The 60,948-nt window shown below is 42.1% G+C and overlaps 1 protein-coding gene across 1 annotated transcript; it reads right to left on the reverse strand.

The window, feature by feature from the left end:
• Positions 1–21,119: 21,119 nt before the first annotated feature.
• Positions 21,120–59,914, reverse strand: HSD17B3 (hydroxysteroid 17-beta dehydrogenase 3; the record flags this gene model as incomplete). The annotated part of the gene is made up of 11 exons (XM_080820084.1): positions 21,120–21,333; positions 24,728–24,877; positions 26,252–26,317; positions 26,923–27,004; positions 28,095–28,129; positions 31,403–31,438; positions 32,731–32,798; positions 34,047–34,154; positions 35,821–35,896; positions 56,619–56,665; positions 59,761–59,914. The coding sequence occupies 11 exons, from the start codon at positions 59,912–59,914 to the stop codon at positions 21,235–21,237; spliced, it is 921 nt and encodes a 306-aa protein (XP_080676210.1). The 3' UTR covers positions 21,120–21,234.
• Positions 59,915–60,948: the final 1,034 nt, after the last annotated feature.

The following is a 60,948-nucleotide window of genomic DNA, read 5'->3' on the forward strand; positions in this document are numbered from 1 at the left end:
CCGGGCCCTAGCTCTGTGAGTCTCTGGGAGGCAGGTGCCTTCTTGGGGGCAAGTGGCAGGTAGGCTTAGATTCAGAGGCTGGGGAGCAGGGTGGGCCTGCCTTCCAGCACCCCCTCGGGGGCAGCTGCTCAGAGGTGTGCTCTCCAACCTGGCAGAGGACAGACCTGTACATCCTCATCCCGGATGAAAGATTCCAATCAATCAAAAACAGCTTTTCCTGAATCCCATTCTTTTCGTAACATTTTGCTCACAGGAAAAAATCAGCAAGTTTTTCTGTGCCCTTTATTTCCAACTAGATGTCAAAGAGAAGCTGTAGGACCTGAGACCGCTAAGGCCACGACCTTGAGAGTGAGCACTCCCTAAATGTGGCACGCCGGCCGTCTTGCTCGGCCGCCCCAGCGCCAGCCCTGCTTCTGAAGCCTCTGACCAGTGCAAACTTCCAGTAGGCTTTCCTAGCCCTGGGCGACCCTTCTCAGCGCCCACCACAGCTGAAGTCTGACCTTAGCTCCTGTGTGGCTCGGTGGTCCGTCTCCAGCATCGGGCCGCAGCTCCACGCTCCCTTACACCAGATCTCCAGTGCCTTGTCCACCTCCAGGCGTATGTTAGACAGACAAAAAATACTCATTGATCAAATGGGAGAAACAAAGAAGAAGAAAAAGTCAGCAAAGCCTGTGAAGTAGGATCAGAGTCACCAGATGGGGGCTCCCAGGAGAGCCGAGCCCCACTCAATGACTCTAGGGGTCCTCAAAGGGATGTAACCCAAAGTGTCCTGGCCCCGAGAGAAGAATCAGGCCCAGTATCCTCGGATATATTCCGTGTGCTGGATATATTCCAGCACATGTTTATGGAGGAACACAAAGTCCTGTGTAGGTACTAAAGTTGGGTGGGTTCATTTCTTGCGCCTGAGGCATAGATGTCTGACTGCCGAGCAGAATGCTAAGGGGAGGGAGATGACATTTGCTGGGTGCCTGCCATGAGCCAGGTCCTAGAGGCTTCACCTGCCTGAGTTATTTCACAACGACCCCAAGGGCTGCCTTCTCTATCTTGTCTTGAAGATAAGAAAGTAGGTATAAGAAATTACATAATATTGAAAAGGCACACGTGCTTAGCTCTGAACCCTATATTGTTCTTGTGGCATCGTATAAAAGAGGCGCCAAGTGATAAGAAGGTTCTGAGAAAGGAGACAGATTAAATTTCAGATAGGCTTTGATGTTTTTAACATCAGGATTTCAACTGGCATAGATGTCAGGGATGTTCTAGAAGAAAATAACAGAAAAAAAAAGAAGAAAATAACAGGATCTTGGAGTAGCTCACAGCTCACGTGCATGCGATATTTCAAAATCTCTCAGCCAGAGGAATTTCATTCCAGGACCCAACCCTCCCTGCCCCCACCTCCACCCAATGGATCAGGGTCCTTGGAAGCATTGCCTGGATCCATAGTGGCCGAAGAACAGTCTCAGACTGGTACAGGACCTGTTACTTCACAGGTAGAACAGAATTAATTAAAGACTCAGATGCTACAAGAATGTGAAACGGCTGGGGCTCTCACCCACTGTTGGGTGGGGGGAGGAATGTAAAATGGTCTAACCTCCTTGGGAAGTAGTTTGGTAGTTTAAAATAATTAAACATATAGAGGCACCTGGGTGGCTCAGTGGGTTAAACTTCTGCCTTCGGCTTGGGTCATGATCCCAGGGTCCTGGGATCAAGCCCCACATTGGGCTCTCTGCTCAGCAGGGAGCCTGTTTCCCGCCACCCCCCAACCCCATCTGCCTCTCTGCCTACTTGTAATCTCTGTCTGTCAAATAAATAAATAAAATCTTTAAAAAAAATTAAACACATACCTTCTATATGACCCAGCCACTCTGTTCCTATGTATTTACCCAGGAGAAAAGCAAATACATGTCCACACAGAGACTGGAACATGAATGTTTGTAACAACCTCATTTATAATAGCTCCAAATGGAAAACAATCCAAATGTCCACCAGCAGGTGAGTGGACAAATAAATTGCTGTATAGCCAATCCATGTTATACTACACAGCAGTAAAAAAGAACGATCTACACACACCATGACATGAATGAATTTCAAAATAATTATGTTGAGTGGAAGAAGCCAGACCAAAGAAGAGTACATACTGTATGATTCCATTTACATAAATTTTGGGGCACCTGGCTGGTTCAGTCAGTAGAGCATGTGACTTTTGATCTTGGCGTTCTGAGTTCAAACCCCATGCTGGGCATAAAGATTACTTTTTTTTTTTTTTTTTTTTGACAGACAGAGATCACAAGTAGGCAGAGAGGCAGGCAGAGAGAGAGGAAGGGAAGCAGGCTCCCTGCTGAGCAGAAAGCCCGATGCGGGGCTCGATCCCAGGACCCTGTGATCATGACCTGAGCTGAAGGCAGCAGCTTAACCCACTGAGCCACCCAGGTGCCCCTAAAGATTACTTTTTAAAAAGTCTTCCATTCACATAAATTTCTAGGAAATGCAAATTAATCTACAGTGACAGAAAGTAGATCATTGGTTTCCTGGGGTTGGGATGGGGCAGGAGTAAGGGATTATAAAGGGCACAGTGAAGTTGGGGGGGGGGGGGCTAGTTTGCCAGAGCTGCCATTGCAGAATACCACAGGCTGGGTGACCTGAACAACAGTTTAACAGGTAGCCATTAATGTTGCAGTGATGGTGATTGATGGTGACCATAGTTTCAACACTTGCTCAGTTATACACTTAATATATACAGATTTTTGTATGTCCATTTTAGTCAATAAAACTGTTTTTAAAAACAATAACCACAAACAGCAGATCCCTGGCTCTGCCCTCGGAGACATGCTAATTCAGGTGGTCAGGAGTAGAGCCCACAAATCTGTTTTCCAACTCGTCCTAATGACTCCAGTGCAACAGTTGGGTCTGGAAGCCAACAGTTCAGGTAGCACACGTCAGAGAGGACAGCTACCCAAAGTCCACACCCAGGTCTTCTCAGAAGTATTTGGGGACAGCCAAGTGCCACATGTCTTGACAATCATCACCCCAGGTGGCAGTTTCGGAAAGTGAACCTTTCAAAAATGCTATCTCCCCACATCCTGTGTGACCCCAGTAACACACGCTCCAAGTAGAATGGCGTACTTAGCCCCCACTCTCATCTAGATTACCGTTCATAAAACTCCCTTAAATAGAAATTCTCAGCCATGAAGTTCTTTCTCCTCCTAAGGAATCAACTCAGTCCTTGATCAGTGACTGACACTCCCACCACTACTCATTACACCGTGGTTCATGTCCATAGTCTTCTGGGAAATAAAACGTCCTTCCTCATCTAGATCATGTTGGAAATCCGCCTGTATCATCTCTTGGTCTTGCAGAACGTGCACCCATTGGCCACCAGGATCTTTACAGATCCCACCCAGCTACCAAACATTGCCCAGCATGCATGTGTTATCTTTTGGATGGTGGTCAGTAAAGCATCTTCACAGTTAAGACAATATTGTAATAGTTCTGGTCTTGGTTCTAACACTCAGCATAAAACTTAGGCAGTCTGCTTAATCTCACTGAGCTTCAGCTCTCTTCTCTATAAATTTAATATAATGAGACCTTGGGGTTGGCTTCCCTAAAGTGCTCATACTATTAACATAGCAGCTCCCTCTCCCTCAGCAACTCTTTCTACCTTCATACTCTTCGTTTTCTGTTGACATCTCTTGATATGCATTTACGGGTTTGTTTTATCACTGTGGGATTAGACAAATCAGGCCCATTCCAGGTACCACCTGCCCATCAGACACTAGGCTTAAAATAAATGCCATACATACCATATCATAGACCAAGGAACAGGTTTTATTGGTGTCTTAGTCAGCTAAGCAGTCATAAAAAAAATACCAGACTGGGTGGCTTAAACAATAGAAATTTATTTCTCGGGGCGCCTGGGTGGCTCAGTGGGTTAAAGCCTCTGCCTTCGGCTCAGGTCATGATCCCAGGGTCCTGGGATCGAGCCCCCCATCGGGCTCTCTGCTCAGCGGGGAGCCTGCTTCCTCCCCTCTCTCTCTCTGCCTGCCTCTCTGCCTACTTGTGATCTATGTCTGTCAAATAAAGACATAAAATCTTAAAAAAAAAAAAAGAAATTTATTTCTCATAGTTCTATAGATAAAAGTCCACGATAAGGTGTCAGCAGGTTTGGTTTCCTCTGAGGCCTCTCTAGCTTGCCTATGGTCTCCTTTCCCCAGTGTCCTCATATGGTCTTTCCCTGACATAGAGGGTGTTTCTCTGTGTGTCCAAATTAAATTTCCTTTTCTTAAATGTTCATCATTAGCCATCAGGAAAATTCAAATCAAAACCACATTGAGATACCACCTTACACCAGCTAGAGTGGCAAAAATTAACAAGGCAGGAAACAACAAATACTGGAGAGGATGTGGAAAAAGGGGAACCCTTTCTCACTGTTGGTGAGAATGCAAGTTGATGCAACTACTTTGGAAAACAGTGTGGATATTCCTCAAAGAATTAAAAATAGAGCTATCCTATGATCCAGCAATTTCACTATTGGGTATTTATCCCGAAGATACAGATGTAGTGAAAAGAAGGGCCATATACACCCCAATGTTCATAACAACAATATCCACAATAGCCAAACTGTGGAAAAAGCCGAGATGCCCTTCAACAGATGAATGGATAAAGAAGATGGAATGGAATATTACTCAGCCGTCAGAAACGATGAATACCCAACTTTTCCATCAACATGGGTGGGACTAGAGGAGATTACGCTGAGTGAAATAAGTCAAACAAAGTCAATTATTGTATGGTTTCACTTATTTGTGGAACATAAAAAATAGCATGGAGGACTGTAGGAGAAGGGGAAAATGAAAGGGGAAAAACTGGAGTCGGAGATGAACCATGAGAGACTATGGACTCTGGGAAACAGGGGGTTTTAGAAGGGAGGGGGCTGAAAGAATGGGTGAGCCTGGTTGTGGGTATTAAGGAGGGCACTGGGTGTTATATGTAAACAATGAATCTTGGAACACTACATCAAAAACTAATGATGTATTGCATGGTGATTAACATAACACAATAAAAATATTTCTAAAATTTTAAAATAAATTAATAAATAAATTTCCTTTTCTTGTAAAGACATTAGTCATACTGGATTTAAGACATCCACCCTAACAATCTCATTTTAATTTGGTGAACTCTTTAAAGATCTCCCAACATGGTCACATTTTGAGGTACCAAGTATTAGGACTTCCAGATATGAAATGTGGGGAGACACAATTGAGCTCATACCACTGGGGAAACTCAATAGGAAAGATCAGCACTATCCTCCATGAAGTGGGTTCCAGGGCCAGGGTTCTCTGCTGGAGACCTAGTGTGGATTTGCTTTCCAGGGGAAAGTCTCCGGCCCTCATTGCTCTCTGTTATAGGGAAAGCACAAGAGGAACCAAGTTAGTGAAGAGATTTACAAACTGTTTGGGCACCAATCTGTATTTGGGTGCCAACAGATCAGAAGAGTTATCTGGGAAAGCCAACTGCCCAACCCCTATGGACCTTGGGAAGTCATAGCTCATCCAGTTAGTGGAGGGGAAGAAGCCAAGGATCCTGTGGAGACTGAACCTGATGTAACATCTCCTGTTGGGATTGGTGAGATCCCAGAGAGCTCACTGTCCAGGCAAAGGCACAGATTTTCACACATTATGCAATGTATGCAAAGTATGCAAAGTGGAAGGGGAGAGTAGAAGACCATGGAGATACTTCAATTTTATTTCCTTTAATCCTATAGTCTGTGTGGGACAGATTCACTGCTTAACATTGCAAACATCCTCATTCTCCTTATAGAACAATATCTTCTAGACCTAAAGGAAATAAATAAAATAAATCAGAAAGAAAAGGATGGGTTCATTAAATATAAATACATACATACATACATACATACATACATAAAAAATCTTCTAAGCTAGTTGCCCATGCTTTACAACACTATCCAACAAGCAGGGAAGAATCAGGCAAAAGAAAAAGAGAAAAATGTCAATGAGTCAATAGCTATGGAATAAGCTGACTTTGTTAACTAAGAATCATCTCCTAAAAATATGCTGACCCAGGCAGTGTTAGAGCCAAGTTCTTTCAAACCTTCAGGGAACTGGAAATGTCTTTGCTATTTAAACTGTTCTGTAGAAAAGAAACAAATGAAAAGCTTCCAAGTTCATTTACTAACACAATCCTGATGCCATGGTTGGTGGAAGGATAATTTAGCAGGCTTGTCCTGGAGCAGCCAGTCAGATAGAAGGAAATGAAGGTGTAGTCTCATGAAGTCACATGTATGAAAATCAAAATAAGAACCAAAAAGTGACAACTGGGTTAGCAACATAAGGGTCATTGCTGACCTTGACAAGCATAGTCACAGCAGAGAGATGAAAACAGAAGCTGAATGGAACTGGCTGAACAGAGAATGTGAAGTGAGGAAATGGAGATGGTGACAAAGGGAAACTCTTTCAGAAACCCCATGAAAGGGGACAGAGAGAGGAGGCAGCAGCTGGAGGATTATTTAATGGTACATACTAGAGCTTGCTTGTATGCTGATGAGAATGATCAAGGAGAAGAACTGACAGTGAAGAAAGGAAAAGACACTTACAGACAAGATGAGATGGAAACCAAAGGACAGTGGCCTTGGATGAGAACAGTGATCTTCCATTCATAGTAAAAGGAGGAAAGCAAAGAATGTGGACATTTAGGGGTGTTCAACGATGACGTGCATAATGCTTTTGCTATAAGAACATTTACTGAAACATTGTTTCGAATTAAAATAAATAAATAAATAAACCAAATGCCCAATGGAGACATTGGCTAAATACACTAGAATATTAAAAGTGATGTAATATATCAATGGCTGACATTTACTTAATGGTAAAAACTGAATGGTTGCACTTAATCTCAGAAAAAAACAAAGACTTTTCTGCTTTCATTACTCCAATTCAACATACTACTGGAATGTCTAGCCAGTGCAATAAGGCAAGAAAAGGAAATAAAAGCCATACGGATTGAAAAAGAAGAAAGAAAACTGTCCTTATTTGCAGATGACATCACTGTCTATGTAGAAAATACAAAGCAATCTATCAAAAAGTTCTTTTTTAAAAAAAGATTTACTCATTTCACAGAGAGAAAGTGTGTGCATACCCAAGTTGGGGGAGGAGCAAAGGGTGAAAATCTTCAAGCAAACTCCCTGCTGAGTACAGAGCCTGACATAGGCCTTGATCTCACAACCCATGAGATCATGACCTGAGCTGAAACCAAGAATCAGATATTCAACCACCTGAGCCACTCAGGAGCCCCGCAAAAAGGCTCTTAGTATTGGGGTGTCTGGGTGGCTCAGTGGGTTAAAGCCTCTGCCTTCGGCTCAGGTCATGATCTAGGGTCCTGGGATGGAGCCCCGCATCGGGCTCTCTGCTCAGCGGGGAGCCTGTTTTCCTCTCTCTCTCTCTCTCTCTGTCTGCCTCTGTCTGCTTGTGATCTCTGTATGTCAAATAAATAAATAAACTCTTTTTTAAAAAAAAAAGCTCTTAGTATAATAAATGGCCTTAGCAAATCATAGGATTTAAAGTCAGCATGCAAAAATTAATTTCTATATACTAGTAATGGAAAGTGAAATTTAAACCACAATACCATTTATAATTGCTAGGGGGAAAAGAGAAAGAAAGAGGTATAAATCTAACACAGTATGTATAGGATCTGTGTGCTTAAAACTACACAACTCTAATGAAAAAAATTAAAGAAGATCTTAATAAATGGAGAAACATACCATGTTAATGGATTGTGAAGATTCAACAGAGTAAAGATTCAACATAGTAAATCACTTCTCAAAGTGATCTACAGATTTAACACAATTTCTATGAAAATTCTTGGCAGTATTCTTTATAGATATAGACAAACTAAATCTAGAGTTTATACAGAAAGGCAAAGTAACTAAAAAGATGTTTTTAAAGTATTACCTGATTTTAAGACTTATTATAGCTATACCAATAGAGATAATGTGGTGTCAGAAGAAGCATAGACACATAAATCAATGAAACAGTATAGAAGTTTCAGATATAGGTTCACACAAGGATGGCAAACTGAATTTAGACAAAGATGCAATAGGAAATCAATGGAAAAGCAGTGGTCTTTTCACAAAATAGTACTTGAGCAATTAGGTGTTCATAGGCAAAAACAAGAACTTCAACCTAAACTTCACACATTATATAAACATTAACTTAAAAAGGATTATAGATCTAAATGTAAAATTATAAAAGTTTTAGAGGAAAACAGGAGAAAATATCTGTGACCTAAGATTACAAACAAAATTTTTAGATATGACAACAAAGGCACACTCCACAGAAGAAGATTTTAATCAACTGGACCTCATCCAATTTTAAAATGTTTGCTTGGCAAAAGATCCTTAATATTAAAAGGATAAAAAGACAAGCCCACAGACAGGGGATGGGGGGAGTAGAGGATTGCAAATCATATCTGCGAATATCAGAGGACTTATATGCAGGATACAGAAAAACCCTCTAGACCCTACAGTAAGAAACAAACAAAAAACCTATTTCAAAAATGGGTAAAAGACTGGGATGGGCATTTCACCAAAGAAGATACATGGATGGCAAAAAAGTCCATAAAAAGATGTTTAATATCATCTATTTGGACTAAACAGAAATAACTTTATAACCGTTTTAAAAATGTGTTTTCTATAAATTCACCGGGACACTCTCTGTTGAAGCTGACTTGACAAGCAAGAAGATCTCTATGCTCTGAGGAAGCCCAAGCAGGGAGGCTTCAACTGACAGCTCCAGCTGAAGTCCTTTGCCAATAGCTCACATGTAAATAGAGACCTTCATATGATATCCAGTCCTCAGACATTGTCACATCCATCCATCAAACCTTCCCAGCTGAGACTCCACACACCCTGAAGCACATAGAAGTCCTTCTCACCAAGACCTGTATGAATTCATAATGAGCAGAATCCATGAGCACCAGAAAATAGTTGCTCTAAGCTGCTGAGTTTTGGAGTCATTACCCAGCAATAGTAACCAGAGAAAACTGGCCCTCCATGTTCTCTCTATAAAACCTACTGGCTCCAAATCTACTACCCATCTACTATCAAGTATAAAGCTCCTCTCTGCTATGTACCCCTTCATTTCTTCCTACCCGTTGAGTTCTATGCTGGTGAAAAGGCATCCTGTTGTTCCCAAACCTGTTTGTGTCAGTTGTATTTATTATTATTATAATTATGCAATTGAATTTAAAATTATATAAACTAGTAAAATGTTGACATCAAAAGAAAAAGAATTATTATTAGGAAAATTAAAGTGAATGCTTTGGAAAGACTCAATAAAAGCAAATCGATAAAAATTACCTTAATTATATTAGATGTGGACATGATGACTGAAAAAGATTGTTGGGGGGGGGGTTGAAAATCCGAAAGGATTCAGCATTTTGATTGTTTTTAAATGTCTTTAAGTTCTCGTTCCCCTTTAAAGAAATAAAACCTATATATTGTAGTTGATGCATTATATGAATGTGATTTATGTGAGAAAGACTAGTTGCAATTCCAATCAGTGGACGCATACTTAAAAGAAAGGGCTTGGCCCAACATCAAAAGGTTGGCAAAAGAATCTGTCTTTATATGTTTTAAGTTAAAATAAAATGTTTAATACACTCACCCTTTGACCTAGTAAATTCACTCCTGGGTATAAACCTTAGAGAAATGGAAACATATGTCAAAAAAAAAAAAAAAACCCTTAGGCAAAAATGTTCATAGCAGTATTTGTCATGATAACCCAAACTGGAAGATTAAGTGTCCATGAAGAGGAGAATGAATAAGTAAATCGTGATATATTCCTACATGAAATAATACTCAACAGTAAAAGGTACAAATTCAACAACACAAGTGAATGTCATACATAGATGCAATACCAAGTAAAAAAAGCCAAACACAAAAGAATCCGTGCAGTATGATTTCATTTATATAAAATTCTATAGCACACAAAACTAATCTATTATGACAGAACTTGGGAAACTTTCTGGGGTAATAGAAAAGCTCCAGGGACGCCTGGGTGGCTCAGTTGGTTGAGCAGCTGCCTTCGGCTCGGGTAGTGATCCCAGCTTCCTGGGATCGAGTCCCACATCGGGCTCCTTGCTAGGCGGGGAGCCTGCTTCTCCCTCTGCCTCTGTCTGCCACTCTGTCTGCCTGTGCTCACTCTCTCTGACAAATAAATAAATAAAATCTTAGAAAAAAAAAAAAAAGAAAAGAAAAGCTCCAGATCTTGATAGACTTATGGTTCACACACCTGTATCCATTTGTCAAAACTGTATAGTTAAGATTTGTGTATTTTAATGTAAGTAAATTTTACCTAAAGAAAATGGAATTTTAAAACTTAAGTGGGGGATGGGCAGAAAAAAGAAATTACAAATAAAGCAAATATGGCAAAATGTTGATAATTATTGAATAGTATAATGAGGATATGATACACTGTTCTGTGTGTTTGAAATTTTTCAATAGCAATTTTTTAAATTAAAATATTTAAAGTATGGGGCAGCTGGGTGGCTCAGTTGGTTGGGCGACTGCCTCCAGCTCAGGTCATGATCCTGGAGTCCTCGGGTCGAGTCTTATGTCAGGCTCCCTGCTCAACAGGGAGTCTGCTTCTCCTTCTGACCTTTCCCCTCTCATGCTCTCTCTCTCTCTCTTTCATTGTCTCTGTCTCAAATAAATAAACAAAAATAAAATCTTTCAAAAAATAAAATAAAATGTTTAAAGTCTGTATTATTCTCTATGATTCCCAGATTTAACCAACCTTTTTGATGAGCTGTCCAACTTTGGCCCAAGTCAGGGGCCTCTGCCTCACAGATCCTTGTGCGCTCTCTCCAGAGGGCTAAGTCATAGCTCTGGTGTGAAGTCGGCACATGGGAGCTTCCAAACCACAGCCTACTGCTGGAGGGGGATTACTGCTTTCTGCCACATATTCTAACACTTAACAAATATCTGCCTTGTTTTATAATTGATTCATGTCTTGGTACCTCATTAAAATTTAAATGAAATGTGATGTGATAGATATACCAGAAGGAAAAAAACCATGAATTTTGTTATCAGACCGAGTAGGGGCAAATCTCAGGTCTTGCATTTTAAATCTATGTGGCTTATGACAGGTTAACATCTATGTCTTTATCTGTAAAAGGGGGACAAAAATTGTTTGTTTGTTTGTTTGTTTCCACAGTAATGGAAGTCTTGGGATGTGCGTATGGTGTTGCAGAAAGCCAGCCCTCCCTGCTGTTAGGTGGGACAGAATGACTAAGCTCTGCCTATGAGAATAAAAGAATGTATTGCATGACAGCTTCCAGGAATCTTCCTTAAAATGAAACTGATGTACATTCTAGACTCCTTTTTTATCATCCCTTTCTTCCATCTTGCTGCCTGAATGTGAATATGATGGCCAGAGACCCAGCCACCAGCTCTGACACGCTAGGAGTAGGGTAGCGATAAGCCGGCAGGATCCTGGTCACTTCCAAGCTTCATTCAGCTGAGCTACCATCCCTGTCCTCAACTGCCTATCTGCAAACTTTCAAACAAATAAAACAAATAAGAAATTAATGTCTTCCATTTTTAAGCCACTGCTGGAGTCTCACAAATGATCTTGAACCTAACTAATATGATAAGTACTTCACAGTGTGCTGAGACAAGTGGAAATGCATGCATCCATAACATTATAGTATATAGATAGTATAGTGTATAGTATAGTATAGTATAGTATATAGATAATTAGGTATCAAAAATAATACTAAATAATAGCTTTGCATCCTCTGAGTTAAAGTCTTATTGGTTTTCTGTAAATGACTCTGGGTCTAGCACTAAGTAACAAATAACTATGGGGGTAAATTAAATGTATCACACTTCAGTTTTTATTGAAGGAGGACATACTCATCCAAAGGGGAATAATTAAAAAGTACAATGGTTTATCACTTAGCCAGGCATGATTAACATAATTCTAAAACCAAGAACTGATGGGGGGAAACAATCATATATTGAGACAGACACCCTCATAAACCAAAGATCAAAGTTTCTCACCATCAGTACTACCGAAGTTTGGGGCCAAAAATTCTGTCTTGGTTGGAGGGAAGAGGGCTGAGCTGTGCACTGCAGAATAATTAGAAGCAACTTTGGCCTCTACCCACGGGAGATGCCAGTAGCATCCTCCTTCCCTGAGTTGGGACAACCAAAAACGTCTCCAGACTTTGCAAAATGTCCTCCAGGGGACACCCCTGGTTGAGAACCACTGCTAAAGACAGAGGTATACATTTATATAACTTTTCCAGAAAAAGAAATTGGTAATAAGTATTAGGAACTTAAAATGCTTAGATGTTTTCATCCACAAATTCTACTTCAAGGAAATAATCAGTTTGTAAAGATGCACTCACGTCAGTTTAAAAAGACAACCTCATTTCAAAGTTGGTAAATGGTCTGAGTATACATTTCTCCAAAGAATACACAAATGGCCAATAAGAACATGAACAGGAGTCTGACATCAGTAGCCAACAGAAGAGTAAACATCAAAACCACAGTGAAATATCACTTCCTATGCACTAGGATGGCTGTATCAAAAACACAGATAATGGCAAGTATTGGTGAGGACATGGAGAGAAACTGGGCTCCTCACACACTGCCGGTGGGAGGGTAAACATGGTACAGCCACTTCGGAAAATAGTCTAGCAGTTCCTCAGATCCACAATTCCACTCCTAGGTACCTACCCAAGAGAAATGAAAATATATGTCCGCACATCACATGTACATGAATGTTCATAGCAGCATTATTCATAGTAGCCAAAATGTAGACACAACCCAAATGTTCATCAACTGGTGAACTGATAAAGTATGATCTATCCACACACTAGACAATTATGCAGCAGTAAAGAGGAAGGAAGTGCTGACACAAGCTACAACACAGACAAACCTTGGAAACATTACGCTGATAAGAAGCCAATAACAAAAAGTCACATATTACATGATTCCATTTATATTGAAAGTCCAGAAGAGGCAAATCCATAGGGACCAAAAGTAAATTAGTGACTGCATGAGGCTTGGGAGGGGTTGTGGGGTGGGAAGTGACATCTGATGGATATGGGGCTCCCAGGTGGGGTGATGAAGTGTTCAAAATTATTCCAAAATTGATTGTGGCAATGATTGCACAACTCTGTGAGTATACTAAAAACAATCTGAGTGTAAACTTTAAACAGGAGAATTGTATAGCATGGGAATTAACAAGCCATTATAAAAATACTGTCCTCAATATCAACAAAACAAAAAGATGCAGGTACAAGGATGTATGTTGTTATAAGTTATTTACACAATTGTAGAGAAGTCAAAAATATCTAAATATAAAAAAGGGATGGTAAAATAAATTATGTTTGGCCATATGAATAAGTATTAAGTAACCACCGTAAATCATCTTTTGAATACTTATTAACAGAAGGAGATCTCATGCTGTAATCTTAAGGCAAAAGGCACAATGGAGGGGCGCCTGGGTGGCTCAGTGGGTTGGGGCCTCTGCCTTTGGCTCGGGTCATGATCTCAGGGTCCTGGGATCGAGGCCCACATTGGGCTCTCTGCTTAGCAGGGAACCTGCTTCCCTTCCTCTCTCTCTGCCTGCCTCTCGGCCTACTTGTGATCTCTGTATGTCAAATAAATAAATAAATAAATAAATCTTAAAAAATAAAAAAAGACACAATGGAAAATATTCCCTTAGACGCACACTGAAAATTTGTTTAAGAAATCCACAATCAATGAAGAATGATTAATATTGGGTGACAAGAGGAATGGTGATCTTTATTCTCTTCTCTTTCATCGATGTGTTCTGTATTTCCTACTCTGCATAAATGATTATAGTCAGGAATTTATTTTTAAAGATTGAGAAAGAAAATTTATTTCCAAAACTGACTTAAAATTTATAAACTATAAGAGCTGAATTATAGAACATGTGGCCAGGCCTTCTAATTTTACTGATGATGGAACCAGAGGCCCACTGTCAGCCATCTCATCAGTGTGTGAACCTGAAACAGTCCTTTTTTCTTCTTTGCTCCTTTTCTTTGTCTCTGGAGGAACCCCCTACCCACCTACACACACACACACACACACACACACACACACACACACAGGCAGCACAAAAAAATTGGAAGAAAAACCTTAAGGGCATTATGCTGCTAAGTCAAATAAGTCAAACAGAGATAGACAAATATTATATGATCTCATTTGTACGTAGGATCTAAAAAAAAAAAAAAAAACGCCCATGCTCATAGATGCAGAGAACAGATTGGTGATTACAGAGGTGGGGGGTAGGGAATTGGCAAAATGGAGGAAGATGGTCAAAAGGTGCAAACTTCCAGTTATAAAATAAATAAGTCCTGGGGACGTGATATACAGCATGGTGACAACGTAGTAATGCCGTATCTGCATCTAAAAGTTGCTAAGAGACTAGATCTTAAAGTTCTTGCAAAAAAAAAAAAATTGTAACCATGTGCAGTGATGGATGTTAACCAGACTTATTGTGGTGATCGTTTTGTGATAAATACATATAGCAAATCATTGTGTTGTACACCTGGAAGTAATATAATGTTACGTGCCAATTACATCTCAATTAAAAAAAAAAAAAAACTAAAGGGGCACCTGGGTGCCTCAGTGGGTTAAAGCCTCTGCCTTCGGCTCAGGTCATGATCCCAGGGTCCTGGAATCGAGCCCCGCATCAGGCTCTCTGCTCGGTGGAGAGTCTGCTTCCCCCTCTCTCTCTGCCTACCTGTGATTTCTGTCTGTAAAATGAATAAATAAAATCTTACAAAAAAAAAAAAGAACTAAAAAAAATGTTTTGAGGGATTTCTTTTCTCAAATTGGATTCTATTCTAAAATTCCTGCAGGATTAGTTAGAAAGACCCACCCAGCCCATTAGAGGGCAGTAGCAAGTCAGGCCAGACTGAGCCCTAAGCAAAGTGGATGAACTACAGTGAGAATAAACATCATTCTTTGGCATAGATGCAGACAAACTTGATTAAAATCACGCTGACCCTGGTGTGACCGTCTTCCGTTTTCTCTGGCAAGCGTCGGCTAACGGAGTCTGTTTGAAGTGGAACATTCTGGTTCCCATCCCAAAAGAGCAAGGCAAGGATGACACCCTAGGGAGCTGCCCCAGCAACAGTTCCCAAGTTTTTTTCAGAGCAGCAGCCCATAATCACTTCATTCTCTTGCTCCAAGTGTTGTCAGAGGGATTCTCCAGACTTTGGCATCCTGGGAGGTAGCACAGAGGGAAGGCTGGAAGAACACAGAGCGAATCCTTCTATCAAAACGACCAGCTGTTGATGCCGCTCCTTGAGGTCCCAAGCCGTCCATAGAAAAAGAAGAATCAGGCGAGAGACAAGAGCCCAGTACTGCTCAGCGGAAACAGAAGTTCAGAGATACCTGGCAAGCCTCCCTCTTCCCAAATGATTCCCAGACGATGGTAAGTTTGGCTAGCGGTCAGTGTTGAAATTGAGGTGCATGGGCTTGGCTGCAAAGCCTGATTGCTCTCCTCTCTTCACCACATGACAGTGAAAAACACAGTGTTGAGGGAATAGTGCTCACCCCTTGATCTTAAGCCCAATTAAAGAATCTCATCCCCAGCCGGCAGGGCTCTACCATCTCCTGGAAGATGATCCATGTTCAAAACCCAGCTCTGCCGCTCACTGGTCAAGTGAACCTGTAGGCATGACTCCACTTTTCTGTGCCTTCATTTCCTCAACTGTAAACTGAAGGTAATATTAATAATAGTTCCTACTTTCAAAGTTGTCATGAAAACTTATATAGTCCCTGACTCATTATTAGTATTCAACAAATGTCAACTAGTTTCTAGGGCTAGTGGTTACTGGGATAAAGATCTTAAAATGCAGAGTTTTTCTACCCTCGCTTCAATTCAACACCCTGGGGCCTTAACTGTGAGAAACTCTTCCCTTAAGTTAAAGGCCCTTGGGGCAGCTGGGTGGCTCAGTTGGTTAAGTGTCTTAACTCTTAATTTCAGTCCTGATCTCAGGGTTGTGAGATCAAGCCCGCATCAGGCTCCACACTCAGCAGGGAAGTCTGCTGGAGATTCTCTCTCTCTGCCCTTCCCCTCCAAATAATAAAGAAACAAATCTTTTTTAAAAAATATAATAAAGGCCCTCAAAAAGCTTGCTAGACAAATAATCATTCAAATTAATCCAGGATTAATACTTTGGATGAACCCACATATTACACAACTAAAAACTCTATCTCAAATCTGCCCCAAGTTGTGTACGCTGAAGCACATTCCTTTGCTCACCTAAGCTGCTGGTTGTGAAAGTGACTCCCCAAAGGCAAATTTGCTAAGATTGGATGTGAAGGTTTAGAAACAGTGTCTACACTTTTATAAGCTGCTCCTTCAACAGTTGAAATGCCTACTAATTCCCTGTGATCCATGCTAGAACAAACACTTATTGTAAGATTAATTAGCATGAGTCATTGTATTTTATAAATATGGCCACAGCAATATTTAGGTACTTCTTCCATCAGAAGGTGAGCCTTACCAGACACATGAAAAAATGTTCATCATCACCAGCCATCAGGGAGATTCAAATCAAAACCACATTGAGATACCACCTTACACCAGTTAGAATGGCCAAAATTAGCAAGACAGGAAACAACGTGTGTTGGAGAGGATGTGGAGAAAGGGGAACCCTCTTACACTGTTGGTGGGAATGCAAACTGGTGCAGCCACTTTGGAGAACAGTGTGGAGATTCCTCAGGAAATTAAAAATAGAGCTTCCCTATGACCCTGCAATTGCACTACTGGGTATTTACCCCAAAGATACAGATGTAGTGAAAAGAAGGGCCATCTGTACCCCAATGTTTATAGCAGCAATGGCCACGGTCGCCAAACTGTGGAAAGAACCAAGATGCCCTTCAACGGATGAATGGATAAGGAAGATGTGGTCCATATACACTATGGAGTATTATGCCTCCATCAGAAAGGACGAATACCCAACTTTTGTAGCAACATGGACAGGACTGGAAGAGATTATGCTGAGTGAAATAAGTCAAACAGAGAGAGTCAAGTATCATATGGTTTCATTTATTTGTGGAGCATAAGAAATAATATAGAGGACAAGGGGAGATGGAGAGGAGAAGGGAGTTGAGGGAAATTGGAAGGGGAGGTGAGCCATGAGAGACTATGGACTCTGAAAAACAACCTGAGTGTTTTGAAGGGGCGGGGTGGGAGGGTGGGGGAACCAGGTGGTGGGTATTAGGGAGGGCACAGATTGCATGGAGCACTGGGTGTGGTGAAAAAACAATGAATACTGTTATGCTGAAAATAAATTTTTAAAAAAATTAAAAAAAAAAAAAGAAGGTGAGCCTTGTGTTCCCTCCCACCGAATCTGGAAGGGCTTGAGAATAATGTCATGAGAAATTCAAGGCTAGTCTTATAAGACAGTATGGCTTCCTCCTAGTTGTCTCTGGGATGCTCATTCTTGAAACCCAGTCACCAAGCTGTAGGTAAAACCAAGCAAAATATAGAGGGGCCGTGAATAGGTTTCCATCCAGCAGCCCCAGCTGGGGTCCCAGAAAATAACTGTCATCAGTTGCCAGACATGTAACTAAGCAATCATTCAGATATTTCCAGTTCCAGAGGCTGACTCATTTCCAGCCTCTGAGTGTTCCCAACTTAGCCCCCAGATATTATGGAGCAAAACAAAACACCACACTTTACCCTTTCTGACCCACAAAATCTGTGAGCACCAGAAAATGGTTGTTATTTTATACCTCTAATTTGGGGAATAACTTGTTACATGGCAACAATAATTGGAACAGGTAGAAACCTTGTTTGTCTCACATTTAAGCAGATTAGGCTTTAATGTCTGTAAGATAGCTTCTACTTTGCTGAAATCTTGAATTCCACAATAAGATACTTATTCTTTGGGTTTCAAACATTACCCCTTTTCAAACATAAAGTTGAGTATAGGCAGAAACCCAGAGTGCCCATTCAGGAGGTACCAACTATTAATGGTATGAATTTGAGAAAAGCACTGAATATGTGGATATTGTGTTGCATCCCTCCCCTCCAAATCCAATCTCTGTTCTTCCCCCACCCTCTGACCTGGTGCCTCAGGAGATGAACCTTGTGAATTACATCAGTGAGCTAGCTTCCAGTTAGATGTGACCAATGGGAAGCACCAGCAAGAGACCCAGAGGACAGTAGGAGAATGAAATTGAGGTACCTGGTCCTGCAAAGGAAAAACACTACTGTTTCTCTTCTCAACACTCTACTTTCAATAATGCTGGTCATCAAATGTGTGGAGAGGTTTCCCCACACCAAGCAATTTTCAGACACCAGCTGGTTGTCCTACAATTTAAACTCAATTCTGACACTCTTTACCTGAGAAGAGCATCAGATCCCACAGGTTAAAGGCTGTCCTACAAGACTTCCCCCACTTCAGGTGCCAACAGGTTGTCACCTGAGCTTCTGATCAACTTACTGGCTATAAATTGAAAGTCCCCACGACACCTGCCCAGGTTCAGTCATTTGCTGGAATGGCTCACATAACTGAGGACAACAGTTTGCTCGCTAGATTACCAGTTTATTGTAAAAGAATGCAACTCAAGAACAGCTAGATGTAAGAGATGCATAGGGCAAGGTATATGGGAAAAGGTGTGGAGCTTCTGTGCCCTCTCCAGGCATGCTGCCCTCTTAGCACCTATTCACCAGCCTGGAAGCTTTCCAAACCCCATAGTCTATAGAGCCTTCATTACATAGGCATGATTGATCAAATTAGTGGTCATTGGTGATTGAACTCAACCTCCAGCCTCTTGACCCTCCACAAAGGTTGAGGAATAAGATTGCAAGTTCCAACCTTCTAATCACATGGTCAGTTCCCCCTGGCAACCAGCTTCCATCCTTAGGGGCTTTCCAAAACTCACCTCATTGACATAAACTCAACTGTGGTTGAAAAGGGCTTGTTATGAACAATAAATGGCTCACTTATTGCTCTTACCACCTGGGAAATTCCAAGGAATGGGAATGGGAATGACCTAATATTTCTTCTTATAAATCAAAATATCACAATTCCTATTCTTCTCTCCCTCTCTATGGGGTGGCCAAAGTCTGCAGCATCTGGCAGCTAGAGGTCACAGCTCCTCTGAGACAGTGTTCCTTATCCTGTTCTTTCTCCATCCCCTCTTCTTCTTCCCCTCCCTCCCCCAACCACCACCTCCCTTTCTCTGTCTCTCTTATGGAGTCTATAACTGATCCCTTCCCAGCACCCTCAGGCTTTTGGGGGGTGATGATGACTTCCTGATGTCCCTGATGACTTCCCTACATCCTCCCCACATATTTGCAAATAATTTCTCCAGTTGTTCGATCATGCCTTCTGTTTCCTGTGGGGACCCTGATTGGTAAAGAGTTTCTGATTTTTCATTGTCAAAAAAAAAAAAAAGTCCACCCATCTAGCCTGCATCCGAGATCAGGCAAGATAATCAGCTGAGCATAGTCTCAGTCAGGACCAAGCACACTGAGTATTTCAGAGAGAAGGGATTTAGTAGAAGTAGTTGGACACCGCAGCAGAAGGTTGAAAGAACAAAAAGAGGATACTTAGTAATTCAGTTATCAGTAACAGCAGCGCTGGTAGAACCAGCAGAGGAGGTGGTGTTTCTAGCAACTGGGTGTTCCGAGGGGAAGCCTCTGTATGGTTTTAATGTTCAATTCCTTAAAGGGGGCACTGTGGGACTAGTGCTAACTTCCGGCTTCCTGGTAGGTGCTGAGTCTGGCTAATGCCATCCCCTCCGCAGAGGCATGGTAACAAGAATCCAAACAGGAAGGAGTTTCCCTCGGCCCTCGCCTTCTTTTACGCTCCCAAATTTGACCCCCATGGGGAGAATCGAACACAAAGCCAGCTGGCATAAGCGTTGGAAATTTCCCAGCCCGACATCAACAATCAGAGTATGAAACCGGGGGCTTAGGACAGAGGACAACAGGTAAATAACAAATACCAATGGGTACCATAAAAACATTCTGTACTGTAGTTATTATTGTTACTCATAACTGAGATAATTTAAATAGATATCCATACCTTAGAATGAATTTTTCCCAGTCTTTTCCCCAGAGCAGGTTTAATTTCAGCCCAGGATTTTCCAAGCTTACCAAGGTTTTAAATGTTCTATCTACCCTGTGCTTCCCTCCGAACATCAAAATGCTCCATAAATTCCAGCCAAATCTCCCAGACTCCTTTTATAACTAGGGCAGCAGTACATAAATTCTTCTCTCACACCATAAATGCCAATGATGGTCTCAGAAAAGATGAGTGCCACCACGCACCTGCAGTGCCTAGAGCATGGTGATATCTTGGGGGAAGCCCAGGGTAGACTGACCAAGGCCAGCCAAAACACACGCTCCTCCTCTGACTCCCTCCATAGCTAAAGGTTAGTAGTTCCCCCAACACACCACCCTCTCTATGTTGACAAGGGAAGCCTTCCACCCAGTACCCCAAAACCTGGAGACCTAAAAAAAAAAATCTTATTTTTGCAGATATCAACTCCTGCATGAGAGCAATGGTTTTTCAGCCATTGTTATCAATGTACACTTTTCTGTTTTATTTCCACAAACACACTCTGACATAGAACCCTGAATAGAAATAAACTAGAGAAAGCTGGTTCTGCATTCGTTGAAATGGGAGACCTTAGAAACTGGCCTGATGTAGCTGTTGTCCCCACACCTTCCCGTAGAGCTTCCCGGGTGTCCGAGGAGCCCCATCTGAGTGCTCCAAACTATAGCAGTCTTGGTAAAGTTAGTAACTTTTAACATTCTTTAACATAGCTATAAAAGGAGCCTCATGTATAATTGTTCTCAATATTCATGGTATCAAAGGCTTTCTTGTCACCACATTTGTATTATAATCCCACATAAAAATTCTTCCAGTTTCCTCTATAGACACCTTCATCTTGTCACACACAAAGCCTGAAAACCTCATTGCACAAAACGTGTTTACACCACCGCTTTCCCAAAGATCTCCAGACCCAAGTAAAATGGCAATAAATAAATAAATAAACCAACAACAACAACAAAAAAGAAAAACACAAAACAGTTGTATTTGGGGACTGTATTTGTGACAGCCTCTCCAGCTTCAGGGGTGTGGCAGGGGCTCCTTAGTTTTCTGCAACCAACAGGGAACGTGGAGAAGAGAATGATGCTGGCACGTCAGCTTGGACTATGTGATGTTGGAATTGTGCTTGAGGTACTCCATGTATTTCTTCTGGAACGTGCTGCTGTACAAAACCCATGACGGGACCAGGCTCAGGAAGCTCCGCTTCAATAGACAAAAACACGGGTATTGGGGGCAAAAGAAGAGCGAGCACGTTAGAAGGAAACATCTCGGTGTATATTCATCATCTTTAAAAATATTTTTCTGACTCCTGAACTTAAATCGCAAAATCTTTTAGGCCTGAGCTAAAATTTCAAGGTCTTATGACCCTTTCTCAGCAAACAAGTTTTCTCAGAAACCAAAACGGTCACTTGTCGAGCCAGCCCTGAGGAAATCTAAATTAAGAGAACTCTGTCCCGCATAACACCCTACCCGTCTTTCTCCTTCTTTTCAAGCACACTTCCTCGTCCTAGTGCTCAATCTCCCAGCGTCTTTGTGTTCTTTCTACCAAGGTTCTACTAAAATGAGATTCCAGAAAACAGTCGGAAATGCTTTGACCACCTGGCACCATGCCTGAGTCATAGTAGGCACTAAGCAGATACACGCATGCGTCAATGAGTCCATGAACAAAAGTCAGACACAGCAAAGTATAAATCACCAACATTGAACGTTTGCTTAGAAAAGCAGAGTTGGGGGAGTCATAGAGGGGAGCTTCAAGTCAAGGCAGGAAGGCTTAGTTGGATGCACACATCAGGCAGTAGGCACAGGCATTGGAAGACCTCTTGCCCTCAAACCATTTCCATGTCCTGCAAGACGTCCCCGTCCGGGCCCCGGGAATAATCAGTTTGTCCATGGTGTAATCCTGTGCTCCCAACATTCCTCAGCCTACCCACTCCCCACCGAACAACAGGATTTCAACCAGAGGGAAATGTGACCTTTCCGGGGAGGGTTCTCATTCTTCAGACAGCTCAGATTCTCAGACTGTTGTGCTCATTGAGATATTTCAAAGCAAGGGACCAAAGATGGCTTCTGGGGGAACAAATAGAACCCTTCATCCACTAGCCAAGTCAATGAGTGAATACAACTTTTTCCTTAGGAACTTCATTTTTCTCCCCTTTAGAGCTTTTTAATATCACAGCAAAATCAAGCCCTTTCATTAGCCTTAAGCTAAATGTTTTGACGTAGTGAAATCAGCCATAAAGAAAATAAATTAAAATTCCAGGGCCCTAGAAAATGTTGTAGAAGTTTCCTTCTTCCATCTCCGTTGTTATCCACCTCCTCCCAACCTAGAAGGATGGTGTGGAAGAAACCAGGAAAAACATGGCATTGGACAAAAGGGGACTTAAACCCTAGCTTCACCATTACCAGGCAAGTGGCCTTGGGCATCAGATCTAGCTCTGATTTTCAGTTTCCTCAACTGTAAAACAGGAACCAAATGACCTGTCTTAGAAGATGATTAGGAGGATTAAGAGCAGTAACCCCGAGAACCACAAGGACTCTACATCAGAGGCTCTGTTCCAGGCCCAGTTGCTGTTCTAAAACTCCCCGGGAGTGAAGAGCATGCTGTCTTTACCAGTTTACCAGTCAATTCTACTTGATTGCTCAAACTTCAGATTCAATGATTTTTCTAAATTCCAGCAAACTCCAAATTGGCCTTAATGGCTTTAATGATTTGTGTGTTCTCTTTTGCTTCAATAGGCACAAAGACTCTTTTGCCTAGTCTGTTCTTGGCATCTATTTGCCACAAGAGATTTAATTTGACACATAAGAAATCAAAAGAGAAAAGGCAAATTTTTTTCCAACTTTCAGCATCCAGAATTGCTTTGTGTAGCAAGACGATAACCTTGCAAGCCGGGCTATGGTCTCAAGAAAACATTTTCTAAATGCTGATGGGTTCCATTTACGACATCAACATCCTAGAGGATGTGTGTCCTTCTATATGTGGGCCTAGGCTGGGTGGAGGGTGGGGGGCCCAGGGGATTCAGGTGAAGAATATGAACATGTGACAAATAAGTTAGGGGAGCACTGAGGGCAAAGGAGAATATTGCCCCCATTCTTTGGGAGTGCAACCCCAGAACATTATCTCAATGTGGCAAGAGAGGAGCTGACATTTTGTTTTCCAGCATCAGTCAGGTCCATGTTGATGCTGATACAGCAGAGAGAGAAAAGGGCCTTTATGAACCAAAGATCCAGATGGCCCGTGGGCCTGTGGCTACGTGGGGGAAGTCCCCAGTACCTGGGAGTTTACTGGCCAAGCCAAATGGATAGAAAAGGTCATTGGTCCCCAGAGCACAGGTGCACAAGCACCAGGTAGATGTGGAGCAACAACCACACACGCTTAAGGACCAGCAGGACAAAAAGCACGTTTCCTCAATATTCAGTTTAGATTCCTAGATCAAACTCAATTAAAACTCATTGGACATCCCATTAATTTGTTTTCCTGCCATGAGGCAAGTAGTAATCTGGAGAAAGACCAGATCAGCAACAGGCAAAATCAAGATCTTACATTCTTTCTGCATGTCCCCTTTGTAGTGTGTGTTAAGTTGGTGTTTCTGCACATTGCTGAGGTTCTACAGTAAAAATAGAAAGTGATCCTCTAAAACAACTCAGTGTCTCTGGTAGAGTCACCAGAAGTCTCAGGGGGTAACCGAATGCTTGGGAAGATTTCATGTATTCCTTCTAGCACCTGAGAGAGAAAGAGAGAGGTGAGAAACCTAATTCCCATGACAGAAAACCCATGAGGCCGAGGAGAAAGTTGACATATGAAGGGAAAGTAAAGATGTCTAGAAATTTTTGGTGACACTGGGAACAGAACCACCGTGACACTGTGTGTGTTTGTGTATCAGCGTGCCAAAAGTCAAGTCGACCTTTGTTTCATGCTTGTGGTTGCTTCTAAAAGCAGCCCAGGGATGCCAAGAACTCCTCGAGCCATATGCCACCGAATCTTACTTCCAGATTCGACAGAGTCCGTGTTGTGCTAGAACCAGCTTGTACTTGCTCTCAGGAACCAACTATGTACATGCCTAAATTCAGGGGCAGCGACAACACAATGGGAGCTTCCAATCAGGCACGAGGGGCGTACTTAAACCACGGAAATCAGCAAACTCTACAAATTAAAGTGTTTGGGGTTTTTTCCTGGAGAGCCTGATATTAAAACATTTCTCAACACAGGGAACCAGAGAAGACCCACAGCACCCAGTCCCAGCCCCACCCAGGGAAGTTCCCTGGGTCTTTGGTCTGCCCTTCCCAAGACCTCAGGAAGCCACATTACTTTCTGAGGAAAGAGGTGAGGGTGAGCCCAGGGTGATATCTGTCCACCTGGGGATTATCTCCGGGCTGAGCCCTTAGGCCTGCAGCTTTCCCCCATTGTCACATATTTCTAGCTAGCTATGTGACTACTTAGTTGAACGGCCTCTGACAGCGCAATCCTTGTCACGATTCATAATCGTGACATAATTCATGAGAGGACAGGGCAGGCTGCTCCAGTAGCAAAGAAGAGCTCTGCCGGGACCGCCGGCACACCTGCCTCCTCTGCTTCGAGAAAGAAGCCCTCAGTTACCAAGAGTTCGTGGGTGAGGCAGCCACAGGTTTCATCTCCAACAGTGACATAATTCAGTGATTCTTGAACAAACTCATCGGCAGTCTTGGTTACCATGTTGGTGTGTAAATGCTTCGTCATTGGGGTTGAAACAGCGTATGGGGTCAGCACCTACAATGGGGAATAAAGGCCATAACACAGGAGCCATCCGTCCACCCCCGAGAAGTGAACCTCTAGTCCAACTCTCCCTTTGTTTTCCAGCTCTGCTCTTCCGCAAGGAGTCGCAGGATCTCCGCTGACAACAGAGCACTGGGAAGGCAGGGAACTGGCACAGAGCTGTGAATCAGAAAAACTGGTTTCTGGTTTATCACTAATGCAGAACATCAGCTGGTTCAAATGTACACAGGATGACTGAGGACATGAATTCTCTCTTAGAACACGGTGACCAGACGAACAATAAAAATGCAGGACAGTTAAAAGTGAAATCCAGATAATCAAGGGGAAAAAACTTCAGTATAATATGTCCCAAGTATTGCATGGGATATACTGATACTAAAAAAAAAATGTTATTGTCTGAAATTCAAATGGAACTGGACGTCCTGTATTTTATCTGGCAACTTTAAGCAAGAAGCTTCTTTCTAACACATACAGCCGAAGCTGGAGCCACTTAAAGCTCTTTGGATTCCCACTTTCACACTTCAGTGAGGAGCCAGGAGTGACACATTCCTGATCGTCTTTCCTGTTGTGCTAAGAAAAATAAGCAGTTACACACTGTGGCCCGCAGAGCCGACACCATCAGTATGTACAGCCATCGTTTTAAAGATTTAGCTGTGAGTGTGCCTTTTTCATTCCTAATAGTAGATCATAAAACTTCTTCCCAAACAGGAACAAAAAATGTCTGCAAATTGTTTACTCCAGGTTCCAGAAAGCACTTCGCTCTAACAATGCTGCCGAACCAAGCCCATGCCTGTCACTGACACCTCGAGACTACTGATGGCTGTGACAACCCAGCCAGGCTGACAGTTGGGACAAGGTCATCTCCACGATGACCGTGGGCCTTGCCAGGTGAAAGAGGAAGCCAAGTACCTCTTCCCCAACTGCTCGAGAACCACTACGTGGGGGTCTTCGTGGCCCATCACAGATGACCAGCTCCCAAAGTACCCCCAACCTCCACCCACTGCCTCGTTCCCACTCGGATCGATTGCTCAGTTTTCTTTTGTTTCTTCTCCACAATTCCTCCCACCTAAGCCTTTCTCCTGCACCTGGGTCAGCGAGTAAAGGGCGGTTAGACAAGACCCCAATTTCTGTCCTGGGCAGGGCCCACTCATCCTGCCCCAGTTCCTTCTCCAGGGCATGGGTGAGGACAGCAGCAGGCAGCACAAGGGTGGCTCATTTGCCTCTGTGATGGTCCCAGGAACTCCCGGGATGTCCTCCAGACACACCCTCCTGGCCATGTCTGCCCAGCCAGACCTGCAGGAGGCGGAGGCCTCAGCTCCCTGGGGCTCCACAGTTCCTGTGCCAAGGACCCAGAGCGGTGGACCTCACCTGGATGATGACTCCTTTCCTTTTATATTCTGCTTGCAGTGCCTTGGAAAACGTGCACACAAAAGCCTGGAGCAAGAAGGAGAACACACCTAAGGGGAGAGCCTGCTTTGTCATGGAGGCAACTTACCCAGCTTTCAAAGGGCACTGCAGGGAGCCTACTTGCTTGACCTTAAAAATGCAGCATTTTGTCTGATGGGAGTTAGGACTTTGTTTCTTGGCCTGGGCAAAGCTCCCTTGATGAACAGGAACATACATTTTGGGAACAACACACGCCGAGGGCCACGGCATACAGGTGATCCTACCCAGGGAGAGCTCCCCCTTGTCTCCTGGCCTGGGAACATCCCCTCCTCTGAGGGTTTGTTTTTAGGATTAGGGCATGGAGACATCTGGCCAGGCCCCTAGGACAGAAGAAATCTCCAATGTTACTTGCTGGCAGCGAGAGAGCAGGGGCCTGCCCCGTCCCACTGTATTGCTGCAGGGTTCCATCAGCCCAGGGGCTGTGCCTTTTTCTAATCTGCACCCAAACATCTGGCGACGGGCCCTGGACACTTGTGCTCTATGCCAGTCTGTCCATCAGCTTGCCAGATGATCCAAAGCTCAGAGGAAAATGCCAAGTGGGAGAAACAAGAGAAAGAAGGAGAAGGAAGCTTGGGCCACGTGTTGTCACTCACCTTGGAAGCCGAATACATGGAGTAGAGAGGCCAGGGACAGAGGGCCACCCCGGAAGAGATGTTCAAGATAAGGCCTTTCTGCCTGAAACACAAAGAAGTAAAGTTCTGAATGGTCTGTTGCCTGATGACACACACCACAAGAGAAAGAGAAAGCAAAGGGGCCCCTGTGATTTCACTGGAAAAGTCCATCCTCTCTAGGCTTCCATGTGCAAGACGAGTTCTGCTCCCCAGAACTGTGAGTGGCGCTTCCCTACAGCCTGGGTCACGACACCAAGCAATGACTCAGCAGTCAGCTGACATCAAGGGCTGGTGACCGGAAACAGGGGTTCTGCTTCAACAGAGGTCCCCTCCAAAATGCCGAGGACCAATTCAGATCAGACATGACTCAAGGGGCAAGGGACCCTTCTTTATCAAATGTGACCACATGAGCTCAAGGTCCCTTTTAACTTCTAAAGATGACCCACACCGGGACAGATGTCAAATGCAGAATCCTGTCTTGGGTGGAATTTGACAGTCCATCCTCTGCTCACACAGGAACCCTCATACGAGTCTCCAGGGTCCTTACTTAATCCTTTTGAAATTTGGTAACTTTAATCCTTCCCAAATAGAATGGTTCAATCCGGAAAAACCAAGCAACTGCAAATTAGACCATAAGGCCAAGCCCCTTCTTCCTCTAGGGAAGATAAAACTATCAACCATTCGCGTTTAATGAATACCACGTGAGAAAAGTCAGTTCCCTAAGGGGTGTTGTAATAGGATAATAAAACCGTGGACTAAATAGAGACCCTGATAGGTGGTGATTTTTACTACTAAATTTGAGTAATAACAAGAGATGGCCTTGATCTCAGGCCAACCTCTGAAGTTTCTTTTATGTTCAACATGAGTTAATGTTTTTAATAAAATGTGTGCTGAAATGGCTCTTCTCTTCCTCCAGTAGATGCTACACTTGACCTTCAAATACAAGTATCTGTTTGCAAAGCTGGCCTGGTCCAGAATGTTACAATTTCTCCTGCAATCTCCATGTCCTTCACGGAGTTTTACCATTGGTTAAAGCTGCAGACACATGAAGCCCAGCCACCCACCCCCTTTACCCCATCCCAAGTCCCCAGGTCAGCTAACTGCCAGGCCAGGGAGGCTGTGCTGTTCTGTGCTTTTTCAAAAGAAGACCTTACCTTGATTCCATGTGTTTCAGAATTAACTGTGTCATCTGTAAGAGAAGGGATAGAGTTAAGACCTCTGACAAAGGAGCTCAGTATGCAGTGGGTGGGGCTTAGGGAAGCAGGTGCTGGAGGAAGCCAGAAAATGAGCTTAATCTCTCAGGTGGCCTTGAAATTCTGCTGACACTTGTCGGAGGTAATTCTGACAACACTAGAGTCTGACTGAAACTAAAGGTGATCTAGACAAACAGCAAGCCATTAGAGGTCTCTGGTTTCTTCCCCCCATAAAGTGAACGTCTTCCTGGAAAATGTGGGCAGTGAAAAATTATGGAAATTGGCTTCTGGCCATGAGATCACCACTGAGGTTCCCCAGATACTCTTCATTCTGGGAGACAGGCATAAGCGGGTTGGCCATCATAAACCCCACCCATGAGTTAGAAGTGGGGGGGACATCAGGAAATCTACCCAGTGTCCACAAACAATACACATAGGAGGCACGGGCTAGACATCTCAATCCAACCGCGGCCACATGAGCAGCTTGCAGGTGGTCTGTGAAGTAGCTCCGTCGACAGACCATGTCTGTCTATCTGTTGGAATGACAGCAGTGTGGAGAAGTGCTTTCCCTGTCCCAACTTGCTGGCCCCGGAAGACGTCTTCCCGACCAGTTCTGGAACTTAAATAGCCCATTAAAAGAGCATTTCATTCATAATTACAAAGCACCCCTTTGAAGAATTAAGGAAGAGGCAAACCCACAGAGCAAAATGTTCTCAAAAGGACAAGTGAGCAGCATCAGGTCTTGTCTCAGGAGCAGGTTTGAGGAGAAAGGATCCAAACACATGGGGAGGGGCAGAAAAATAAAGGAGGCTAAAGACCAGAAGACAAATTTTGCCTATTTTTCCATGTTGTCTGGGGGCCCTGCAGGAGTGCCTTAAAGTGGGCTCTGTCCCTGCCATTGACCCTTAAGGGCAGGCCCTTAAGCCCAAACCTGGGGACCTCCAGATAATGTTTCCACGGCCTTGGAGCAGCATTGGGGGATGGACTGGCAAGAGTCTACCTCCTGAAATACTGGGTTTAGAGGGAGGGGGAGAAGCATGAGGAGTAGATCCTGCCATTACCTTCCCCTTGGTTCCGCCTAGCTCATGAAGGGCACTGTGGGAGCATGGTTGGACAGCACCAGCATTTCCTCAAAACCTCCCAACTGAATTCCCTAGTCTTACCTGACAAATGATCCCAACAGAGAGATAACATTGGACTTTGTGTGTCTCTCTCTGTCTCAAAGCTTCCAAAATTTATTCTCTTACCCAAACTTCCCTTTGCCCACAAACTCATTCCTGCATCTCGTTCCTTGACAGAGAACTCTACTATTTCCAGATGGCTCCTTTGGGGTAACTAAGAGATACTAGTCATGGTTCCAACCAGCGTGGCCAGCTGAGGCATGATGTACTTAGAAAGCTAATCTTCAATTAGTTTTCTTCACTATTTAAGGAAATTTGTGCCTACCAATATATATATATAAAACTTTTTAACAAGTGAAAGCAATTCTCTGCTACAGGGTCAGAGGGTTGTCAAACACATTTGGGAAACCCTGTGACCAAATGGACAAGCCTGAAAGATCAATGTGTAAAATAACAGGAAAGTTTTCAGTGGTAAGGCAGCAGACAACAGTTGGACATATAAAACTTATAATTACATCAGCTGGGGTTTTAAAAAACTATCAATTGCTCAGCATAAAAAGAATGTATGTACCAATAAAAGCTGAGCAGGAAACTATACAATACCAATATCCTTACAGAAGAATGACCAAGGATCAACTCAACTTACCCACCTGAAAATAATTTTACGTGGTTTGTTCAGCACCCATCTCCCTCCTTGTTTTGATAGCATCTTGTTTTCCTTTGGGAAACCAGCCCTCTTCTGCCAGGCCAAGCTATAAAGATGAGACCTACTGCTCCCTAACTGGGGTCCCAGCACCACCAAACCAGGGATCATACCTGATTCACTACTGTGAATCAGAGTGGTCGCAAGGACAGCCATGCACAGTTGTGAATTTTGTATACTGAACAAGGTGTCCAGCTGTGGGAGTCACTGTAAGCTGAAAACTCAGGGTTCACTCATAGGCAGTTAGAATGTCTCTCCCCATTCAAAGGAAAGGGAAACATTGTGTTCACCCAAAAGCCTCATTTATCCTAAGCAGCACCTTTTTCCAAATTGTCTGCCCAGAGGGGGTGCCTTTGTCTTATTCATTCAAAGGCACAATATAGGACCCTTTTGTGATAATCATGCCTATAAATATTGATACACTTGACTCAATCAAAGAACCTGAGTTCTGAATGGCACCTGACACATCCCTTAATCCAACACTCTTTCGGGACACCTGGGTAGCTCAGTCATTAAACGTCTCCGTTTGGCTCAGGTCCTGATCCCAGGGTCCTATGGCTGGAGCCCCACATTGGGCTCCATCCTCAGCAAGAAGCCTGTTTCTCCCTCTCCCTCTCCCCCTGCTTATGTTCCCTTTCTCACTGTCTCTCTGTCAAATAAATAAATAAAATCTTTTTTTTTTTTTTTAATCCAACACTCTTGCAACAGCAGATGAAGAACCTGAAGCTCAAGGGAGTTACGGCAGCAACACTGCCCAACTAACTAGTGGTTGAGATGAGATCAGAATACACACAAACTTGAGTTTCCCTTCAACAAATATTTATTGAACATCAAAAGTCCAGAAAATCCAAACCAGGCCTTGTCATTTTTCCAAACCGAGTGAGCTTTCCACTATTAACAAAGACTAAAACCAGAGGAATGTATTTGTTTTTTTTCAAGTTGCCTTGTTATCCTGAATAAGTTTCAGTGTCATCGGGCCTGGTATGTTCCGACATGTGACAAAACTGGAAGCAAAAATAAGATCCAGATACTCTGGAGAATAAATTTATCACTGTATTTTCTTGATGAAAACAGAGTAAGGTAATTAAAAGACCACTACTGGGGTGCCTGGGTGGCTCAGTGGGTTAAAGCCTCTGCCTTCGGCTCAGGTCATGATCTCAGAGTCCTGGGATCGAGTCCCGCACTGGGCTCTCTGCTCAGCAGGGAGTCTGCTTCCCTTCCTCTCTCTCTGCCTGCCTCTCTGCCTACTTGTGATCTCTCTCTCTCTCTGTGTCAAATAAATAAATAAAATGTTTAAAAAAAAAAAAAAGACCACTACTGGCTTCTCAATCAAGTGCAGTTCAATGTCAAAGTCATCTGCAGGGAAGAAAAAAATTCTACCAAGTTGCCAGATTTCAACAGCTACTACAATCTTAAGGCATTTAGCACGTATATTGGCTACTTACCTTCACTACTGAGGTGATGTTACAGTGGATGACATTCTGTAATAAATAATCACAAACACAAATTAGCCGGAGGATTGGAGAAATTCTCTTGAGAAGCAGTCAGTGCTTAAGAAGTGGACAAAGTGGTCTACAGCCATACCATCCTGAATGCGCCCGATCTCGTCTGATCTTGGAAGAAGGGGACAAAGTGGGCCCAAGTGTGTGTCTGCGCAGTGCCCCCTGCAATGGGTAAACATCTGATAGCCCCTGGGATTCTAGGAGAATGTGATCTTGAATAGAAGCAAATTAATTCCTTCAAAATTGGGGGATTTTCCTTCAAAACATGGTATTTCAAAGGAAAACATGGAGGAAGCAAGGTTAGCCTATGTGGGCCCAAAAGACAATGACACAGAGAATAGAAAGGTGTACGGTCATATGAAGTAGAGGTTCTGGGCTACAAGATGCCAGAGAGAGAAACTACTGGATTCACCCAGGACAGACGGAAAGGAAAGGAGGGACAGATAGAAGCCAGCACTAATGTAGACATAAAAAGGGAAAGAAAAGCAAGCATGGAGGCTGCTTAACGGAGAGACACAGACTTGTGCCAGGAACAGGGAGCTGGAAGGGGTTAGACATGGGGCGAGGAGGGGAATTTTGCAAGGACATGCCAAGCAGGGTGGCGTTACTGGTCCACGCAGGAGACTTGGGGCTTAAATAGGACCAGGGGAGAGCATGGCAGCCTGTTTAGAATGGGTATAACAACTCCGTGATTTCAAAAGTCAGGGCCTAGAGAAGAGTCTGCCAATAGTGCTTTCAAGGACTGTTAAATGCACACCAAGTGCACTCACACTCCACAGTGGCAGCCATGGGTCCATCAAGTTCGCCACACTTGCAACATCCCCACACACAGTTTGTATCACAAACCTTCCCCACGCTCGGAGCCGAAAGAAATCTTATGACTTGGGAAGACAAGAAAGCCAAAGAACTGGCCTTCTCCCACTTACAACCACAGATGTAAATTTGTGAGCTGACACCAAGCCCCAAAAGATTAAAACAGAACACAGAACCCCAAAAGAATCGGACAGTGGGCAGGTAAGTTCTGATGTGCAGAGAAGAAGGAAGATGTCTATATTCCAGAGATGGTCATGAAAGATGGTGCCTTTGCCTGCATATCAAGCACTAAGGCAAACAGAGAAGCCACAGACATCCATGTGGAATACAGAATTTCAGCCTGACTCTCTTCCAGGGACACCTTCCCAGGCCCTCCTTCCCAGGCCCTAGCGATGACGCAGCCCGGGGGCCCAGTTCACACTGAGAGGAAATCGTCCACAGGAAGAGCTCAGGCCTACCTGGATCTCATCTGGTGTATCGAGGAAGTGGCTCGGGAGAAGGTTTGGAAGCATTCCAACATTGTTGACTGATAGAGGCAAAGTAAAAAGATGTCAGAGGAGCCAGTAGCAAAAGTTTCTCAAAAGCGTTAAACATGTTCATATTCAACCCCAGAAGTTCCTTTTCTTGGGAAGTTTTCCTAAGAAAACACGTACAGAAAAAAATGTATAGACGAGGCCCTTCTTTGCAACATGATTTCCTAACAGTGAGGAAATTGGAGGGGAAAACAATTGTTCTACAATAGGGAGCGTATCAGGAGGGTCGCCGGGCAGCCATCTGGTGGAATGCCACACGCTTACTCAACCCTGCGACTGCCTAGCAATTTAAAGACATGGGGGAAACCTTTGTGGTGTATGGTTTTTTAAAAAAAGTTACAAAACAGTATGTAAATTTCATTCCAGTGTGGACCATTTGTGTATATGTGTCTGGAAGGATATATACCAAAACGTTATCTCGGGCTATTGGGATTTTAAGAGATTTATAAATCTTGGGACGCCTGGGTGACTCAGTCAGTTAAGTGACTGCCTTCAGCTCAGGTCACGATCCCAGAGTTCTGGGATCCAGTCCCGCATCGGGCTCCTTGCTCAGCACGGAGCCTGCTTTTTCCTCTTCCTGCCGCTCCCCTTGCTTGTGTTCTCTCTCTCTCTCTGACAAATAAATAAAAAATAAAAGAAATTTATAACTCCTTTATGTGCTCATGTATTCTTTTTGGTTTTTCTGCAATAATGTGGTTTACACTTTTATTGAAAAAAATATAATTGTTTTTTAAATTCAACAGGAAATTTAGAAATCAAACCTTCCTTCCAAGTACAAGACTTACACTGTGCTCTGTATGTTATAAAATATCTTATCACAGAAAAAATGTTAAATATTATCATTATTATCTTGTTTCCAGAGTACCAGAGTCAATTCTCAAAGAACCGTGCTGACTCAGTATTTCATGAATCAATCACAGCAATGTCTATTTGCTAAACTAATTCTTTAAGAAGGTGTTTCTGAGACTCCTCTTATCTAATGTCCATGTCAGTGGGGAAAAAAATCCATTTTCACATTATAAATATGGTTGGGAAGGTTGAAATATCTTCATCTCATGCATTCCAGAGCCATAAATAAATTTTGGCTCCCGAAGAATTGAGCTGTAATAGTCTGTTGAATGCTACAGCTTAAAAGACAGCCCTGGGTTAAGTTCAAGTTTACCACAGAAAAACCAAGTGTCACTGAGATCATCACTTCACTGATATCTTACAATCAGCTTTGCATTTTGCAATTTACTTACCTAAAATTCCAATTTCCAAGCCTTTAAGTTTTTCTCTAATATCCTCGTAGATATTGTCTTTGGTAAAGTCTGCTTGTATTATCTTCACACTGCTCCCTGTAGTGCACTCTGCGTTGGAGACAACAATTACTCTTGAAAGAACAGGAATCCAAATCCGCCCCTTGCTCAAGGACTTCTCCAGTGCTCCCTTAATGGGCTAAAAGATTTGTGAGTGATGGTGTCTGGTGTTTCTAAGAGTTACTACGGTGACAAGTGTTTGCACCAAAATAAATGTAATGCAGCGGTTCTCAAAGTGGGTCCATAGGCCCCAGCAACAGCATCAGTGGGAACTTGAACTTGAACTAGAAACATGAATCCTCAGGCTCTACCCCAGACCTACTGAACCAGAAATCTTGAGACTAGGACCCAGGGATCTGTTGTTACATGCCCTCCCAGTGACCCTGCTCCGTGCTCAGACATGAGACCCCCAGTCTAGAGGCTGTAAGACTATAGTGTGATGTTTCCTCTGTTCAGTGTCAGGTCCCCTTGGCTTAGACAGAGCAATCCTTTGTGTTTGTCTAACGTTTTAGCATTTACATACGCAGTACCTTTTTTAGTCCTCTCTACAGCCTTGTAAAGTAGATATTACTCCCATTTTCAAGAGGAGGAAACTAAGGCTCAGAGAGACTACCTTGCCCAAAGACACCCACACCCTGTTCCCTCCACGTCCATGCCGTTCTGTTGTTCCATGTGGACTTGGCCTTGTGCAGAAGCTTGCCATGGATACAAAAGCAACAGGTCTTCACCAACTTCTGCCTGCTCAGCTTTAAAATTAAACTGAATATTTCTGGGAGAAGTGATCTTGAGGTTTAGTTTGGGGAGTGGGAGGTGCCTTCAGTCCAAAGACACTTCTTGGTTTTCAAAAGGACAAAAAAAGCCCCTCTTAGCATCATTATAAGGGAAACACTGAAGAATGTCTTAGTCCCTGTCAGAGTACTTTTGATATCCAGACATGGAACAAAAGCAGGATTCATTACTTGAAGGACACTTGGCCTCCAGCCCCACACCTCCCACATCCGTCTCCTGTCCCAAATCTCCCCCAAGGACACAATGCCATTCCCTGACAATCTGTCTCAGTCCTTACAAGTCTTCATAACTGAAGACTCCTTCCTTTGCATTAAGGAGATTCCAAATTATTAAATTAATAATTAATTATTAAGATAAATTGCCCAAAGAGGGATATGATTATTATTAACTAAGAACACTTCACAGTGAGTCATAATAATAAAACATTGCAATAAAAATGCTGCCTCATAGAGTTGTGCCATGTACAACCTGCACAGCCACACGTGGATCAAATCTGTTTTAAAAACTCTGACAACCACCAGTCAGCCTCATCCCTCACTTTCCTGCAAGGAACAGGGCACAGGCATAGGGAAATGAAGTCCCAAACAGATCCTGCTTTTGAAGGGAGGAGCAGAAGCAACAAACCGGCTGGGACCTCTAGGTCAGCAAACTAACTCTGGAGATGAAGGCAACAGGCCAAAGGAGGTAGTGGACCTATGTGTTCATGAGTCTGTTCCTCCTTCTCCTAGCCCAAGGAATCCCTGCTGCACTATGGTGTCTTATGTCCTGCACTTAACTTTGTCTATTGCGCTCCCCACAGAAGGGCCAATGCCCCAGGCCCCCGGAACAGCCAGCCTTAGGAATGTTGATGGAGCCCCTCCAGGCAGGACAAAGCAGACTTGGTGGGTGGGCTCCACAAACGTCTGCCTGATTCCTGGGAGTCACTCACCAATCTCTGCGGCAGCGACCTGTAGTTTCTTAAGCGTCCGGCTGATGAGCACAACGTTGAGTCCTCGTCTTGCTAGCTGGGAGCGAGGGTGGGAAAACCAGAAAGGAGAAAGATGATAAGCAGATCGGGAAGGCTTGTTTTAAAGGTGAGTTGGAGCATCGCTCTCCCACGGTCACAGCATGGTGTGCTTGCTTCTCCTGGGTCTAAATATGACAAAGGTTTTCTGGCTTATGAGTGAAACCACCACACTGGGCCAACCTATAGGTGACATGACAATAGTAATTTAATTTTTGTGTTCATTAGACTAAGAACAGGTCTAACTGGCTTTTGTCTACAGACTCGCAATCTGAATGCCCTCTTGTCAGGGCATTGTCTGGGGTCAAATGTGTGCTGGAATTCAACACGTGGAAGATTTTATACCACAGTTTAGATAACAACTCTAGGGCAGCTCCCCCTGTTTCAAAGCAGTATTTCTGCAGGAAGTTTTGAGCTCCTTTCTACTCACAAGGACCTTCTTCTCATGGTTCACTTCCCTCGGGCATGGTCATGGGCCTGAGCCCTCTCTGTTGTCTGGCGCCCAGCAGGACAAAAAAATAGAATAAGGAACCAGAGGGTAAACCGAGGCTTCCCTGAGATCAGGAAAGAGCTCTCGTTCAGAGTGGGTAGTGCCTCAACGCAGGGGGCTGAGTGGCAGCGTGCCGAGAGCTGCGTGTCAACATGACACAGGCGACAGGCAACCCCGCCGTGCCAGGCCGAGACTCCTCACACCTGAAACTGCCACGGTGAGAAAAGCTAGAGTACCGTGTTCTTATTTCAATACATAATTATATATGACAGAAAACACATAAAAAGCTGAATTAAAGACCATATGCGATCTCCAATAGCCAATAGCTCAATCTTCAAGCCAAGGGTTTCCATATCACCCAGGGAGATGTCAGAGAAAACACCAATTCCCACCCAAGCCAACCAAATAAAAATGTCCAGGGTTGAAGCAACAGCATTTACATCTTTTTCTATTTTAACTTAGTAAATGATACTGTGACATACGCAAGTAGAAGCCCATTGTAAAATATGTCCCTGCGGCCCCTGGGTCCTACTTCCCTTCAGTCCCAGGCTCCTGCCGTCTTCGGTTTGGTGTTGACCCTCTTGCCTTTTCCCTGCACCCACGGGCATAGAGTAGATACAGAAAGACACCTTCGTTTTGTCGGGGATTTTTTCCTTTCACCCTTCCTAAATGGCATTGTAAATATTGTATTTTTGCCTTAATGGTGTGTCTTATTTCTAAATATCACGTCTATCTCTGTATCAGTCCAATTTGAGCCACTTGATCCTTTTTTTATTGCTTCCCAGTGTCCCGTAGCTCACTTTTGGGTGAGCACTTGAGTTAATTTCAAGTTTTCCTTTTACCAATATTGCTACTATAAACTCCCTTCTAGAGAGCTCTTTATGTATACAAGTGAATTAATTCCTAGAGTAGATAGGGAAGAAGAAGTGGAATTATTGTATCAAAGAGTGTCTGCTTTTTAAATTTTCACAGTGTTGCCAAATAACATCCCTTTAAATAAAGCCTACCACCATAGCAATTTCTTCATACTCTGGCCAGTATTTTTTATTAGCAACCTTTTCAACTTTTCCCAATCTAGTGGTCAAGGAATTATATCCCTATATTGTTTTAATTTGTATTTTTCCAATTATCAGTGGGACTGGGTACTTTTTTGTAGGTTTCTGTGAGTTACGTGTATACACTTTGCCCCTTCTTCTACTGGGTTGTTTCCTTATAAATTTGTAGGCGTCTTGTGGTTTTTTAATATCTTCTGGGTATTCATTATTTGCCTACTATATACTTAGCAAGTATTTTCTCCTTTCTTTATGGCACCTTGGTCATACATTATATATTAATTTTCATGTTATTGAGCTTGTGGATATTTGTGAAGGCTTCTGAAAAATTTCCTTTCTGAACTTCCCTAACTCCAAAGATATAAATATATTTTCCTACAACCCTTTACAGTGTTTTTATCTTTCTTATTTGTTTGTTTTTGAGACTAATGTGAGAGTGAAATCACCCAGCATTATTTTTTTCAAGATGGGTGGCAATTTTTCACACAACATTTTTCTATTTTTCCATCCCTTCTTGATTTTAAATGTTAACTTGGTCAAATGCCAAGTTCTTACATGTACATGGATCTGTTTATGATCTACCTGGTCTGTTTCACTGACTTACTGGCCAATTTCTGTTCCAGGGCCACTTGTGATTTAATCACAGTCTTATAATAGGCTTTGATATTTGATATGTGGAACAGAACATTCCTATCAGTTATTATTATTCTTTTTAAAATGTGTTTGTTTTATTTTCTTATTTTAACTTTCCAAACAAATGATAAAATTGTCTAGTCAAGTAGTATATAGAAATTAGGGATAGATGGGGGAAATAATATTTTATGATCTTACAATCTTTGCAGTAATCAGTTGTCTCATCCATAAATTTGATATCCATGTCTCCCAAACTTATGTGTGCTTCTAAGAACTTTCAGAAGTTTCTTCATATACATCTTGGACATTTCTTATTAGTTTGCATTAGTTAGCATAACATTAGCTCGAATCACAAAGATATCCAAAATTTCAGCGGTTTCACACAATGAATTTGTTGGTTGTTTTATGTAGTAAACTCTATTTCACATAGTCGTTCAGGTCCCATGGCTGAGAAAGTCTTTGCCATCTTCAACACTAGGTTTCTAAGACTGTTTCAGGTGTTCAGTTCCAGTCAGTGCGAAGATTAAGAGAGGATAGAGAAGATATATCCCTGCCTTTAACCATCTTGACCAAGAAGTGACACACATCATTTCTGCTTGATACCATTGGCCAGTTTGGTCACATGGCCCCACGTAGGTGGAAGGGAGTCTGGGAAATGGCCCGGCTGCCCAGCCTCCTCCAGCTATGATGCTCTGCCGTGGAAAAAAGAATAGGGATCTGAGAGGACATTTAGGTGTTCCTGCAGATACTTTATATTTATTTGTTGTTACCATGGATTAAGTTATTATGGAAAGCAGAAGAAACTCTAGAATGAAATACCTTGGTTCAATTCCTGTTTCCACCACTTAAACCTGTGAGCACAAGTTACCCAAACCAGACATTCCTCATTAGCGAAAAGAGGGCACCAATAGACATACTTCATTAAATTGTTCTGAGAATCAAATGAAAAAACTCACTAGAAGTGCCTTTCTGACGGGTGTCAAAACTGTGGTTTTGATTTGTAGTTCCCTGATGCCGAGTGTTGTAGAGCACTTTTTCATGGCCATTTGGATGTAAAAGACATGAATTTGTCTTTGCTATAGTATAATGAAGTTCAGTTCTCAGTTGCCCAATACTTGGCAAAGCCGTGGAGGCCTTGTGTTGAGTCAGTGGAGCCAGTGGATAGAAAAGGTAGGGCTGGAACTGAGGTTTCTCTTTGTGATTAGGAACTCTGCCCAGCCACCAAGCCAAATGAATTCTTTCATTCATTGTAATAGTTTCTTCATCAATGCTTGGCCTTTCACCAAAGGCAATGATATTCTCTACAAGGCACAGTTTTGTCCCTTCCTCTCTAATATTTGCATATTTTTATCTCATTATCTTGGCTAATATCTCCTTAAGCAAATATATGGTCTGCTCTCTACCATACTGAGAACACTTATAATGTTTCTCAGTACAAAGTATGAGGTTTCCCATTATTTCTGAAAGTTATTTTTAATCAATTTGAGAACATTTTCATCTATTCCTTTTTGCCAAATCCCTTCTTTTTTAAATGGCTGGATTCTAAATCCTAATACTTAATTTGGATCCCAATTTTCTTACACTACCTTTGTCCCATTTTGATATCAAAGTCATGTTAATCTGTCTACACAATTCCTGAAAACATGTTCACATCTGGAAATGACCAGAAGACTTTGTTTTACCTAAGAAGGATCAGCGAAGTAACGGGACCAGAGGCAGAAAGAACCAGAACTATGGGACAGGTTCGAAGAGACAAAGGGAAACTGTGATCATGAGTGTGTCCCATAAGTCCTGCCAAGAACACTTATCTCAAAAACTAGTCACACCATATACTGCTGTTTCTGAAAGAGTCATGGAAATCTCCCACAGTGGTTGCAAATTCATCAAATGCTTCTTTTTCAATCAGTTTCTACTTTCAGTATTCGAAGTCATATTGTCAGAAATAGAATAGGCTCAATATGAATAATATGTAGCTTATTGATATGACCATTTCTCTTTCATTATCTTGAATTTTATTTTGTCTAATACTGATTGATATTGCTTCCACTCCTTTCCTTTCTTTTTGCATTTTCCTAGGATATGTTTTTCCATCCCCTTACCTTCAACCTTACTGTACCTAACATTGGATTTTTTTTTTTAAAGCTCATTCTGAGTGTCTGTCGTTTATCAGGAAATATAAACAAGTCACGTTTATTGAGACTGCAAATTTACTACACTGGCTCTGGCTATCTTGTTTTAGTTTTTCTATTCACAGTGTTTCCCTTGTTTTTGTTCTTGCTTTGTGGTAAGCAAGACAGGATAGGCAAAGCTGGAGAGACAAAATAGCCCCAAATCTCAGTGGCACAATACCAAAGAGGTTTGTTTTTCCTCACACTATGTCTTCTGCAAAGAACCAGACAGTCCAGACCAGCTCCCTCCATGCAACGACTCAGGGATCTAGGTGTTTTCCCAGAGCTCAAACTGAGACGAGGCAAGCAAAGGACCTAGGTGCAAAATTTAAGGAGGGCCTCATTCTCTGGTTCATGGTCACCACACATGCCTCACCCCAGTCCCAGCCCTCCCTTTTCTATCCACTGGCTCCACTGACTCAACACAAGGCCTCCACGGATTTGCCTAATATTGGGCAACTGAGAACTGAACTTCATTATACTATAGCAAAGACAAATTCATGTCTTTTACATCCAGAGGGCCAACAGACACATGAAAAAGTGCTCCATAACACTTGGCATCAGGGAACTACAGATCAAAACCACAGTGAGATATCACCTGACACCAGTCAGAATGGCTAAAATTAACAAGTCAGGAAATGACAGATGTTGGCAAGGATGTGGAGAAAGAGGAACCCTCCTACACTGTTGGTGGGAATTCAAGCTGGTGCAGCTACTCTGGAAAACAGTATGGAGGTTCCTCAAAAAGTTGAAAATAGAGCTTCCCTACGAATCAGCAATCACACTACTGGGTATTTACACTAAAATACAAATGTAGTGATCCAAAGGTGCATGTGCACCCCAATGTTTATAGCAGCAATGTCCACAATAGCCAAACAATGGAAAGAACCTAGATGTCCATTCACAGATGAATGGATAAAGAAGATGTGAGAGAGAGAGAGATATAATGGAATACTATGCAGTCATCAAAAAAACCCCAAAATCTTGCCATGTGCAACAACATGGATGGAACTAGAGGGTATTATGCTAAGCAAAATAAGTCATTCAGAAAAAGGCAATTATCATATGATCTCTCTGATGTGAGGAATTTGAGAGGCAGGATGTGGGGTCCGTGGGGAGTAGGGAGGGAAAAATTGAAACAAGATGGGATTGGGAAGGTGACAGACCATAAGAGACTCTTAATCTCACGAAACAAACTGAAGGCTGCTGGGAGGGTGGGGGGGTTAGGGATAGGGTGGTTGGGTTATGGACACTGGGGTATGTGCTCTGGTGAGTGCTGTGAAATGTGTAAGCCTGATGATTCACAAACCTGTACCCTTGGGGCAAATAATACATTATATGTTAATTAAAAAATTCATATCTTTTTGAAAAGTAAATTACAAAAACAAGAACAGCCTTTTTTTTTCCCAAACTAAATACAGAACAACCAGTTCTGTATGTGGATTAGTAAAGCATTTCCATAAATGAAAAAGTATTCACAAAACAGTAAACATTTCATAAAAATACTTAAGCAAAAGAATATACATCAAACCACAAGTTTGTATGTGGGAGAGAGAGAAATGGCAGATAGGAATGAAAGAAAAGAAATTGAGAGAGGGACCACATACAGATTGATGACAGCAATTCAGTCCTCTGTGTCCCTGATTAACAAATACGAAAAGAGTCTATTTCTGGTTTTTGTTTTGTTTGTTTGTTTTGTTATTTAGATTCCACATATAAATAAAATCATATGGCATCTGTTTTTGTTTTTGTTTTTTCCTGTCTGGCTTATTTCACTTAGCATAAAAGCCTCTAGGTCCATCCATATTGTTGAGAATTGCAGGATTTCATTCCATTGTGTGTACATACCACATCTTCTTTATCCATTCATCCCTTAGCGGACACGTACATTGTTTCCACATCTTGGCTACAGTAAATAATGCTGCAGTAAGCATAGGAGATGGGTGAAACAAGTGAAGATTAAGAGGTATACAAACTTCCAGTTATAAAATAATTAAGTCACAGGGATGGAAAGTACGGCATAGGAAATACAGGGAATAATAGGGAATAGGGACTAATATTGGGAACAGGGAATAATATTGTAATAACGTCTTATGGTGACAGAGGGCAACTACACTTACTGTGGTGAGCCCTGAGTAATGGATAAAATTGTCTAATCATTGTGTCATACACCTGAAACTAACAAAATGTGATATACATGTCAACTACACATCAATTATATGTGTGTGTGTGTGTGTGTATAAAATTCCACTGTAAAAAAAAATAAGAGAAGGAAGGAAGAAGAATAAAAAGAGAGTGGAGGGAGGAACAGGGAAGGAAGGAAAATAAAAAACACTAGAGCACTCCTGCCTGGGTTGACCTATATTTTCATGGAAATAAGTGTAGTTGGTGTGCCATCTCCCAACCATCTGTTACTTATTAATTATACCAATTCTGAGTTTTACAACACCCATGCTACCAAAGTTAATTTCTTGTTTATGAAAGTTTATTTTACAGCTACCTTTAGCCATTCTAGTTTATTTTTTAGCTAAGGTTACACCTGACCTTATCAATGAATAAACCCATTTCCACACTTTCTGAAAAAGAATTTTGTATTTCCATGTTAAACTGTGAAAGAAAACTTCATCTCAAACTTAAATATGAGCAAAATGATGATGGTTTGATTTTTCTTTTTTTTAAAGATTTTATTTATTTATTTGACAGAAAGACAGCGAGAGAGGGAACACGAGCAGGGGGAAAAGCAGGCAGAGGGAGAAGCAGGCTCCCTGCTGAGCATGGAGCCTGATGTGGGGCTTGTTCCCAAGACCCTGGGATCATGACCTGAGCAGAAAGCAGTCAATTAACACTGAGCCACCCAGGTGCCCCAAATTTCCTTTTTTTTTTTTTTTTAAAGATCACCCTAGAATGTTTTCTAAGAAGCCTTGGCCTCATCTGATGCTTTGGGGCTTTGCTGTTACAGAATTTTAACAGTCCTTAGCCAAAGAAGGTACAGACAGCACACAGACAGTAAAGTTAGGGACAGAGGACTTGTCAGGACTTCACAGTCTGACAGGGAAACTAACCCAGAGGTGACAGACCATAACTGTCCTACATTTCAACCCTGCAGAAAGTTAGACCATCCGATACCTAACTTGGCAATATTATCACACATTCCTTTCCAACTGACTATTTAAATCCTTATTTCTCAAACACTCTGCAATCAGCAATTTGGGTTCCTACTGGATCCTTCCTTACTAAGTCGAATAAAACTTTAACATGTGCTACCATGCACTTTGAGAATTGTGTTTTTACAGCACTGAAGATAAAAAATACTGGTTGATCCTTTGAGTTACTTGGCTAAAGGGCCACAACAGTTAGACTATAACCCTAATACCTACAAGATTTCAGAAATGACTAGACTACTGTGTTCTCATAAAGACAGAGAATATCAGAGCAGAGTTTTTAAATCTCATTTTACAAAATTTTTAAGAAATACACTTAAAACATAAGGTCGCAGAAAGTTTGAAACTAAAAGGAGAAACATAAGGTGAATACCAACCAAAAATAAAAAAGTCATGGCTTTATTAATGTCAATCAAAACAGACACTGAAGCATGTAACTGTTACCAAAAATAAAGACTAGTAAAAAGTTCAGGTCATCAAAAAGATGCAGCAGTTCTAATCCTGGATTACCTAACAAAATAGCCTTAGGAAAGGTGCAAGGAGACTTGAAAAATACACCATCAGAATAGGATATTTTAATTTCCCATTTTGGTAATTGCTGGATAATATACCCACACATTTGGTAAGGATACAGACTATTGAATCCACAGAAATAATACACTTGAGGTAATAGACATGTTTATACACTAAATAATTGCAGGTAACATTCTTTCTAAAGTTGAGTCTTTAAAAAATAAAAACAAACTGATGAAACTGGCAAATCTCCAGCAAAATTAATCAAGAAAAAAAAGACAAGGCACAAGTAAGCCATAAGCAATATTAGGAATGAAAAGGTGGGCATAATTAGAGATCCAGCTGAGATTTAAAATACAGAAAAGGGGTTAAGAGAGGAAACAGAACACAATAGTTAATTTTGCTACCTCCCATTAAATGGGAAACAACTTTTTTCAAGAAAAACGTAAATGCACAGGGAGTAATAAAAGACAAGAGCAACCCCAAATTTTTGGTTCCTGGAGAGTACGGGCAGGATCCCAAGTCTTACATCAGCAAAGGGGTAAGCTGAGAACTGGGAAAATGTATACTATTAAAATCCTGCAGAATCTCGGGCACTGTCAGCACCAAACTTGGAGTAAAGGGGGAGCTAAGTGAGGGGGTTTGGGTAAGAGTTGTTGGGGAAGCCATTAGAACCCCAGGTGCCCATTTCCATTCCACAGGTTAAAGATGGGGATTCCTTCTGAGAGCAAAGGACCACACAAATTATGCCCCTGCCAGTTCTGAATCCAGAAAGATGACAGCCAGACCTTTTCAGGCAGGAGGTTAGCTCTTCTCTGGGGAACCTCAGCATCATCAAGACACTGGCCTGGGGCTCCCCAGAACACAGCACGAGCCCCACACACTCAGCACCCAGACAGTCCGGGTAGAGTTCTCATCCCCTTGAGACAGCTCTCCAACCCAAGACAGACCAAGGAGTATCTGTGGAAAGCTGCTAACATAAAAGATAGAGAACCAAACAGGGAAAAGAAAAAAAAAAAAAAGGCAACTTGGAAAGAGAAAACGGTTTTTTGAAAGCAGAAAAAAAAAAAAAAAATATATATATATATATATATATATATATCCCAGACGGGTAAGAAAAGCTGTTACTCTATACAAAGGACAGGTAGCTCTACAAGGTGCAAACAAAACACAAACAAGTGCTCAGAAATGGAAACAATTTTTAATCTCTTAAAAACAAGTTCCATTCTTAATTTCTTAGAAATTTGAAATTTCAAAAGCAAATAACAAAAAGTGAAAAGTTCCATAAATCAGAGGTTAGAATTAATGAAATCCTTTTGCAGAAAGGAAAGCAGAGACAAAATGGAAATTGTGAGAAATAAGGAGACAAGTAGAGGATGATTTCAGGATCTGAATAATGGGAGTTCCAGAAGAAAAATATAAATGACAGCTGAGTGATTGGAATTCCAGAAAGTGAAGAGAAAGTGGGAGAGAGTAAATGCCCTGGTGTAACTTGCTTTATGGGGTGACCTGGCTGTGTCCCTCACCACCTAACCTCTCGATACTTGTGCTCACTTTCTAAACATTCTGTTATTTTGTGAACCAGATGACAACCTTGAACTCAATTCCTTTTCTGCTTTCATTTTTTCAAACATAGGAAGAGAAGGCTACAAAAAAATTATGCCAATACATTTTAAAACTTATTTAAAACAAATTTCATTTCACATGAATATATTTCAAGAAAAATATAAATTTCCAAAACTAATTCAAGAAAAAAATTAAAAATTCAAATAGTTCTATAACCACTAAAAAAATAACAATAATAATAGTCAGGTGATGCTGATAATGGTATAAATGAGTACTTTAAATTGTACCACAAAGAAAACTCTAGTGACAGATGGTTTTACAGATAAGTTCTATCAAATACCCCCCCAAAAAAGGATAATGCCTAAATTGCACAATCTTTTTCAAATATTAAAAAAAAAGGTAAAATTCCCCCATTCAGTTTATGAGGTCAACATAACTTTGGAAGCTAGTTGGCATTATCTAGTAATGTTGACAATGTATAACCTATGCACCAGCAATTCTGCCCCAGGGCATCTTCTCAATTCTTGCACAAGACCTTCAGGAGGCATGGACAAAGTGTTCATACCTGCAAAAATAGAAACTACCGAAATGTCCGTCCAAAAAGCAAAGTATAACTAAACTGGGATATATGTATGTCATAGAATATTACGCAATACTGAAAACGAATGAACTGTGCTCTGCACACATCAGCATAAATGAGTTTCAAAAGCATATTGACCAATAAGAAACCGATTACAGAAGACAAATGAATCCATTGACATCAGGTTCAAAACAAACACTGCAACCAATATGTTGTTTAGGGATACGTGCATGTGTAATACGACATTTTTTTTAAAGTCAGAAAATTATTAACACGATGTTCATGATCATGTGTCTGTCTTGGGGGTAACAGAGGGGGAACACATAACAAGACATGTGTGACCGGATAGCGGGCTTCAAGGACACTGGGGATGTTCTCATTCTTAACGTGAGTGATAAGGGACACATTACTCATTTTACGACTTTTTGTAATTACGTCTATGGATTATGCACACCTCTGTCTCTCTCTCTGTCTCTCGCACACACACACTACAGTAACGTGGCATAGTCAAAGCTGGATCAGAAATTATAGGGCTGAGGTCAAGCCACAGGGTAGCAAGGACCAGGGGAACATAAAATTAATTCATAGCTGCTATTTTCACTGAAGGCAATGTCAAAGAGAATAAGGTGAGAGTGCAACAGGAATACTTTAGAGGAGAGGAACTGAGACATTCGGAAGAAGAATTTCCTCACTGAAAAGATGAAGCACCACCATAAGTTGCCAGGTAAATAGGCAATGATACTCAAAAATAGGACAAAGCGGTTATTTTTCTTGGGTTGGTCTGAACCAGAACTGGTGAAATGATTTTAATCCAAGGGCCAACTCCATGCCATTACCTGTCACTGCCAAGAGCACTGATGGGAGAAGCACGGTGCCCTGGTCACACCAGAGCTGGGAGCTGAGCAGGACCCGCCGCTGCACAGTCCCAGACGTTGGGGAGCACCACTGGGACGGCCCAGAGGTGGAGGAATGAAACCACACAATCTTTAGTCATGCATTTTGCTTCTAGTATTCTCTGAGCATTAACAGTAAAGAATACATACATCAGAGAAACAGAAAGTAGATGATGGAAATTTTGCTGTTTTCTTCTTTACATCTCTTTAAATTTAAAAAAAAAATGTACGTAAACATCTTTAGCCATCAAAGAAAGGCAAATTAAAACCACAATGATACATCATTACCCAGCTATCAGAATGGCTACAATAAAAAAGAGTGACAACACCAAATGCCAGAGACCATGTGAAGAAAATGAATGACTTATCCACTGCTGGTAGGAAGGGCAAAGTCACTCTGGGAGATAGGATAGTTTTCTTAAAAAAAACAAACCAACCAACTAATTATGCAAATATCACACCCCCCAGAAATTGCTCTCTGGAACATTTATCCCAGAAAAATAGAAACTTCTCTTCACACACAAACTTATATACGAATGTTTATAACAGTTTTACTTGTATTGCCCCAAACTGGAAACTACCTAACCTAGACGCGCTTTAGTGGATGACTGGCTAGACATCCGCTAACCAGTGGTCATTCATGCCATGGAATACTACTCAGCCATAAAATTGAACAGACTACCGATACGAGAACCCAACCAGACAGATCTCTAGAGAACTGGGCTGAGTGGGGGGGGGGGGGGGAAAGTAAATCCAAAAAGGTTCCAAAGTGTACGATGCCATTTATAGAACTTTCTTGAAATAACAAAATTGTAGAAATGGGGACCAAATTAGTGGTTGCTCGGGGTTAAGGAGGGAGAGGGAGATGTGTGTGGAGTGTGTGGGTGCTGTGTGGTGCTCTGCTGGGCCTGAAGCCAATTGGGAAGCCAGAGAGGCTGGCCCAGTTTGGGGTTAGTTTGGCTGCTTTTTGTACTGGCCAGAACAGCTGCACCTGCTCCCTTAGGGAACCCTGCCTGTGACCAGGCAGCACCCACTGGGAACCCTGAATGCCTAGAACCCTGGGAGGCAGTAAATTTTGATGTCTTTGACCTAAGCCTACTTGGGTGTTTGTGATTATTGGGATTTTCTTGTAGCCTACAATAATTAGAGGTCGTTTAAGGCTACAGCTCTCATCCCCCACAACCCCGTCAGCAGATGGTGTGTTTCAAAATGCAGGCAAGTCTCCAACCAAACCCTGCACATAGAAAGATTTATTAGTCAGCTGACCAAAATAGTCATGAACCTGTTCTTACAGGTTTGTGGAGTCCCGGCATTCTGTCCCTTAGGCCCTCTGTGAAAAGGTCATCCCAGGAAGATATGATAAAAGCAGGACATGGTCAGCCCTCTAGTGGGGTCAGGAATCCTCCACGAAGCAGTGGGACAGGAGACTAAATCAGCTTAAGGCCAAGAGCTACTCTGTGGCACTCACAGATCTGATAGTTTTGTTCCTACAAGGGTAGAAGCGACTGTACAAGATTTCAAGCCAATCCACATATCTTGAACTGCATTTCTTCAGGAAATTATTCATAACATCTGTCAGGCTAAGGGAAGACCATCTAACGAAAGTCCAGTTAACTGAAGCATAGATGTTGATGAACTCTGATTTAGCATCTTTAAAAATTAACTGAACACTGGACTTGGCTAGAATCTAGAATTTCTGGCTAGAAACAGCACAGCCAAATTGGGTAACTTGGGCAGAGTTTAATAAAAGGATGTTTTGCAATGTATGGGTATGGCATAAGGAAACGATAGGACTCAGGGGCTAAGAATAGCAGAGCCTCTGTCACCTGTGTGCCCCAAAGGCCTGGGGAATGAACAGTGGCCAGAGCTGGAAAAGACAGCTGTGTGGAAAGGGCCACCTAAAAGAGTTATACCTGCAACAGAGGGACACAGCCAGTCCCTTAGACCCGCAAGGAGACAGCTGGAAAAGAATCCCACTCTCCTCCCCGCCTCTTATCTGTTGCCAGTGGCTCCCCAGTGGTCCAACCCACCAAAAACCAGAGTCAAGCTGAGCCTGTCTGGGCAGCTCAGCCTCCTGGGCACAGAGCAGGATGAGGAAGGGCAAATAGTGGGTCTGAAGGGGCAAGAAGAAACCCAACACACGCCACCTCTGGGTGTTAGCTTTAACGGACAATAAACCACTGCAGAAATGTGGACTAAGACTCACCTAACTTAAACATAAAGTTGCCATACAACCCAGCAATTCCACTCCTGGGTAATCCGTCCAAGAGAAAGGGAAACGTATATTCACACTGAAACTGGCATATGATGCTCACAGCGGCGTTATTAGACAGATGGTCCCTGACTTACAATGGTTTGACTTAGGATTTATCAACTTCACAATGGTGCAAAAGTGATACATATTCAGGAGAAACCATACTCTGAACTTTGGGTTTTTGGGGGGTTTTTTGTTTTTTCATACTCTGAACTTTGAATTTTGATCTTTTCCAGAGCTAGTGAAAGGCGGCAGGATCCTCTCTCATTTACTAGGCAGTAGCCACAGCTCCCATCAGCCAGTGATCACGAGGAGGTGAAGGACCTGTAACACTGACAACCATTCTGTACCCACACAACCATTCTGCGTTTCGCTTTCGGTACAGCATTCCATAAATTACGTAGGTAGTCAATTTTTATTATAAAATATGCTTTGTGTCAGGTGATTTTGCTCAACTACAGGCTAATATAAGTGTTCCGAACACATTTAAGGTAGGCAAGGCTAAGCTGTGATGTTCGGTAGGTTAGGGATGTTAAATGCATTTACTCCTTATGATATTTTCAACTTACAATGGGGTTATAGGGATATAACCCCATTGTAAGTTGAGAAAGATCAATATAGCCAAAAAATGGGAACACCTATGCATTCATCCAACTGGCAAGTGAATAAATTGGGTATATCCATACAATGGAATATTGTTCTGCAATAAAAAGGGTAACACTGCCAACGCTACAACACTGGTGAAACTCCGAAACATTATGCTAAGTGAAAGAAGTCAGTCAAAAAGGACTGCATATCGTGGGGTAGCATTTGGACAAAGTGTTCAGAAAGATCAATGGCAGTCCAGGGCTGGGATAGGAATAGGGAATTAAGTGTAACCAGGCAAGAGCGATCTTATTAGAATCTACTAGGGGGTTGGAAATGCTCTACAGCCGGATGGTGATGAGGATGAATACTTGGTGGATTTACTAAAAATCCTTGAATTGTATACTTAAAACTTGGTGGATTTACTAAAAATCCTTGAATTGTATACTTAAAACTTAAAATATGGTATGTGAGTTAAATCTCAAGAAGCTGTTTAAAATAGAACACCAACTGACCTACATGCTATCATATCATCTCTGCCAAAGTATTTTAAAAATAAATCTACATTCACTTTCATTGGTGACCTTCAGCCATAAAGGATTCTCACAAGCCCCACCCCTGGCCTAGAATCTCTACAGTGAGGTTTCGCTTTATAAAAAATAGTCAACCAATATCCAGACATACAAAAAGATAATTAAGGGTGATCCTCTGCATCTGTTGTTCCCTTTCAATAATCAATAACCTATGACATTTGAACATGACACACACACACAAAAAAAGTGTATTCACTGATGGTTCGACTGGAACACAACTACTATTTAAAAGGTCCTAAAAACCACAGAAAATCTCTCAAGGACTATGGTGTCGATTTTGAGTGACTCTAGATAAAGCTCCATTCAGGCCAGACTGAGAAAAGGAGGGGAAAGTGGAGGAAGGTTCTCTAAAACAAAAACATCTTCAGCTGGCGCATGTCTCATGCCTTCCTCTAAAAAAACAACCACTGCAGAAAAATCAAGCCAATAGCAGTGAACTGTGAAGTAAACTATGGGCTCTGGGTGGTGATGAAGTGTTAAATTAGGTTCATCAGTTGTAACAAATATTACTCTAGAGGGGGATGTCGATAGTGTGGGGCTACACATGTTTGGGGGTAGAAGGGATATGGGAGCTCTCTGTGCCTTCCACTCAATTTTGTGGTCAACCTCAAACTGTTCTAAAAAAATTAAGTCTATTTAATTTTTTAAAAATAAATGGAAGATAAAAAGATTAAAAAATAAAAAATTAGGACTGTCCTATTTCAAGACTGACCCCGCCAGTGATCTACCAGAGTTTTCCCTCTCTCTCCCTATGAAAAACACTCTCCACAGGAACCTCCAAACACTCATTTTGAGCCTTGGAATCCATCAAAATGGTGGTCAAAGAATGAAGCACCTTTGTCTTACAATTCACTTCATCAGCCTCCTGAAGAGAAGATTGTCCATTTAATGGAAAGCAATTTACATTTTCAGCACAAAGGATGCTTGCTTCCTGGTGGGCTTCCAGCCTCTCCTGAGTTGTGCCATTCCTCTCAAGAGCCACAAACATTTTAAAGGTTCTATGTGAAGTGGTCTGGGTCAGGAGGGGGTGGTGCAGAAAACACTTGTCTGGGCTAGCATTGTTCCCTTTGTCCACTTGAGCAGGGCTCAATTTTATTTCTAGAATGTCCTGGCTGACAGGCTCCATACACAGGTTTTGCCTCTTTTCCTTTAGGGAGTTAAGCTACAGAAGCACTCCCTTTCCCAGAATGCACTGTGGCACCGTCCTACAGAAGGGCTGCTTCAGAGATGAATGTGCCCTGTTTCCTTCTTTATGTTATGGCCTGCCTCAGGGAAGGGGTTTGCGACTGCTAATCTGTAACAGGTGGTGGGAACACAAGGGAAAACAAGGCCTCCTCTGTAAGGCAGTGAATAAAAGAAATTCAGGTGCTGAAGGAACAAAACTGGTGTGAAGACAGGGTGAAGCAGTGGCCTCACAGGGAGGGAATAGTGGACCCCTCTCGTGCTTCCTCCCCCAGCCCACCCCTCACCACAGTTGTTTTCCACCTTCTTCCAGTACTACTTGAAATTCCCTTAGCAGGAGGCAAAGCCACTCTTGCCACACCAATATAAATACAGATTAAGCTAAAATGGAATATAGAATAGGCTCCCAGAAAAATGAAGAAGTACTTTTCCCCATTCCGACCATGATATGCAACTAAATGACTCTAAAAGATAGGGAGAAGATGAGGTAGGGGCCAAGACCCAAGAAACAGCACAGCGGTGAGTTCCTGGGTTTTCCTTTTCCCTCATATACCCCAGACTTATTGGTGGAAAAGCTAGCAGTTCAGAAATACCGCAGGTACAGACATACAAAGTCCCAACAAAAGTCTGCTCTAACCAAAGGACCAGAAAAGAGACAGCCTAGCAAGGCAGAAAAGTATAGAAAAGAAGTGCTTTACTGCAGGTAAACAGCTAAAAAACAAAACAAAACAAAAACAAAAAAAAAAACTATGGTCCCAAACCACCCTCATCCATAAAGGCTGAGTCAGGAGCTGAGACTTCCATCCTGTGAGACCCCCCCCCCAGCCAGGCTGGTATCAGGGAAGTCTGAATGGGGAGGTAGAACAATCATCCCAGCCTCCTCCTCCCATGTCAGCAGACCTGAACTTCTGCTTCCACCTAGCAGTACCAAGGTGATCTTTCCCTTCCCTCCCCTCCCCCTTCCCCTGGAATGGAAAAAGAGGAAGACTCAAGGAGGGTCAGGACTTTCACTACCATGCTAGTGGTGCTGAGGCCACCTCCTCCAAGTACCATGGGCAGCCTCCTAGGGAGCAGTAAGGAGGCACTCTTGCCTCTCTACCTTGAGGGGCCCAGTAGGAAGCTGACACTCCCATCCCCATGCAGCAGTACCAAGGAGGCAAAACCCCCCAATGGAGGCCAAGTAGAAAGCCTGGGCTTCTACCTTAGCTGGTAGGAAACAGCTGACACCCCCTTCTCCTTCTGCTGAAGCAGGGTACAGACCCAAAACAGATTTAAATAAGATCCAGACTCTCATAAGAGAAAACCAAAAATGACCACAATTCAAATGTTCCTCATCATACCAAGAACCAGGAAGATCTCAATTTGAGTGAGTTAAAAACAATCAGTAGATGCCCACATTAAGATGACACCAATGTTAGGGTTCTTGGATGAAGATTTTTTTTTTTAAAGATTTTGTTTTTCAGAGAGAGAGAGAGTTAGCAGAGGGAGGGGCAGACAGAAGGACAAGCAGACTCCCTGCTGAGCAGGGAGCCTGATGCAGGACTCAATCCCAGGACCCTGGGATCATGACCTGAGCCAAAGGCAGATGCTTAACTGACCAAGCCACCCAGGCATCCCTTGGACTAGGATTTTAAAGCAGCCATCCTAAGAATGATTTGACAAGCAATTACAAACATTTTTGAAACAAATGCAAAAAGAAAATTTCAGTAAAGAAATAGAAGATATAACGGAGAACCAAATGGAAACTTCAGGGCTGAAAAATAAAATAAAAGAAATTAAAAACTCAATGGATGGGCTCAGTAGCAGAAGGGAGGGCATCAATGAAAGAATCAGTGAACTTAAAGATAAAACAATAGAAATTACCCACTCTAAACAATAGAAAAATATACAATGAAGAGAATGAACAGCATCTCAGAAACCCATGAGGCTCAGTAGCAGAAGGGAGGGCATCAATGAAAGAATCAGTGAACTTAAAGATAAAACAATAGAAATTACCCACTCTAAACAATAGAAAAATATACAATGAAGAGAATGAACAGCATCTCAGAAACCCATGAGACTGTAAGAAAGAGCTAACATCCATGTGACTGGAGTCCCAGAAAAAGAGAAGCAGCCTGGGCAGATAAGGTATTCAAAGAATAATGAATTCATTCAAGAGGCTGAGCAAAACTCAAGATAAACCTAAAGAAATCCACTCCAAGAAACATCATAACTAAACTTCTGAAAACTACAGTCAAGGGGAAAAGTCCTGAAAGCAGTGAGAGAGAGAAATACCTTATCAGGGAAAAAGCAATTCAAATTACATCAGACTGAGCAGAAACCAGAGAGGCAAGAAGAAAACCATACATTTCTTAAGTGCAAAAAGCAAAGGACTGCCAGCACTAAATCCTATACCCAGCAAAATTATCCTTCAGGAATGAAAGGGAAATCAAGACATTCTCTGATGAAGGAAAACAAAGAGACCTACCCTAAAAGAATAGCTAAAAGTAGTCCTCTAAACAGAAAGGATATGACAAAAGAAATGACCTTGGAGCATCAGGGGGAAAGAAAGAATAAAGGAAAGAGTACAAATATGGGTAAGTACAATACATCGTCCCTCTCAAAAAAAGCAGTATATAGGAAAAAGAAGAAGAGTTTAAACATCCAGTAATAATAGTGGCTAACCCTGGAGAGCTTACTCCAGGCAATTGCCCACCTCATCCCATTAAACCCTTACAAAAGCCCCAGTGGGATTACCAGGGCCTTCTGGTTTTTATCAATGTGGGAATTCTGCAGTAGGTTTGGAACGCACAGAGGTCTGACTGATTCCCGACCTTGGGCTCTTAACCTCTAGGTCAGTCAGTCTGCAGCATCTCACTCTGAACTGATTTCCTTGGAGAAGCAGTCAGCAAGCAGACCAGAACAGGCTCTCTGGAAGGTGAAGAGCCTGAATGAAGGGGAAGTAAGGAACCCAGAAACCTGTTTAACACAGACTTAGAAAAGAACAAGAGAAAATGAAGAAAAAGATTCTATGAGAAAGAGCAAAGCAAGAATTAGAACAGAAACAATTTAGAAGTTGGGAGGTATCTTTTGCACTGGTAAAGACACAAAAGCCCAGAAAGGATGGGTAACTTTCCAAAATCTCCAGACAGTGGGTACCAGAGCAAGGGAAGGAACCCACAGTTCCTGACCTATAGGCCATCGCTTTTGGAAGCAGTAAAGAAACGAATGGCAAAGTTTTCACAATGTCTCCTCTAAGTAGAAAGAAAAGTGTCTGAGTCTTAAGCCATCAGGGGACCCTTAGTAGGTCAGGTCAGCATGAATTTGAAGAAAGAATCTGGATTTCAAGGCAATCCAGAGAACCTTAGTACCCTGGTAAGGTAAGGCCATGGATCTTTTGAATGAGGGATTGGGCCTTCTCCAGAAACCCGGTCTTAGGTGGAAAATAGTTATGTAAAAGGTAATATAGTTCTTTTTTTTTTTTTTAAAGATTTTATTTATTTATTTGATAGACAGAAATCACAAGTAGGCAGAGAGGCAGACAGAGAGAGAGGAGGAAGCAGGCTCCCTGCTGAGCAGAGAGCCCGATGTGGGGCTCGATCCCAGGACCCTGGGATCATGACCTGAGCCGAAGGCAGAGGCTTTAACCCACTGAGCCACCCAGGCACTCCCAAAGGTGATATAGTTCTAATGCAAATAGCTAGAAAAGCTTTCCTTCTGATTTTTGAGTGAGGAAGACACAAGGCTGTGGAAAGTGGTTGCTGAGAGGTCTCCCCAACCTCCACAAATACGACCACCTATCTCCTGAATGTTGGGCACTCCCAGTCATCAGAAAGTTGCTATATACAAATTAGGATAAGAGCAAAGAAATCTTGGGGCACCTGGGTGGCTCAGATTGTTGAATGTCTGCCTTTGGCTCAGGTCAATGATCCCAGGGTCCTGGTATCGAGCCCCGAGTCAGGCTCCCTGTTCAGCAGAGAACCTGCTTCTCCCTCTCCCTCCCACTCTGCCTACTTGTGCTTTCTCACTCTATCTCTCTGCCAAATAAATAAATAAAATCTTAAAAAAAAAAAAAAAGAGCAAAGGACCCTTCAACTCAAAAAAAGAGTTGAAGCGCAATGTCCACACCAAAGAAATTATATTGGAAGTTAGGGGACAGACCTGAACTAGTGCCTCTGATGTACCTTGTGCTGTCCATTTCACACAAGATGGTTTGGCACTATCATGACTCAAGTCTTTGGGGACAGGAGGATGCACTGTTGTTAAATGTAGCTTCTGTAATTGAAGTGCTTGTCATTATAGATTTAAGCATTATTGATTTTTTTCATCCTTTCATAATTTTGATGATTCTCTTTCTTCTGTTGTATGATTCTAGAGGTCAGTGTAATCAGCATAATGAAGAAATAAAATAATAGGAATTCCAGGAAACAATATTTCATGAATGAAAATGTGGACTTTGTAAGAATAATAATCATAACAACAATGGCAACATATAAAACTACACATGCCATAAGTGCATTTTTAAAAACTCTAAGTACCCATGCACCTATCTATCTGCAGATAAACACAAAGCCTGGAAGGAAATACTCAGAGACACTATATGAATTCCAGTGACTCTCAGCCCTATCATATCCTCTCTTTATGTAATATTTTAGAATGTCTGTTAATCTTCTTGAGATGCCAGTTGTAGGTAATATGTCCTGCCTACACAAATAACCTTTTAAAAATCAGTGTATACCCTACCTATGAAGTAAGGAGTTTATAGTTTTAATTGTATTTAAACATATAAACTTTTATGTTACAATTACACTAGAAAATAACAGCGTCTCCAGAAATTCCTGAAACAGCTCCTAAGGGATGGCTGACACCTCTAAATGTCATTGTGGTTTTTTGAAAGATATCCATAGAGTGAGATTATGATTTTTAAATTTCCTTTTTTGTGGAAAAATAGTTGCCTTCATAAATTCATGTCTATGGATTTTATAACCAGAAACCTAGCGTTGGGGGTGCCTGTCATGTGATCATGGTGTGTTCAGTACAAGGGGAAGGGAAATTCTCCAAGAACACAACTTACCTCAAATGAGTAAGCTTTGCCAATCCCATCTCCTGCTCCAGTGATCACTGCAAAAAGCAGAAATGTTTTTAAAAGGCACAATTAATCTTTAAAGTGCTCTTTCTCCCACCAACTACGTGTTTTTGCAGGCTTCCTGCCTGGGACCTGCTATACGGCCCCCTACTCCGCTCAACCCTGGAGCTTCCAGCCCTGACGCCCCTCATTCAATGTTCCAAAAGAAGCACTTTTTTTGGAGGGGTTGGTAAGGCTGGGGAGGATAACCTCCAAAACAAAACAAAGAACCTCAGCCAGGGACATTTCATTCAGACCCCAAACAGTGTACGCTATTATCTCTCAACCCACACTTCCAACTGTCACAGTAAGGACATTTCAAGATTCTTCCTAAAAGTCGAGTGTTTCGCTCTTTCCATCCCACCCCCACAGGACAGCAGCACTCCAAGTCCATGGAAGATAAGGAACTTAACAAAGAGGAAAACACAGAAATGCAAAAAAGGGATATAATGAAATAAAGGGACCTGAAGAATCTGCAGTCAGGGTCTCTAGTGATTAACATGTAAAAATCAGATTGACTTAGTTCTTTTATATCCAACGTTAACGCACATATTTTATGACTGAGCTCCTAGGTAAACCACATTCGAGCAAATGTCACAATTTGAAATTATGCTACAGTTCAGCTTTTACGTATCTGCAATTTACCTTTGCACAACAATCAGAGAGTATACTTTCTAAGTGTGAATAGAAAATACATTTAGCTTATTGGAGAAAAAGAGCCAAGCTATCAAGCTTTCAGAAACACATTAGCAGAATGTTCTCATTATCTTTTTTTTAAGATTTTATTTATTTATTTACTTATTTACTTATTTGAGAGAGAAAAAAAGTGTGAGCAGGGGGTGGGGGGCAGAGGGAGAGGGACAAACAGCCTCCACACTGAGCATGGAGCCCGACTTGCTCCTTGATCTCACGACCCCAAGATCATGACCTGAGCTGAAATCAAGAGTCAGATGCTTAACCAACTGAGCCACTTAACTGCCCCAGGACACTCTCATTTTCATAACTGCTGATAGTTTTATTTGTTCACTTGCTTATTTGTTTTTCCTCCTAGGTGAATCCGTGCATATTACATTGTTCCTCCCAGTGTCATCCTCTGCCTCACCTTCCCCTCCCTTATGGGAATCTTCCAACTCACCCAGTATAGGGTCTGTACTATAGACAAGGTAATAACATCAGTAAATGGCTGGTTTTTATTGAGTGCTTACTCTTGACCATGTACTGTTTCAAGTGTTTTAGATGCATTATCTCATTTAATATTCAAAACAAGTTCATAATGCAGGGACCATTGTTTTCCCCAGTTTATAGAGGAAGAAGCAGAGGGAGAGAAAGTTAGTAACTCAGTCAAGGTCACATTGCTAAAAATGATGACAACAGTGTTTGAAACCCTGCTATCTGATTTTGGGGGCCGCAATTCGGGAAGATACACCAGTGACATAATTTCCTAATCAACTACAGAGTTCTGAGGAGTTAAACACTTTCGTCTTTAGTAACTGGATTTTTTTCTGGCTCTCCACCAGAAATATATGCTCTCCCAGAGATCTACCTAGGCTCAAAGACATCTTAATCTTGCTAGTGATAATTCTATTCAATATTGACTCAAAGAATAGGTTAAGATTACATTTGGGGGGTCTTTTTTTTAAAGATTTTTGTTTATTTGATAGGTTTATTTGACACAGTGAGAGAGGAAACACAAGCAGAGGGAGTGGGAGAGGGAGAAGCAGGCTTCTTGCTGAGCAGGGAGTCTGATGAGGGGCTCGATCCCAGAACCCTGGGATCATGACCTGAGCTGACGGCAGCCGCCTAACTACTGAGCCACTCAGGAGCCCCAAGATTACATTTTTTTTTAATGTGAGCCGAGGAGATTTAAGAACAATCCCACCCCCAGTCAAGTGTGTGAGCATTTAGATCTGTGTGGAGCAGGATATTTGGATCCAAAATGTTGAAGTTCAAGCTGTTTAGCAAGTTTTCCTGGAGATACAGCCCCCAAGAGTGAAGGCGGGTTCGCAGACACACACACACACTCTTCAAATGTAACATGAGACAGTTAAAAACCCATTTTTCATTCCAAACAACTTTCATATGGCAATTTTTTTTTTATATCTGCTACTAAGGTTGTACAGTTGCCGGCTTCAGCAACTGAAGATACAGCATGCCCAGCTAAATTTAAATTTCAAGAAAACAACAAATACTCTTTTAGTATAAGTATGTCCTGTATAATATTTGGGAAGTCATATACTAAAAAAAATCATTCCTTCTTTATCCAAAATTCAAATTTAACTCTGTAACCTATATTTTATCTGGAAGCCCTATAAGTTTGTTTATAATCTCTCCTATTTAGCCTGGCATGGTACTTTTAAAGCTGTTTAAATTCTTTGGTTTTTTTGTGTTTTTTTTTTAAGTCACTGTATTTCTTGGATTTCTTCATGTAACCTTTGCATGTCATTCAAAGAGATGCTAAAACCATAGCCTCATATTTTTCACCTTAAACCCAGTCATCAGGCTGACATTCTGTGTGGTAGTTCGAGAAGATAAATCCCGTTGGTAAGCAGTGATTAATCTACCTGGGACACAAACCAGACCCAGACTCCATATCTAAAAACCATCTCGAACATTTCTTCCTATAAGGACATTTCTTACCTTGATTTTGTAATACCCTCACTTCATGAAAGGGCTTGGAGAAATTTTTTTTAATAAAGTGAAGTAAAATTCTTTGTATTTCTGAATTTTGATACACCCTTCCACAAAATGGCAGTACTCTGAGCCTTCAAAAATCTGGAGAAAAGAATGCAGAAATTTCTGCAGTACATACTGTTTGTGTCACCAGAAATTCCAAAAAGGAGAGAACCCAACTAATAAGCATGAGAGGACAAGCACAGAGGCAAGAATTGGGTGGCATTCTTCCAGTTAATTCTTATGCCCCACAGCTTGTCTTTTAGACAATTCCAGTTTCGCTCATACTTTCCAGGCACCTAAATAAAAGTCACTCAAAGGAATTACATCTTTGCTCTCAAAAGGGGAAAAAATGCAATTTATCTTTTGAGATATCATAATGAGACATACCAAGAAACAAGAGATGGAAAGCTGTCTTTACCTGCCCATTGTCCCATTGACTTCAAGAAAGACTTCGGCAAAACTTTCCAGAAGTGCCGGAAAATATATCTGGAGAATCTCACCCACTTCACCAGGTACACCAGGCACACCAGCAGCCCTACAAAAATGAAGAACTGTTCCAGAACCAGCCCCATGACTGCACTAGACCAGTTTCAGACCAGGTCTGGCCCCTCCACAGACCTCCAAGGGCGTGGCTACTCCGGAGGCGGGTCAGTCACCCTTTGGAGTCACCTGCTGCATTCCACCGTGTAGAGACATTTAGATTAGAGTAACTTCTTTACACAATCCTCCGATTCACAGGCTTTGGAATAAAGTATTCTTCCTAATATTTTTACAGCACCATTAGCCTTTTGTGACTCTGGGGGAGCTGGTGAAGAAATAAAAGGAGGACATGAAGAAAGATAAAGCCTGGACAAAGAAAAATTGTCTACACTGGGTTCTCTCCCTAAATTTGGAAGCTAAAAAGGATGCTGAGAAGGATGCAAAATCCTGTAAGTCCCGCATTTATTTATTGAACAAATATTTATTGACTCTCTACCAGGTAGCAGTGTTGCTCAAGGCTTTGGGAACACATAATAGTAAACAAGACCATATCACTGCCATGGGGGAGCTGAGATTCTAGTAGGGGAGACAGACAACAGGCTGCTAAATAAGATAATGTCAGATATCAGTGCCATGAAAAAGTGCTGTTCAAGGGGCTAGTGGACAATTACTTTAAAGAGTGTGTTCAAGAAGGGATTCTATGAAGAAGCGGCATTTTGAGCTAAAATTTGAATTAAGAGAAGGAGCTGGCCTTGCAAAGATGAGCTTCCCCATCCAGGCAGAAGGGGCAGCTAGCTCAAATGCCCTGAGACAGACCCATGTATTTGAGGAATAAATAGCACTACACAGCGGAAGGAACCATCTGTAGAGAACGGCAAAAGAAAGTCAAGTAAGTTAGAGGCATGGGAGGAGCCAGAGCTTCATGGTGAAGAGTTTGGACTTTAGTCTACAAGCAACAGGACGCCACTGCAGAGGCTCGGACCGTAGAGTCATATAACCTGAATCCTGCTTTTAGAAGATCACTGTGGATGGTAAGAGAAGATGACCTTTTTGCGATGAGAATGAAAGGTGGGCATGACCACCAAAGCAGGTGGAGTGAGGAGATAGTGGCAGTCATCTAAGAAGC

This window comes from Martes martes (assembly GCF_963455335.1).
Source record: "Martes martes genome assembly, chromosome: 12".
Classification (NCBI taxonomy): domain Eukaryota; kingdom Metazoa; phylum Chordata; class Mammalia; order Carnivora; family Mustelidae; genus Martes; species Martes martes.